At 41.2% G+C, this 72,089-nt stretch overlaps 1 protein-coding gene and 3 non-coding genes across 4 annotated transcripts; 1 reads left to right on the forward strand and 3 right to left on the reverse strand.

Moving 5' to 3' along the window:
• Positions 1 to 9,138: 9,138 nt before the first annotated feature.
• Positions 9,139 to 9,212, reverse strand: Trnat-cgu (transfer RNA threonine (anticodon CGU)). Its single transcript has one exon. It is a non-coding gene; the product is annotated as a tRNA-Thr (tRNA).
• Positions 9,213 to 9,438: 226 nt separating this feature from the next.
• Positions 9,439 to 9,512, reverse strand: Trnat-cgu (transfer RNA threonine (anticodon CGU)). The gene has a single exon. It is a non-coding gene; the product is annotated as a tRNA-Thr (tRNA).
• A 2,323-nt stretch (positions 9,513 to 11,835) lies between these two features.
• Positions 11,836 to 11,908, reverse strand: Trnar-gcg (transfer RNA arginine (anticodon GCG)). Its single transcript has one exon. It is a non-coding gene; the product is annotated as a tRNA-Arg (tRNA).
• A 24,095-nt stretch (positions 11,909 to 36,003) lies between these two features.
• On the forward strand, positions 36,004 to 57,163 carry LOC126251993 (uncharacterized). Its single transcript, XM_049952773.1, has 13 exons — positions 36,004 to 36,076; positions 36,217 to 36,265; positions 45,353 to 45,676; positions 45,746 to 45,871; positions 45,957 to 46,068; positions 46,149 to 46,337; positions 46,450 to 46,629; positions 47,017 to 47,189; positions 50,366 to 50,476; positions 50,906 to 50,967; positions 54,669 to 54,728; positions 55,941 to 56,177; positions 56,272 to 57,163. Coding segments are annotated over exons 2-13 (1,986 nt in total). The 5' UTR covers positions 36,004 to 36,076; positions 36,217 to 36,263; the 3' UTR covers positions 56,682 to 57,163.
• Positions 57,164 to 72,089: the final 14,926 nt, after the last annotated feature.

A 72,089-nucleotide genomic window follows, 5' to 3' on the forward strand; every position in this document is an offset into this window, starting at 1 on the left:
GACCTGGATAAACTGACTAAACCAGAGGTTGTACAGAGTTTCAGGGAGAGCATAAGGCAACAATTGACAAGAATGCAGGAAAGAAATACAGTAGAAGAAGAATGGGTAGCTCTGAGGGATGAAGTAGTGAAGGCAGCAGAGGATCAAGTAGGTAAAAAGACGAGGGCTAGTAGAAATCCTTGGGTAACAGAAGAAATATTGAATTTAATTCATGAAAGGATAAAATATAAAAATGCAGTAAATGAAGCAGGCAAAAAGGAATACAAACGTCTCAAAAATGAGATCGACAAGAAATGCAAAATGGCTAAGCAGGGATGGCTAGAGGACAAATGTAAGGATGTAGAGGCTTATCTCACTAGGGGTAAGATAGATACTGCCTACAGGAAAATTAAAGAGGCCTTCAGAGAAAAGAGAACCATTTGTATGAATATCAAAAGCTCAGATGGAAACCCAGTTCTAAGCAAAGAAGGGAAAGCAGAAAGGTGGAAGGAGTATACAGAGTGTCTATACAAGTGTGATGTACTTGAGGACAATATTATGGAAATGGAAGAGGAAGTAGATGAAGATGAGAGATATAATGCTGCGTGAAGAGTTTGACAGAGCACTGAAAGACCTGAGTCAAAACAAGGCCCCGGCAGTAAACATTCCATTAGAACTACTGACAGCCGTGCGAGAGCCAGTTATGACAAAACTCTACCATCTGGTGAGCAAGATGTATGAGACAGGCGAAATACCCTCAGACTTCAAGAAGAATATAATAATTCCAATCCCAAAGAAAGCAGGTGTTGACAAATGTGAAAATTACCAAACTATCAGTTTAATAAGTCACGGCTGCAAAATACTAACATGAATTCTTTACAGACGAATGGAAAAACTAGAAGAAGCCAACCTCAGGGAAGATCAGTTTGGATTACGTAGAAATGTTGGAACACGTGAGGCAATACTGACCCTACGACTTATCTTAGAAGCTAGATTAAGGAAAGGCAAACCTACGTGTCTAACATTTGTAGACTTAGAAAAAGCTTTTGACAATGCTGACTGGAATACGCTCTTTCAAATTCTGAAAGTGGCAGGGGTAAAATACAGGGAGCGAAAGACTATTTACAATTTGTACAGAAACCAGACGGTAGTTATAAGAGTCGAGGGACATGAAAGGGAGGCAGTGGTTGGGAAGGGAGTGAGAGAGGGGTGTAGCCTATCCCCAATGTTATTCAATCTGTATATTGAGCAAGCAGTGAAGGAAACAAAAGAAAAATTCGGAGTAGGTATTAAAATCCACGAAGAAGAAATAAAAACTTTGAGGTTCACCAATGACATTGTAATTCTGTCAGAGACAGCAAAGGACTTGGAAGAGCAGTAGAATGGAATGGATAGTGTCTTGAAAGGAGGGTATAAGATGAACATCAACAAAAGCAAAACGAGGATAATGGAATGTAGTTGAATTAAGTCGGGTGATGCTGAGGGAATTAGATTAGGAAATGAGACACTTAGAGTAGTAAAGGAATTTTGCTATTTGGGGAGCAAAATAACTGATGATGGTCGAAGTAGAGAGGATATAAAATGTAGACTGGCAATGGCAAGGAAAACGTTTCTGAAGAAGAGAAATTTGTTAACATCGAGTATAGATTTAAGTGTCAGGAAGTCATTTGTGAAAGTATTTGTATGGAGTGTAGCCATGTATGGAAGTGAAACATGGACGATAAATAGTTTGGACAAGAAGAGAATAGAAGCTTTCGAAATGTGGTGCTACAGAAGAATGCTGAAGATTAGGTGGGTAAATCACATAACTAATGAGGAAGTATTGAATAGGATTGGGGAGAAGAGAAGTTTGTGGCACAACGTGACTAGAAGAAGGGATCGGTTGGTAGGACATGTGTTGAGGCATCAAGGGATCATCAATTTAGTATTTGAGGGCAGCGTGGAGGGTAAAAATCGTAGAGGGAGACCAAGAGATGAATACACTAAGCAGATTCAGAAGGATGTAGGTTGCAGTAGGTACTGGGAGATGAAGAAGCTTGCACAGGATAGAGTAGCATGGAAAGCTGCATCAAACCAGTCTCAGGACTGAAGGCCACAATAACAACAACTACAAATAAATATACTACCTTTTCTCATTGTCTTGTTGATAGATTGCAGATAATCTTGACTTCATTGTTTAGCATGATGAGTTATTTATCACACTGATCGAAACGTTTTCTGCTGTTTGAATGGTTCTTCTAAAACTCTTCTTAGAAAATGTTTTAAAAATACATACTGGAAGAACAAATTTACAAAACTCATTTTTAACAAGAGTGTGACTGAATGACAGCTGAAAGCATTATCAGACCTGAAATATCTCAATAACAACTGAAATACTGGGTAACAACTGAGCTGTAGTTAGTGTGCCTTTTGTGTATTTATAAATCCTTATGCATTACAGAAAGTTTTAGAAATTTAAACTTTTTTCATTACAATAATTGTGTACTCAATGTATCAATTATAACAAAATAACACTTTTGGAACCTGTTGTTTTAATATTTCAAAAGAATATTGTATGTTACCTAAATTAATTACAAATTGTATTCAAAAGTTCTAGAATTTGCAACTTTCATTCTTCTACTAGTTTTTGAAATAAAATGCTTTCAAACAAAACTTACTATTATTTCATTAATTTATAACAAAATGTTTCCATTAAAGTGTGTGACAGTTCAACAGGGTCTGAGTGTGCACATTGTTGGAGGCATTTTTTAGTTATCAGGAGCTCAGATGTTAATTGTATGGCAGCTGTGCCACAGAAACATATAGATGGACCAGAGCTCTCACTGCCAGTCCAAGTTAGCTGCTTTAGTTACCCATCAGCACGCATACTTTCCGATATGCAGAATACTGCCAACAAGTGGCACACATGGGCATGGGTCAGCACAAAGCAAAAGCAGTGCAAACTGAGCCACCGTACAGTACATATGTGCTTTTCCAGAGTCTAGAACTGCAATCTGCAGACCACATGCGTCAAGCTTAATGCGAGCTCCACACTGACATGGATGAAGGTTTGTTGGCACTCTCCATTCATTTTCAGTTTTTCCATTCATTTTCAGTTTTGCTTCACCATGACCATGAAATACACAGTGCCATGTGATTGGAAAAGGAGTTTGTTTCATTCCAGACATGTGTCCAGGGTTCTCCCATGCTCACACAATTAGTCAATACCCTCACGCTGAGCAAGTACACCCTCCAAGACAGCATTTGAGTAGAGCTACAGTGCAACACCATTACCATGATCACCAGTTAATAGACATTTTGTCAAGTCTTCATTTACTCATTTGTGCAGAATAAACAGATTTTTGGCAAAAGTGTACTTATCAATTGCTGTCACCACACCATCACCATAGCCTACATTCTCAACATAATGCCTAGGTGGGACAAGAAAGTCACCTCACTGTACAACTGACATGTAAGTGGTGATACCCATATGTTTCTGCATCACTGGGGGCCCTGACATGATCTCTAGGCTACATACACGGAGGCAAACTTTTGTCAGTGTGTGTGACATGGAATTGCAAGTGATTTAACCCTTACGTCCTCATGTACAAACAGTGTTTTGTCTGAGGGCAAACTATTGAGAACTCAGTGCCAAAGCAAAATGATGAATTTGGAGGAACTGCAAGAAATAATAGACAATAAGCAAAAGAAACAGATTATTGCACAACCAGAGGCTGGAAAACAAGCCACAGGCACTCTCTGCACACATGGACTCTGCCCGCTTGGAGCCAGCTGAGGAAAAATCCCATGTGCAAAGCACGTTAACACCACTGATTCTTACCGATGTAGATGTGGCATCAACCACGGGCAGATGTCGATTAGGCTGCTGCCCTTTTGGTATCGTGACCCAATCATGTGGTTTAGCCAAATGGATGTGGTTTCCTGATCAACAACATCACCCTCGACGAAATTCAGACACGTCATGGGTCAGCTCGATCAAGACTATGTGGCCAAAGTGCAGGATGTAAGAACCATCCTGCCAATGCAGCTAGTTGCATGCTATCTGGATATGCAGCCTCCCACCACAAGTACAAGCAGTCATTGTGGCAAAGACAGAAATGCAGGTGGACCCGTTTATGGACTTGGGTGATCAGGTGCATGATACGCTGGCAATGGCGCAAAATACCACTGCCACAGCAGCCTACAATGCCAAAGACTCACCAGCAAATATGACTCTGAGGTGACACTCATCTCCTGCAGCCACCAGCACAGACACCAAGCTGCACCAACTAGTTCAGGGCTTGGCCTCCCAGGTAGCAGTACTTGGCACACAGGACGACTAGTTGATGCACTCACAGACAGAGGGCAGCAGGCACTGTAACAGCAGCAGATCCTGCTACTGTCGATCTGAGCCACGCAGCTGCCAATGCTATACCAGCTGCTCTGGTGGCATCCTGCCAATGTCAGAGGAGCAGTTGAACGTCTATAGCTGACATCATGTCCACTTTGGCAACAAAGTGACAGAGTGTTGGCCTACCTGCTCACACCCAAATGCCAGCTGCAACCAGGTTTAGGTGCCTCTGGCTGCAATGCAACATCCAGCCCTCTCTTCATAACAGAATGGGCTGGCAGTGTGAAATGCATTGTCGACATACATTCTGATCTGTCTGTTTTCCCTGATCTATGCTGAGACAGTGCTGGAAGGCAGATAATTCAGTAATAAAAATGCATGGCACACATCACCAAAATTTGGACCTTTGAATGTGTCACATATACTCATGGACATGCTGTGTCTGATGTCAATGAGTCAATGCTGGGTGCAGACTTCCTCAGTCATTACAACTTATTAGCTGTCACTGCAAACCCCCAGCTGATCGAAAATAGTGGGACAGCAACAGCCAGCTACTTTCTTCAGTGTTAAACCAGTGAACTCTCCTGGACCATATACAGATACACTGGACAAATTTCCTGAGCTCAGCTGGTGCACTGAAGGATGTCAAACATTCGACGGTCCACCACTTCGTGACTACATCTGGCCCACGCAATCTGGGCCATCCATGTCAACTCACGCCAGAACAAGTCGCCGTAGCAAAACCTAAGTTCAAAGCCACGTAGCAACAGGACATTGTTTGATGGTCATGCAGCCCACGGTCCTCTGCCTTGCACTTAGTCCCCAAGAAAGACAATTCATGGTGATCATGCAAAGACTACCATGCCTTATATGCAGGAATGATGCTGGACCAATATCCAGTACCGTATCTGCATGGTTTTAGCCACACCATGGTGGGTGCATTAGCAAAACTGACTGCATCAAGGCTCCCCTTCACGCAGATTCCAGTGGTGCCTGAAGACATTTGGATCACGCCCTTTCAGCTTTTCAAGAGCTTGTACTTGACGTTGGGCTTTTGTAATGCTGTCCAGATGTGGCAGCATTTCCTGGATGGCGTTTTGTGAGGCTTAGCACGGTGTTTTGCGTACTTTGACGACATCCTGGTCTATTTGAAGTCGCACAAGCTCCACCGTCACCACCTAACAACCATCTTTCTGCACCTAAGAGTGGCTGGTATCATCATTAACCCCTTGAAACGTGTATTCGGCATCATGGAAATTGCGTTTTTATGGCATTTAATCACCCCTCAACATCACACCGGACAAAGTACAGCCAATCTCGATATGCCATGCCCACAGATTCACAAAGACTTACACTGCTCTCTTAGCATGATAAATTTTTTATCAGCGCCATCTACCCAGAGCCGCCACAGTGCTGGAGCCCCAGACTGCACTGCTACACAGCCCTACTTTGAAGGGAAGGACTCCCATTATGTGGACAGACGCAATGGAGAGAAGCTTTATTGAGAAGTGATGCTGCTCACTCATCCTGAGCATGACACTGAACTGGCCTTGGTCATGGACGCTAGCCAGGCAGCCATAGGCGCAGCACTTTTACAACGTGCTGGCAATACCTGGCAACCACTCATTTTCTCTCGTGGAAGCTGTCAGAAATGTGACACACCTGGAGTGCTTACAACCATGAGTTCCTTGCTGTATATGAAGCAGTGAAGTACTTCCACCCCTGTATATGAAGCAGTGAAGTACTTCCACCCGGTCAGTAGAAGCCCATCCCTTCATGATTTTTACCTCCCACACACCCCTAACTCACGCATTTCGGAACAATAATACCAAGTGTACGCCAGGCCATTTCCAGCAGCTGGAGTATGTATCGCAGTTCTCCACAGATATCAGCCATATTTTTGGAATTGACAGTATCGTTGCCAACTGCTTGTCCCATGCTTGTGCCATTCTCTCCCCTCTGGTGAACTGGCAAGAACAGGAGAATGGTAAATGTCTGGACAGCCTCCAACACGAGACCTCCAGTGGCCCACAACTTGAGCTAGTTGCAATTGCTGGCTCTGCCCACAAAAATTGGTGTGACACTTCAACAGGCATACATTGCCCACTTCTCCCAAAGAAATTCTGGTGCAATGCCTTTGAACACATCGACGTACTGTCACATGCCAGCATCAACACAACTGAGTTGCTCATGGCCACATGTTTGCTTCATGTGGCCAGGAGCACGGAAAGACTGCCATCAATGGACATGCAGTGCATGCCAATATCCCAAGGTCGATAGGCATACCCATATGCTCATTGTCATCTTCCCCAACATGACACACTGTTTTGCACATGTGAACATCATAGGCCTTCCTCCTGTGCCCCAAGGCTGGCGTTATCTGCTGACAATGGCAGACCGATTCAATCACTGGCCAGAGGCAATGCCCATAGCAGACACCATGGCAGGGACCATTGCCACCAAATTTGTTGAAACCTAGATGGCATGCTTTGGCTCTTCCAGACACATCACAGCGGACTGCAGCTGCCACTTTGACTGTGCTTTGTTTACACACATCACCCAACTGTGTGATGTGCAGTTATACAGAACTACCAGTTACCACCCAACATCTAATGGCATGGTCAAGCAGCAACATCTAATGGCATGGTCGAGCAGCTCCACTGAAGCTGCTACAAAGCTGCCTGAATGGAAGCACTCTCGCTGGTACTGCTTGGCCTGTGAGTAACACCGAAAGAAGATATCGGTGCTTTGCCTGACAACATTGTCTATGGACAATCCCTTGCCATCCCTGGAGATTTTGTAGGGTAACTGTCCCTCCACTGACAGGACATCTGCACGCCCACATGGCCCCCCTCTGACTGCGTGCACCAAGTTGGCATGGCACCAGCAAAGTGTTCATGCTCACTGGTCTACAGTACTGTACATATGCCATTCTATGCACTGATGCAGGATAGCCACCAATTTGGCTGCCCTGCACAGGGACACATCATGTTATCCCCTGCAGTGAGAGGATGCTTGGCATCAAGGGCAACAACAGGCCGACCAAAGTGTCAATCAATCGAGTCAAGCTGGCTTACATCTTGACCACTACTGCCACCATTCATTTCTCTGACCCAGCGGAAGACTTGTCAACAGACGATGCTTCCTCCACCATCAGTCAGACAGAGCTTGCCCCTATGGTCGCCAATGACACATGCATGCTGCCAGCTGCCAGCTGCCATCATGCCAACACGTGCACTGCAGCCCCACCTCACCTTGCCCAGGCACCCAGCACAGCCACCTGGCCACGCCCTCCACAGACACTTGGGCCACTCCCAACACAGCTCCAGGGGACCATGTGACGTGCTGCGGCCACTGCATCTGTTTCAAACACTCTAGCTGCTGCCTGCTGTAGACACCGTGTCTCCAGTGGGCCGCTTCATCAGCACATCATCTCCAGTCGAGCTCCAGAAACCACTTCCTGCATAACGGGCTGCTTGTTCATCACAGCTCCTGGATTCGTGTTCATGTCCCTGTGCCTCTACCATGTTGGCCATTGAGGCCAGATTAACTCCCTTTCCAATTTGCTGTGTACTTCTCCACTGAGCTTCAGACATCTCCATTTGAAACTTCCTGGCAGATTAAAACTGTGTGCCCGACCGAGACTCGAACTCGGGACCTTTGCCTTTCGCGGGCAAGTGCTCTACCACTGAGCTACCGAAGCACGACTCACGACCGGTACTCACAGCTTTACTTCAGCCAGTACCTCGTCTCCTACCTTCCAAACTTTACAGAAGCTCTCCTGCGAACCTTGCAGAACTAGCACTCCTGAAAGAAAGGATATTGCGGAGACATGGCTTAGCCACAGCCTGGGGGATGTTTCCAGAATGAGATTTTCACTCTGCAGCGGAGTGTGCGCTGATATGAAACTTCCTGGCAGATTAAAACTGTGTGCCCGACCGAGACTCGAACTCGGGACCTTTGCCTTTCGCGGGCAAGTGCTCTACCACTGAGCTACCGAAGCACGACTCACGACCGGTACTCACAGCTTTACTTCAGCCAGTACCTCGTCTCCTACCTTCCAAACTTTACAGAAGCTCTCCTGCGAACCTTGCAGAACTAGCACTCCTGAAAGAAAGGATATTGCGGAGACATGGCTTAGCCACAGCCTGGGGGATGTTTCCAGAATGAGATTTTCACTCTGCAGCGGAGTGTGCGCTGATATGAAACTTCCTGGCAGATTAAAACTGTGTGCCCGACCGAGACTCGAACTCGGGACCTTTGCCTTCGCGGGCAAGTGCTCTACCACTGAGCTACCGAAGCACGACTCACGACCGGTACTCACAGCTTTACTTCAGCCAGTACCTCGTCTCCTACCTTCCAAACTTTACAGAAGCTCTCCTGCGAACCTTGCAGAACTAGCACTCCTGAAAGAAAGGATATTGCGGAGACATGGCTTAGCCACAGCCTGGGGGATGTTTCCAGAATGAGATTTTCACTCTGCAGCGGAGTGTGCGCTGATATGAAACTTCCTGGCAGATTAAAACTGTGTGCCCGACCGAGACTCGAACTCGGGACCTTTGCCTTTCGCGGGCAAGTGCTCTACCACTGAGCTACCGAAGCACGACTCACGACCGGTACTCACAGCTTTACTTCAGCCAGTACCTCGTCTCCTACCTTCCAAACTTTACAGAAGCTCTCCTGCGAACCTTGCAGAACTAGCACTCCTGAAAGAAAGGATATTGCGGAGACACGGCTTAGCCACAGCCTGGGGGGTGTTTCCAGAATGAGATTTTCACTCTGCAGCGGAGTGTGCGCTGATATGAAACTTCCTGGCAGATTAAAACTGTGTGCCCGACCGAGACTCGAACTCGGGACCTTTGCCTTACGCGGGCAAGTGCTCTACCACTGAGCTACCGAAGCATGACTCACGACCGGTACTCACAGCTTTACTTCAGCCAGTACCTCGTCTCCTACCTTCCAAACTTTACAGAAGCTCTCCTGCGAACCTTGCAGAACTAGCACTCCTGAAAGAAAGGATATTGCGGAGACACGGCTTAGCCACAGCCTGGGGGGTGTTTCCAGAATGAGATTTTCACTCTGCAGCGGAGTGTGCGCTGATATGAAACTTCCTGGCAGATTAAAACTGTGTGCCCGACCGAGACTCGAACTCGGGACCTTTGCCTTACGCGGGCAAGTGCTCTACCACTGAGCTACCGAAGCATGACTCACGACCGGTACTCACAGCTTTACTTCAGCCAGTACCTCGTCTCCTACCTTCCAAACTTTACAGAAGCTCTCCTGCGAACCTTGCAGAACTAGCACTCCTGAAAGAAAGGATATTGCGGAGACATGGCTTAGCCACAGCCTGGGGGATGTTTCCAGAATGAGATTTTCACTCTGCAGCGGAGTGTGCGCTGATATGAAACTTCCTGGCAGATTAAAACTGTGTGCCCGACCGAGACTCGAACTCGGGACCTTTGCCTTCGCGGGCAAGTGCTCTACCACTGAGCTACCGAAGCACGACTCACGACCGGTACTCACAGCTTTACTTCAGCCAGTACCTCGTCTCCTACCTTCCAAACTTTACAGAAGCTCTCCTGCGAACCTTGCAGAACTAGCACTCCTGAAAGAAAGGATATTGCGGAGACATGGCTTAGCCACAGCCTGGGGGATGTTTCCAGAATGAGATTTTCACTCTGCAGCGGAGTGTGCGCTGATATGAAACTTCCTGGCAGATTAAAACTGTGTGCCCGACCGAGACTCGAACTCGGGACCTTTGCCTTTCGCGGGCAAGTGCTCTACCACTGAGCTACCGAAGCACGACTCACGACCGGTACTCACAGCTTTACTTCAGCCAGTACCTCGTCTCCTACCTTCCAAACTTTACAGAAGCTCTCCTGCGAACCTTGCAGAACTAGCACTCCTGAAAGAAAGGATATTGCGGAGACATGGCTTAGCCACAGCCTGGGGGATGTTTCCAGAATGAGATTTTCACTCTGCAGCGGAGTGTGCGCTGATATGAAACTTCCTGGCAGATTAAAACTGTGTGCCCGACCGAGACTCGAACTCGGGACCTTTGCCTTTCGCGGGCAAGTGCTCTACCACTGAGCTACCGAAGCACGACTCACGACCGGTACTCACAGCTTTACTTCAGCCAGTACCTCGTCTCCTACCTTCCAAACTTTACAGAAACTCTCCTGCGAACCTTGCAGAACTAGCACTCCTGAAAGAAAGGATATTGCGGAGACACGGCTTAGCCACAGCCTGGGGGATGTTTCCAGAATGAGATTTTCACTCTGCAGCGGAGTGTGCGCTGATATGAAACTTCCTGGCAGATTAAAACTGTGTGCCCCACCGAGACTCGAACTCGGGACCTTTGCCTTACGCGGGCAAGTGCTCTACCACTGAGCTACCGAAGCACGACTCACGACCGGTACTCACAGCTTTACTTCAGCCAGTACCTCGTCTCCTACCTTCCAAACTTTACAGAAGCTCTCCTGCGAACCTTGCAGAACTAGCACTCCTGAAAGAAAGGATATTGCGGAGACATGGCTTAGCCACAGCCTGGGGGATGTTTCCAGAATGAGATTTTCACTCTGCAGCGGAGTGTGCGCTGATATGAAACTTCCTGGCAGATTAAAACTGTGTGCCCGACCGAGACTCGAACTCGGGACCTTTGCCTTCGCGGGCAAGTGCTCTACCACTGAGCTACCGAAGCACGACTCACGACCGGTACTCACAGCTTTACTTCAGCCAGTACCTCGTCTCCTACCTTCCAAACTTTACAGAAGCTCTCCTGCGAACCTTGCAGAACTAGCACTCCTGAAAGAAAGGATATTGCGGAGACATGGCTTAGCCACAGCCTGGGGGATGTTTCCAGAATGAGATTTTCACTCTGCAGCGGAGTGTGCGCTGATATGAAACTTCCTGGCAGATTAAAACTGTGTGCCCGACCGAGACTCGAACTCGGGACCTTTGCCTTTCGCGGGCAAGTGCTCTACCACTGAGCTACCGAAGCACGACTCACGACCGGTACTCACAGCTTTACTTCAGCCAGTACCTCGTCTCCTACCTTCCAAACTTTACAGAAGCTCTCCTGCGAACCTTGCAGAACTCGCACTCCTGAAAGAAAGGATATTGCGGAGACATGGCTTAGCCACAGCCTGGGGGATGTTTCCAGAATGAGATTTTCACTCTGCAGCGGAGTGTGCGCTGATATGAAACTTCCTGGCAGATTAAAACTGTGTGCCCGACCGAGACTCGAACTCGGGACCTTTGCCTTCGCGGGCAAGTGCTCTACCACTGAGCTACCGAAGCACGACTCACGACCGGTACTCACAGCTTTACTTCAGCCAGTACCTCGTCTCCTACCTTCCAAACTTTACAGAAGCTCTCCTGCGAACCTTGCAGAACTAGCACTCCTGAAAGAAAGGATATTGCGGAGACATGGCTTAGCCACAGCCTGGGGGATGTTTCCAGAATGAGATTTTCACTCTGCAGCGGAGTGTGCGCTGATATGAAACTTCCTGGCAGATTAAAACTGTGTGCCCGACCGAGACTCGAACTCGGGACCTTTGCCTTCGCAGGCAAGTGCTCTACCACTGAGCTACCGAAGCACGACTCACGACCGGTACTCACAGCTTTACTTCAGCCAGTACCTCGTCTCCTACCTTCCAAACTTTACAGAAGCTCTCCTGCGAACCTTGCAGAACTAGCACTCCTGAAAGAAAGGATATTGCGGAGACATGGCTTAGCCACAGCCTGGGGGATGTTTCCAGAATGAGATTTTCACTCTGCAGCGGAGTGTGCGCTGATATGAAACTTCCTGGCAGATTAAAACTGTGTGCCCGACCGAGACTCGAACTCGGGACCTTTGCCTTTGCCGGGCTTGTCTGTCACAGTTCCAGTAACCGAGCTCACACGATGAAATATTGCTTGCATGAGTGTAGACACTTGATATAATCTTTGTGCCTCTGCTGTGTCACAGCACTGAGTCCAGATTGTACCCCATGCCATGCTTCAATGACCAAGTATGTCAGTGAACTCTCAACAGTGCAACTTGTGAAAACTTTATTTCATTACCTTTTATTATCAGTGTTCTTTGATGTGTGCCTTTTTGAGTGACTCATGGTCTTTAGGCCAGCCACAAATTACTGTGGACAGTTCACAGCCAGTGGTACCTGCCACTGCTGTCACTAGCCAGCAGTGCGAGGACACACCCACTGCAAACCAGACTGGACCAATTCCCTGATGTCATGCACCACTGCCCAGTAACCACTGACCAGCCCATTGCCATTGCAGTTGCACTTACGTCACAATGAAGTGTGTTAAACCCAAACATCAGTAACGTAAGCCAGCTGAGCTCCATTCTCCAGGTGAGGATCTATGTGACAGTCATGCTTCAGAAATGCATGAATGGACAGAGCCACTCATTGCCAGCCCAAGTTAGCTGCTTCAAATTTCCGTCATCACACATACTTTCCAATATGCAAAAGTCTGGCAGCATGTGATGCACACAGGCAATGGTCAGCAGAAAGCAACATCAGTGAGAATTGAGCCACTGTACAGTACAGATCCACTTTTCCAGAGTCTATAACTAAAATCCATGGATCATGAGTGTCGAGCTTAACTCAAGCTCTCCACCTATCATATGGAGGTTTGTTTGATGCTTTCCATTCATTTTCACTTTCGCTTTGTTGCTTCTGAGAAATACACAGAACCCTGCAGTCCCAAAAAAGTTTGTTTCATTCCAGACACATGTCCAATGTTCTCCCGCAGTTATTTGATTGGTCCACATGCTCGTTACTGGTGAGTGTACACCCTCCAGGACAGTGTACATTGCAATCAGAATTTATTTTGTCAAGTCTTCATTTACTCATGTGTGCAGAATAAATCCTTTTTTGGCAAATGTGCACTTATTAATTTCTATCACCCCACCATCACCACAGCCTACATCCTGAACATAGTACATGTTTGTGACAGTAAAGTCAACTCACTGCACGACTGACATGGAAGCCATGACACTAACCCATTCGCACTTTACGTGCATTATTGAGCCCCATACAAAAGCAGTGTCCAAACTGGAAAGAAGTCCAATAAGTCTGCTGGAGTGCCCCATCTCAGAAGTGGAGGAGGCCCTGCCTGCATTGATAGAGGGTGCATGGTACAGTCATCTTCAAGCTATGACTCATATCAGCAACAATGGCTGTTGCTTGGGTCCTGAGGCCTTCCTTAGTTTGTACAGGCAGCTGGTACAAGTATTGAAGGCTGCTGGTCTTGTTCACAAGGGTTCAAGAAGACCTCACAATTTATAGTACTATATACAGAATTTGTAGGCATTCTTTGGTTTGAAGCTGAGTGTAGGGTCTCAACCAGAGGCTGCATCAATTCTATAATGGTTTTGGCTACAAATTTCTGGACCTAAATTATGAGGTGGAAAATTGTAACAAGATTCCTCTTGACAAGTCAGTGGTGCACTACACAGAGGAAGCAGCTGCTTGGGTAGCAGACTACTTGTGCATTGCACACAGGGGTTTCTTAGGCTATGCAGTAGTTAGTGGTCCTCTGATGAATACTTGACATTGCTAATATGCGGAGAGTGAAATCCGATAGTGCACAAAGTAAAGAAAATAAAAATGTCAACATTTTAACAGGAGGTCACCAAAGCATTCTTAAGAAAGTTCCTGATTTACTGTCCTCCATGAAAATGGTCCTGCTGAAATTTTACACAGAACCAAGAGGTCGATGAAATCTGGAGTAGAAAGTTCCAAAATAATTAATGAGGTGTGAAATGAACTTTGTATTGACAGGTCAGATGCCACAGGAGGGGAGAGTAGTTTATAATTGACAAAAATATTATGTATACAGAGGTCGTAATTAAGTCTTTCTGTGAAGTTATCAGGATATGAGTAACCTGTCTAGGTGAACACAAGTTAATCATCAGATGGTTTTTCCAGTCACCTTGATCCCACCATAAAAGTTGTAAAATCATTCAGAGAAAGTCTACATTCAGCAGTGTGTAAATACCCTGATCATGCAGTATTAGTTGGAGGTAACTTTAAACAACTGAGTATACACTAGGACATCTATAGATTGTTTGCAGATGTTATAGACAGAGAGTCTTTTGAAGCAGTTTTGAATGCATTTTCCAAAAGCTGTCTTCAGCAACCAGATCACTAACCCACACATAATGGAAATATTTTAGATGTTGTAGCTACAAACAGGGATCGCCTTATCGACAGGATTAGTGTTGTGTACATAGTTCCACGTAGTCAGTGCGTGCACAACTTTCCCACTAGAGCGCGCCCTGCTAAGCACAACAGCGGAGGCACAGCGCTCGTCCGTCTCCGCACTATGAGATGGCACTGCCATAGAGATGGACCAAATTCTGCTTCTGCCGATCTACGTATTAATATGTAACGCAGCCAATGAGATTGGTGCTTATGTAGAACCTTTTCTCCTCGCGGATCACACTCGCGCAGTGATACATGAACGCGCGAGGTATTACAACGCGTGTACAGACCTCTAATTAGTCTGCATTTGTCTGCACCAGTCTGTACCTGTCTACATTTGTCTGCACCAGTCTGTATTTGTCTGCACCAGTCTATAGTCAAGTTTCAGTCTGCGCCTAATAAGATTACCATATTCCTGTACATAGCCATGAAGATAATCGTATAGACACTTTTGTCAAGTATCAGAGATATATGTGAGAATAAGATTAATGTACCAATACCAAAGGAACTTCCGATTGTCAATTGTAAATAGGATCCAGAACCAAGTTAAGTAATTTTTATGCTTTTTATTATTTTAATAAATGTGTGTGAAAATTAATCAAGTTCTGTTTAAAGTTGGTCACCGTCATTCAGCTACTCTAAGCGTGCAAGTGGCATTTCTATCGTCTGACCTAACGGCAGAAGATAAACACGCCACAATAAGACCACGAGACATATTGCTGACACTCGCCTACTTCGTTAGAGCGACATGTCAAATGATCTGATGGTGTGTGTACTGAAGGTCTTACAGTACGCACACCACAATTAGTATAGGGATTAATGACTATGAGGTCATCATAGCAATGATGGCTACTAAAGTTCATAAATCCATCAAAAAGACCAGGGGAATTTCTGTGGTGGAAAGAGCCAAAGAATCAGTTGTTAGCATCATATTTAAACAATAAATGAAGATCATTTAGTTAAAAACTGATGGACATAGAAGAATTATTGGCAAAGTTGAAACTGATTGTAAATTCTGCTCTGGAGATGTATACGCTAAATAAATACATTAAAGATGAAAAACACCCATGGTAGTTTAATAACAAAACTCAAGAAATGTTGATGAAGCACGATTGTTGTACTATTGGTTCAAAAAAGGATGTAGAAATGTTGATGGGCAAAAGTTAATAGAAATATGTGTGTCTACTAAAAAGTAAACATGCAAAGCATTGTAGTGGTCATCCCTCAGGTGAGGATTTTCAGTGGGTGTGAAAGCTGAGCAGATGAGGACGCTACTGATGCTGGAGATCGAGCTTGTGATCTGGTGTGAATAGCAGTCACATGCCCTAAGGTGCCAGTGATACAGCATTGTCTGGAATCATATTTATAACTGGTAATTTACAGTATGTCTTGTCTTCTCAGGTGTGGCATAATGTACACTGATTTGCACACTTGCATGAGACAAGTAATACTGATTCAGCACTTCGGCAGTTGAGGCCGTTTTGCAGGTAGCCAGAACAAGAGTCTGTAGGTGCAAGCCCACAAAGGCTCACTACCAGCTAGTGTGGCCCACCCCAGTGCTCTTGAAGATGGACATGTGTTGAAGCAGGTGCCAACAACATCTCACAGGTGGTGGGTGTCTTGAAGGTGGATATCCAGGATCCAAATCAGCAACACTGCTTACAGCCAGAAAGGAGATACTCAGGTGTCTCGCCCAATAGATTGTAGGAAGTAGTATGGAGTCATTTAGTATGATTCTTCACCAGGGGAAGGTCTAGACTCATCTACATTATCTATGAAAACAGCAGCAGCCAAACAGCAGTGGCAGCTTGCAGCGGCTAGGTCCCACTACAGCTGGCTGGCTCTGGTATTAGAGGCAAAGTCTTCTCTCAGCAGCAGGCAGCACATCCTGGTTGCCCAATCACGTTGTACTGTAACTAGCAAGACTATCATTTTGATGGAATCAGTGGTTTAGACGGAATGACCATACATAGAACCTTAGGCTTCAAAAACAGTCATACTTAAACTGGACATAATGTCATCACAGCTGGCAATGCGGCCATTTCCCATTGTTATCTAGAGGTATCAGCAGACTTCTCCCAATCATGATGTCTCAATTATTGTTGGTTCCCCTTGCCTTCACACTTTCTGTCAGTGCTAGGAAACTGTGGAGCAGTTGAGCTCAGAGGTTACGTGTTATGGCTCCATGGAGCAAGGCCCTCAGAGCAACAAATTAGGTGCCGCCATACTGCACTGTTTGCACTTCTTTATTATGGATCTGCTTGGAGTGGAAATGTATCAGAAGTGGCACCCTCCCTTCTGCAGTATTGCACTCTTTGCTTGCTCCACATACTGGTTGTGACACATGATATGAGCCGGATCTGATTCTCTGCCATCAGTGCCAAATAATAACACTAAAAATTTATATGCATGCCTGGAAATTGAATTTACTGTACAGAAGTCCTCCTATCTTCAAGAAACTCATCCTGAATTTCACTTTGGTGTACCAAGCACAGCTGAACTTAACACAGACTACATTGGCACTAGTTATACTGTGAAATCCCAGTTAATATTTCACAAGAGTGAGTTACACTACTTGTTCTCACTTAAATCAAGGTCTTACTCTCTAATACAGTCAGGATATATCTCATTCTACTTGCTATAATTAATTACAGGTGCCGGCCGCGGTGGCCGAGCGGTTCTAGTTGCTTCAGTCTGGAACCGCGCGACTGCTACGGTCGCAGGTTCAAATCCTGCCTCGGACATGGATGTGTGTGATGTCTTTAGGTTCGTTAGGTTTTAGTAGTTCTAAGTTCTAGGGGACTGATGACCTCAGATGTTAAGTCCCATAGTGCTCAGAGCCATTTAAATTACAGGTATCGGTTTCAATTCTTACTTCTTAGTTATGGTGTCAAGCCAATCTACAAAGATGTGGCACAAAGGTAGGTCTGGGGAAGTGGCAGCTTTATGCATCAAACATAGGTGCAGTGTCCAAGTTGCTATAAGAAGGGTAGCTATGCCAGTATTGTGATGATCGCCTGATGCTGTTTCTGCAGGAACTGTCAGATATGTTTCAACATCTCTTCTGTAGAACAATGTGATTTTACTGAAGCAATTGGGTCATCTATTGAGTGACAGAGTTCCAGATTCAAACAGTCGTTAGGAAAGTTGCTACTCACCATACAGCGGGGATACTGAGTCACAGATAGGCACAATAAAAAGATTTTCACACTTAAAGCTTTTGGCCAATGGCCTTTGTCAACAATAGACACACACACACACACACACACACACACACATATATGCACATGCAACTCATACACACAACTGTAATCTCAGGCAACTGAAGCCACACTGTGAGCAGATACAATGCTGATGCTGCTGCAGCATATGGAAAAGTGCTGTTGTTATGTAACTGTAGGACGATACAGAATGACTAAGACAGAATTTATATTTGGTATGATGAAAGGCAGCTTGCTCTAAATGTAGAAACATGTAAGTTAATGCAGATGACTAGAAATATCAATCCTGTAATGTTTGAATACAGTATTGGTGGTGTTCTACTGGATACAATCACAATGATTAAATATTTAGGCATAAACAAAATGTAAATGAACACAAAATGTCATTAGTAGGGAAGACAAATGATAGACTTTGGTTTATTAGGAGAATTTTAGCAAAGTGTAGTTCATCTATAAAGGCATTCATATACAGAACTCTTGAGTACTCAAGTTTGGGATCTTCACAGCTTCGGTTAAACAAATACACTGTAACAATTCAGAAGCATGTTGCTAGATTTGTAACTGACATGTTCAACCAACAAGTGAGTGTTACAAAGACACTTGGTGAACCCAAATGGCAATCCATGAAGGGAAGACAATGTTCTTTTAGTAAAACCCTTCTGAGAAAATTTAGAGACCAGCATTTACTGCTGAATGCAAAATGTTTCTACTGCTGCCAAGGTACTCTTTGGGTAGGGACCACCAAGACAGGCTAAGATAAATTTGCACTCATATGGAGGCACTACAGAATGTCATTTTTCGTTCGCTCCATTTCCAAGTGGATCAAGCAAGGGAATGAGTAACACTGGTAAGGGTACCCTCCACCATGCACCATAGGGAGACTTGTGGGGTATATATGTAGATGCAGATGCAGGTTATTTCCCATAACATTTACCTATGTAGAAATATTAGATTATTGAACATTTGCTGACATTATAGTTTTCTGTTAATTATTTCCTTTACATAAAATGTTTTCACTGAAACTAATTATGTTCTTCATATCTGTAAGAGATTCTTTCATTCTGAATAATAAATTTTATTCTAAGTCATTTTAAAAAAAATCCTTGACACTTCATACATTTTTTGGTTTCTCAGTATAAGTGCAGGAGACTGGATAACAGAAAGATGTAGTTTTGAACAAATAGTTATCTCCCAAGTCTGTGTTTCTAATTGCCTTTATTCTTTCAAAGTTATCAATGAGCAGATGAGCCTTTGTAGGTATATTTTACACATGTGCAATGTGCATAACTATAACCAAAATAAATGCTTCTGTTAATTACAACCCATGCCAAATGATTTATATAAGAGCTCATATCATAACATACACTAGAGATCTGGAATCGCCTACTCCGTTACTGGAATTTTACCCACACCCTGAAACATTTCAACAGACATATCTTAATTCAGTCAAAATTTAACTTAACCACCATTAGATGAATTCCCAACATCAGTCCAAGATTTCCTGAATGTAAGCTGGATGACATAAAAGCATGATTAACCACATTTTAACGTACACACTCATCTCCTCATTTTCACCATTTCACTTTTACAATGTACACCGTGCACTCACTAATCTTCATTATCTTACCATTTGGCAGCAGCTCTATGTAATGCCATGTCTGTCCAAAGCACTTGGAACAAATAAAAAGAGCGCACAACAACAGGATCATTCTTATGAAACAAGAGAGTACATACATTGCATGTTTACATTTCCTGATTTGTGGATACACAGATGTCTTCATAATTTTTTGTTTTAAGCAGATACTCTCTGCTGTTTAGCTTCTAGGTATTCTTTTAGGCTGTATAGAGATGACGGGAGCAAATAACATCTTCATTTATATCTGAAAACCAATGTCTTTTCAATGCATTTTATTCTGGTGGTAATTTATTATATAAAATATGCTAAATAGTTATGGGATCCTTTTCGGTTAATTTGAGTCACTTTCTATGCAGATAATAATCATTGCTATTTATTGTATTGCAGTCTTTCATGGCTCTGTTTAACTGAGCAATACTACTGGGTTTCTGGTGCATTATTGTTATAAATATATATACTGAAGGGATAGTTGTGATATTAATTCTCCAAATTCATTTTTGCAGGATTTTCTTGGGGCCACATTTGGAATGTATCTCATAGCCTTCTTCTGAATCTTAACTAACCTATGTATACGCATATGTGCTGCATTTCTCCACACTACAATGCATTATGGTAAGTGGAGATAGACTAGGTCATAGAACATTGTTAACAATGTGTTTATTTACTGTCCTAGACTTCTTCCTCATTAAGAATATACTAGTGCTTATTTTTTAGCATACTTTGTTGAGATAGTCCTCCTATATCAACTGCTTACCAGTGATGTCACCTAAGAATATATGATTCACTGCTTCTTCTTGAACCGAATTACCCAGTTCAAGGCATACACTGTTAGTCTTTGTAGTTTTACTTATTTGTAGTTGTATGTATGTGGTCTTATTTCCAATTACAGACATTTTCTTTTCACTGAAATAAACTCTAACAAGACAGAAAAATGATGCACCACAAAGGAATTATCCAAATGGGACAGAAATTGGTAGATTTGATGTACATGTACAGATAAACAAATGATAACAATTTCAGGAAAACTGGATGATTGATTGAGAAGAAGCACCTCCAGAAACACCTTAATTAGTCATTGGGGCTCAATTCAGAGCAGGACTCATCACTGAAGACAATTCTACTCCAGTCGATGAGATTCCAGGCCGAAGACGTGTCTGGAGATGTCACAGACAGCAATGGGATACCAATCTGACTGTTGCCCACCATATGGTTTGACAACAAAACATGATGGTATGGGGTGCCTTTTCTTTTCATAACAAGACCCCTTTGCTGTCTTCCATGGCAGCCTTACAACACAGTGTATGCCAATGATATCCCACCCCCACCCCTCCCCCATTTTGTTGCCTTACAACACAGTGTATGCCAATGGTATCCCACCCCCACCCTCCACCCCCCATTGTGTTGCCCTTCATGCCATGCCCTGCTGGGCTTACATTTCAGCAAGATAATGCCTGCCTGCATACATAAAGAGTTTCTACTACTTGTTTACATGTTTGCCAAACCCAGCCCTGGCCAGCAAGGTCATTGGATCTTTCTCCAATTGAGAAAATTTGGAGCATTATGGGCAGGGCCTTCCCATCATGTCAGGATTTTGATGTTCTAATGTGCCAATTGGGCAGAATCTGGCATGATATACACCAGGAAGGCATCCAACAACTCTGTCAATAAATGCCAAGCTGAATAATTGGTTACATCAGGGCCAGAGGTGTACCAACCTGTTGTAGACTTACTCAATTTGCGAAGCCTTTTCTCTTGAATGAATCATCCAATTTTTCTGAAATTGTAATCATTTGTTTGTCAGTACATGTACATCACATCTACTGATTTCTGCCCCATGCAGATAATTATTTCATCGTGTGTCTTTTTTTTCTCTTTTAGGCTTAGAGTCTATTTTAAGCCCACCTAAAATTTGCTAGCATTTGATTCCAGTTCTTCTACTGAGTCACTTTTTACTATGAGTGAAGTGTCAGCTGCAAGCATTACTACATTATCAGCTGTTGCTGATGTCATATTATTTACACAGAGAATATAAAAGGGTCTCAGTACTGACTACTAAGGCACACCAAGCTCTACTAGATAAAAATTACAGCACACATTTACAATAGCATCACTTATTTTATACTTTGCTTGTACACAGTGCTCTCTGTTTTCCACAAAAGATGATTTTATGTCAGCTGCCTTGCCCCTGATACCACAGCATTCTAGTTCGAGTATTAGTCTGTTGTGATGTACAAAGTCAAATGCCTTTCAAAAGTTAAGGTAAACTCCACAGACTTTTCTTTGCTCGTCTGACACCTCAATAACATGAGCTACAAAGTTAGCTGTGGCTGTGGTATTAAACCTACATTTATTAAAACCATCTTGTGAATCATTGAGTATGTTATTCTTCTCTATGAAATGCAAGAATCTGTCTTTCAAAACAGTTTAAGTGGCTTAGGTAAGACAGGTGTGATAGAAATTGAGCTATAGTTTGCAGTAGTTTCTTATCAACACCAATGGAAATGGACACAAATTTTCTTTTTTTGAGACATTTAGGAAATATCTCAATTTCCATAGCTGTGCTTATCAAATCACTCAGAGGTCTCAGTAACCAATACAATCTATGACGTTAGATGTTATTAATATTCCTTGATTTTCAGGAGGTATTGGTGTCTTTTATGAGTTTTTCCACTACTCCAACATAACATTGATTAATAACATTACCGATGTCATTGAATCCCTACATTCCTTCCTATATTTCTCTAAAATTATATTACTCTCACCTTTCCTGTCAGAATCTTTTCTAAATTGATTTATGTGGGATTATGCAGTCTTATAAATGGTTTTGAGGGCTGAAACATCATTGTGGTAAAAATCACATTTATTTTTCTTTTGTAGGCTCGTTTCTTCTCCTTATAAGAGTCAATGCTGTCAGAAGTTTTGTTTATCAACGAATTTTCGTATGACATTTTTTGACCATCCTCTAATCTTATAATGTCAGATGTGATCCATTTCTTAGTATTTCCCATATTTATATTTCTGGTTACGAACATGCAAGCAGTATTTACGTTGTTGTAATTATGTAGTGCACGAGACCAGTCCAAAGTAAACCGAATATGCCTTTATTCATGAAGCACTCAACTACAATGAAGAATAGACTCCTGTGAACCCACACATAACACGACACACTACACTGAATTGAACAGCACACTGGAAAGACACACAAGACGGCCAGTTAGCACTGCTCTGCAGATATAAATGCATGAATCACTCACTGGTAGGTGGCGCAGTGGAGGCCTCGCCGCATGCACACCTCCCACAGGCAGCCTCCATCAGGCAGCCCATGCTGATACAGTTAGCAGCTGATTCAAACATGTATGTGCAGCATCACTCTCAGTCCACATGCACTAGTTGCACGATATGACACACCTCTCCCTCGTGCAAAGTGGATGCCCAGGCAATGGAGGAAACACTGGTTGACTGATGAAAGACATATCCATTGGGTCTGGTGCGATGGCAGAGGGTGGGACAATGTGCCAGGTGGGCACCAAAGCGTAGGGCCAGAACATGGCGGGGGCAGGAGCTCGCCCAGCGGAGTGGGTCCACATTGCACCTGATGACAGTACTGGAGAGAATTGTGCTGTCATCAGCAGACAGGTCCCAGTGCAAGGGCAGTAGGGCTGGACTCACCAGCGACAATGGCTGATGTGATTATGGAGAGGGGTCCAGTGGAGGCAGTCCGACCGGAACAGCAGGCTGCAGCAATGGACCCAAGGCCAGAGATGGATCAGACCCAGACACTGGGAAGCTGCAACCCCAGGGTACTGCACGTGAAGGAGGCAGCCAATAGGGCTTGAGATGGAGGGCAGTGGGGTGGGGTGGGCTGTGGCAACAGGGGCCATACCCTGAACCAACAGCCTCCGGCAGCAAGCTGGGGAGCAACTGATCAAAGTGGTATACTGCCAGCCCGTTGGCCATATGGAGGTCACAGAGATGGTTACTCTGGTGGGGAAACACAGTAGCCAGTATCCACTTGGGCCAGCGACCAAATCCTCATGCCCACATCACTGATTCCACTGCAAAGCAGCCTGACAGAGCAGGTGTGGTGCAGGTCACAGAAGCTGGAGGATCATGTGTGGTTGCCAGCCATGAAGCAACTCAGCCCGGCTCTGCTCCCCCGTAGGCATGAAGTGATAGGTGCTCAGAAAACAGAGAAGAGAATCATCTAGCGAAGAATCCACAACAGTCTTTTTCATTTGGAACTTGAGCATACACACTATGCATTCTGCCTCACCATTTGATTGAGGATGGAATGGCAGAGCCATAACATGACAAATGCTGTGACAGGAACAAAACCATTGAAAGATATGAGAACTGGGGCCCATTGATGGAAACTAAGGTACTAGGCAGTCCCTCTGTAGAAAAAACCCTCAAAAGCGTACGATGTGTGACCTCAGCCAATGTTGATGTGCACTGGAGAATGTAAGGAAACCAAAAAAATGCATCCTCAGCCAAGCGGCAATAGGAATTCAAGAAGAAACTCACAAAGTCTACATGAATCCATTTCTATGGCTGATGTGGATCGGGCCAGTGGGACAAAGATGTCCTGGGGGCTGCTTGTTGTCGGGCACACTGCTCACAGGCCTTGAAAAACGGACAATTTTACCATCAATTCCTGTCCAAAAACCATTTCTCCTCGCTTACAGTTTGGTGTGTAAAATGCGCCAATGGCCCTGTTGGAGAAGGCATAGAACCTTGCGCCATAATGCTGTGGGAATGGCTACTCTGGGAGAGAGGTCTTCTGTAGACAAATACCACCAAACACAGAGAGCCGATACCATAAGGAAAAATAGTTATGCAGTGAGTCCAAAGCCCATCCTGCTGGTTTATCTGACCAGCCCTGTCGACCAAACCGAACCACCTGGCAGAAAACTGGGTCAACAGCAATAGCTGTTGCTATGCATGAGCTCATAATTGGGGAAACCTTGACTGCAGCAGCCCGCATTTCAGTATCAAGATGGAAGCAAAGCAATTCTTCACAATCAAAGTCGGAATAAGGACTCACAGGGAGATGGGACAAGGTGTCCATATTAGCATGTTTAGACATGGGCCGAAAATGGATTCCGTAGTTATACAGAGACGAGAATAGCGCCCAGCGTTGGAGGTGATGTGCTTCCCTGTCAGGCAAGGAAGTGTGAGGGTTAAACAAGGAAACCAGGGGCTTATGGTCAGTGATAAGGTGAGACTTGAAGCCATACACAAAACGTGAAACTTCTTGAAAGCATAAATAATGGCAAGAGTCTCTTTTTCCACCTGAGACTAACGCTGCTGTGCTGGAGTGAGAGATTTAGAGGTGAGAGCAACAGTTCGTTCAGAAGCATTGGGATACCAGTGCACGAGGACCATGCCAAGGCCATACTGTGAAGTCTCAGCCTCCAAAATCATGTGCTGGTCTGGAGAGAACGTAGCTAAACAAGGGGCCAAGACTAATTTGGATTTCAACATTTGAAAAGCTTTTTCACAATCCAGGCTCCAGCAGAAAAGTACATTCTTGCATAAAAGGCATGCCACGGGTAGGCCAAGGTCGCAGTGCCCCACTATCATCCCTTGGAAGGCCTGAAGTTCCTCCGTAGATGAGGGGTCAGGCACAGATGCCACAGCAGAAATGTGGCGCAGCAGAGAGTGAACCCCATCCCAGGAGACCTTGAATCCTAAATAAATAACAGAAGGTTGAAAAAACGGAATTTCCCAAGTTCACACTGTAAGCCCATGGACTGTAGGACGCAAAATGAAGTGTACAAATTTTGAGAGTGTTCTGCTGTGGAGGAGCACTTAACAAGAATATCATTTAAATAATTAATGCAACCTGGGACAAGCATAGTCCACTGCTCTAGGAATCGTTGGTAAACAGCAGGGGCGCTAGACACACCAAAAGGAAAGCTCATTTATAGAGACCAGAAGCAGTACTCAAGACCAGAACTTGCTGAGACTCTTCATCCAGAAGAATCTGCAGATACGCTTCAGACAAATCAGTTTTAGAAAAGTACTGGCCATCCAATAATTTCACCAACAGTTCCTCATGGCATGGAAGAGGATATGTGTCTACATTGAGGGTAGTCCTGAAGTCACTACAGAGGCGAAGTTTCTCCAACGATTTCCGAGCTACAATGAGCAGAGACAGCATTCACTAGCCATAATAGGTTACACCACCCCTACAGATTGGAGTCTGTCTAATTCTGCTTTCACGTGATCTTTCAGGACGACAGAAATAGGACGAGCATGACAAAAACGAGGACGAGCCATGGATTTCACAGAAATGTGGGAAGAAAAAATAGTAGCGCACCCTATACCTTCGAAAAACAAGCCCAGAAACTCCACACACAGTGTCTCCAATTGAGAATACGTTACCTGATCAGACACTACATGAACTGTGTCAATAACAGAAAATCCAAATGCCTGAAATGCATCTGTCCCAAACAAGTTCTCAACACCAGCATTAGCAACCCCGTAGCATGTTGTGGGGTGAACCACTGACATGTAAGAGGCAGATGTCGTAAATTGTCCCAACAGTGCACGGTTCAGTTTGTTATAACTGAGCAGCTTCCACGTAACCGGTGTCAATGCCAGCAAGCCTAAACTCACATAGGTTTGAGAATTCAATAACATTACTACTGCACCTTGTCAACCTGTAGCCAGACCACCAGGCGAAAAACACTTACCTCAATAAACAACTTGGGAGAAGTCACAAGCATTAGCGTCACACAGTTTATTTCCATGTCCATATTCTGAGGAACCGTTGGTAACCAAAATACGGAAGTGATGTGGCCTTTGTTGGCACTGGGCCTGTATGTTTACTACCACCACTACCGCTTCTTTGTGCAAGCTATCTGTCGTCCTAGTGGGCACATTACAAGTAGCCCAGCGCTTAGGTCGCGCCAAACACTCATGCTGGACAAAACAGGGAGGACAAGACGGAAACAGAAAACGCTGGTGCTGGCACTGCGGCGGTGGCAGTTGCTTTCTCCAGTTTTGGTCACCTTGGTACTAGGCCAGCATGTTTACCACCTCCACTGCCGCTTCTTTGTGCAAGCTATCTGTCGTCCTAGTGGGCACATCGTGTGACACTACTGCCACATCACATCATGCTTCAATTTGGTCACCACTGCCCAAGAAACTTTAAAGATTATGCTGTTTACAAAACTTCAACCAGTGGAGGGTTTTCGCAGGATAAAGCCTTCTGCTGCACTTGCTTGTCTGGAGCTAAGCAGGTAATTGCATCACGCACCACACAGTCTGCATAATAATCATTGTGGGCACCAGTAATTGACTGACACTTACTGCTAAGGCCATGAGCTTCGGCTGCCCAGGCCCTATATGACTGCATTGGTTTCTTGAGGCATCGGTAGAATTCAATTCATGCTGCTGTGACATCCATTCGTTTGTGATAGTAGTTGAACAATAAAGTGCACATTTGATCAAAACTAAGAACTGCTGGTTCTTGTAAAGGAGCAAGTTGACACAATAAGTAATACATCTTAGATGAAATTCACAAGAGGAAGAAGGCTCTGCACAAATTTGAGTCTGTCACACCAAAAGACAAAAAATGCTGTCTGGGTCTTTTGTCATAAGCATCCCAATCCTCAGAGCTGAATAGTTGTACGAAGGGTACACTCCATAATGATCTGAGAGTTCGGTATTTATTACGAATGTTGTTGATGTCTTTGAACTGTGATTGATCGTTAACAACAAACTCCATAAGTGAGTAGAGGTACTGTGAAGCTGTTGTCAGAATTACCAAAAGTTTAAAGGGCTGTCTATTGGAGGTCCTACAGTGGACACCCTCGTTACGTGCTTTTGTATAGCAAACACTTTTATCCTCAATAGTGAGTTACTCCAGCCTATGATACCATAAGACATTTCTCATATTTTCATTTCCCAATACTCTTGTAATACATAATGCGAAAATTACAGAGATTAGACATTTAAGAAGAGCCATAACATGAGACTCTCAAGTTCAGGTCCTTATTGATGTAAGCACCTACAACATTTCAAATATTCTGTTTCATTTACTGATTTATTTTCTTTTTTCAGTATAATTTTGCACATTATGACGCAATATGATACTCAGAAACCTTTTACCTCAACTGACTCTAGCCACTGATGCCTACGAAGTTATAAAAGCTTCTTATTAGCACTCAATAAAATGCAAATTTCTGAATCATTGTTAACACTGTTCACAGGTGATAAAGTGCTGTCGACAATACTGACTTAACTATGTCAGAATGATTGAATGTTTCCACTCAGAACTGACAAGGCGAGGCGATGACGTTTAATCACAGATTTACTTCAAACTTTTTACTCTTTAGCAGGCCTTTAAAACAACATTATGTGGAAGTAGTAAGGTGCACTACTCTGGCTATTCCGAGAAAATCACAAAAGAAGTTTTACATGTCTATTACGTAAATGATGTACCTGTGAGAAGAAAGTAGCTGCTGAAAGTCGTTGTGGTCACGTGGTTAGCGTTCGCACTTCCCCGGAGGGGGTCTTGGATAAGGCGACAATTCGAATCCCGCTAACGCATTTTTTAATCTACATTTCTTTCATCACTGGTCACGTTAGTTAATTTATATGAAATTTAAGAGGTAATATAATGAATAAAACCATGTGCATTTTCATGAAGTTGTAGTGAATTTCATATGTTATTTGACTAGTTACTGTTTGAAAATTTTCAAGGATGAGGGACAGGCCTGGATAGCCCAAGTCAAACCTCGATAAATAATTATGCCAATGATGTTATTCGCAATCAGTAATACAGTATGTAAAATTACTCGTCAGATGTGCTAAAGACATCACATGGTGCAGGATGTTATAGACATGGAAAACATAAATTAAAACTTTATGCAAATACTTCATGCAAATATACGAATCTTTTCATTATATTACCTCTCAAATGTCATATAAATTAAATAATATGACCAATGATGAAAAAAATGTTGAATTAAAGATAAGTGTTACACAAGATTCGATCCATCGCCTCGTCAGGAACCCTCCTTTAAGCAGTTACCAGAATGCGCCAGACAACAGGCTGTACTGCGCATGCGCAGCTACGATGACGTAGGCAGCCCGTGCTTGGTGCTTGCTCTGCTCATACGCTTTTCGTCGTATTTCTGGTGGCGCATCACGTGACCATGTGTAGCCGTGCCGCCCGTGCGGCATGTTGTTGAGAGGACATACTGAATTGTATTTACAGCAATTGTTTTATCATATCCCACACAGATGCAAATAAGGAAGCAGTTCTTGGCTTTTGAGTCATTTCAAAATTAGACTCCACAGCTCGAAGTACCATAAAATTTTTGATGGATTTTTTTTTTTAATTCGTGCTCTGCAATGTTGTTATGTAGCATTTCCAACACGCTTACATCTACACATCACTGCAAAAAGCTACTAGGATGGAATACAAATTACTTGCAACAAAAAAGAGAGAGTTTCTTGTGTAGCTTACACCGGAATGAAGGACAATAAATTTCATGACTATTTCAAAATGTGAAAAAATTAACATGGTTGTCTATGAGGCAGAGAAACTACAACTGACAGTTTATATTCTACTCTAGGAATAAATATGAAGCCATGCTGGGAGTTAAAACGATAAAACATGGTATGCTGCCAGTCTAAAATTTAGCATAGAATGGCATTCTATAAATTTAAGACGTAAACACAAATTAAGAAATAACTTCAGGCCCAGAGGAAGTCCGAGACAAGTGCCTTGTGATCGAAAAACACTTTCACAGAAGGCAGATCTATAAAATTCTGCTACAGCTGTCATTATATTTGAAACAAAATATTTAGTTCAAAACCACTGACCAAATTTGCCTACTTAGCTTCAAGTCAATGTTTACGTATGTTCGTACGTATATACACTCCTGGAAATGGAAAAAAGAACACATTGACACCGGTGTGTCAGACCCACCATACTTGCTCCGGACACTGCGAGAGGGCTGTACAAGCAATGATCACACGCACCGCACAGCGGACACACCAGGAACCGCGGTGTTGGCCGTCGAATGGCGCTAGCTGCGCAGCATTTGTGCACCGCCGCCGTCAGTGTCAGCCAGTTTGCCGTGGCATACGGAGCTCCATCGCAGTCTTTAACACTGGTAGCATGCCGCGACAGCGTGGACGTGAACCGTATGTGCAGTTGACGGACTTTGAGCGAGGGCGTATAGTGGGCATGCGGGAGGCCGGGTGGACGTACCGCCGAATTGCTCAACACGTGGGGCGTGAGGTCTCCACAGTACATCGATGTTGTCGCCAGTGGTCGGCGGAAGGTGCACGTGCCCGTCGACCTGGGACCGGACCGCAGCGACGCACGGATGCACGCCAAGACCGTAGGATCCTACGCAGTGCCGTAGGGGACCGCACCGCCACTTCCCAGCAAATTAGGGACACTGTTGCTCCTGGGGTATCGGCGAGGACCATTCGCAACCGTCTCCATGAAGCTGGGCTACGGTCCCGCACACCGTTAGGCCGTCTTCCGCTCACGCCCCAACATCGTGCAGCCCGCCTCCAGTGGTGTCGCGACAGGCGTGAATGGAGGGACGAATGGAGACGTGTCGTCTTCAGCGATGAGAGTCGCTTCTGCCTTGGTGCCAATGATGGTCGTATGCGTGTTTGGCGCCGTGCAGGTGAGCGCCACAATCAGGACTGCATACGACCGAGGCACACAGGGCCAACACCCGGCATCATGGTGTGGGGAGCGATCTCCTACACTGGCTGTACACCACTGGTGATCGTCGAGGGGACACTGAATAGTGCACGGTACATCCAAACCGTCATCGAACCCATCGTTCTACCATTCCTAGACCGGCAAGGGAACTTGCTGTTCCAACAGGACAATGCATGTCCGCATGTATCCCGTGCCACCCAACGTGCTCTAGAAGGTGTAAGTCAACTACCCTGGACAGCAAGATCTCCGGATCTGTCCCCCATTGAGCATGTTTGGGACTGGATGAAGCGTCGTCTCACGCGGTCTGCACGTCCAGCATGAACGCTGGTCCAACTGAGGCGCCAGGTGGAAATGGCATGGCAAGCCGTTCCACAGGACTACATCCAGCATCTCTACGATCGTCTCCATGGGAGAATAGCAGCCTGCATTGCTGTGAAAGGTGGATATACACTGTACTAGTGCCGACATTGTGCATGCTCTGTTGCCTGTGTCTATGTGCCTGTGGTTCTGTCAGTGTGATCATGTGATGTATCTGACCCCAGGAATGTGTCAATAAAGTTTCCACTTCCTGGGACAATGAATTCACGGTGTTCTTATTTCAATTTCCAGGAGTGTAGCTTTAAGAGATCTTACAGTGTCATACAAGGAACAGGACATCAGAGACTACTCCAGCAGCATCGGAATTCCATAAACCATACTAAATGCTTCATTCCGCTCTAATTGCACATTTCTACGTCCAGATGCACGCGGAAGTTCCTGATATTCAGCTTTTCATGTGGTTCTCGTGATACAAATTTTCTTGGAGGTCCAGTACTGTATTCTCATATTTGGTTCTTTATTATGGTATAACGTCATTCGTTCCATAAAATGAAAATTTGCACTTTAAATTGAACGAGGTTGAAAGTAGCCAATAGCGCGGAATGAAACACTTCGTTTCGTTTCAAATAAACTAACTGCCTCAGCGGAAAAAAAAATTAACTGAAGCAAATTTCTCTATAACACAGAGAGAAATAGCTTCATTAAGACATTAATGGTTGATTACTAGTAACCTGGAAATAATATAAAATCAGAAAATTGAAACTACTAACTTATTTTGGTCTTTCATGGTTATGAGAATGTATATGAATTCACTTGATGGCTCCCGGCCACAGAAATGTTTTGTTTTCATTTGACGTGGGAGCTGTAAACGAAGACACAGCCACGGGTCACGCGAGGAAGGACCCCCCACTATAACTCAGCTTGCTCTGCGCATGCGCGAATCTGGCAGCTTGGGCGCCAGGAAATTTTTTCCGGGTAGCTTCTGGCTACTTGCTGCTACTGCTCGTACACCAAACAGCCACGCTCCAAGTAGCCAGAAGCGGGAGGAAGGCGCTGCGCATACGCGAATTCAGCTCTGCGCATGCGCACGAGCCCGCTGGCAACTGCTCATACGAACTGTCACCAAGTGCGATCGCTAACCACATGACCACAACAACCTCTTTCACCTACCACCTTCTCATAGGTACATCATTTCATGAGAGGTGGTTAAAACATCTCTTGCGATTTCCTCGGAATTACCAGAGTAGTGCACCTTACTATTTTCACATTATTATGTTGTTTTAATGGCCTGCTAAAGGTGTACAGAGTTTGCACTAATTCCATGATCCCAATTTCGTGCCCCCCCCCCCTCCCCCCTTGTGAGTGCACAGGATCTCAGGCAACTCTAGTAATTGATGCTCCCAGTGGTCCAGAGGGGTACAGATGTTTACAGAGATGGCCTTAACCAAAGTCTAACATAACAGTCGCGACACTTCGCCTCGATTTTGTTGCCTACAGCGCCAGAAGCGCCCCAAGCGGCGAGTAAGTTAAACTGTGAGTTCGGCGCGATCGTGAAAGCGAATAGTGGTTGTTTATTTTGATTTCTACAATGGTTTTTACAACCGGGGGCCTTTGTAGTGTCATAAATTGCATCAACAACAAGAAGAAGACACCACAGCTGCCTTTTTTAGGTTTCCTAAGGATCCTGAGAAGTATATATCATCATATTACTAAACTGTATAGTTAGGATTCACTTGCAAACTTCATGTGTATTAATGATTGATGTTTCGTTTTAGGAGCAGAAAATGGCTACTCAATAGCAGACGAGAAGACCTTATGAAAAAAGACCCAGTTTACCTGTATAACAAAATTAGATTTTGTTCGCTACATTTCGAACAAAACCAGTTAATGAACGCAGACAATAATAAACCCGTGTGGTATGCAGTATCCACGCTGTTTGACATCCCAAATAAGCCACCTCAACTGACGATGAAGAGGAAACTGCCATAAAGATTCGATAGTCAATCTAAAGCTTTAAAACAGCTATGACACAGAAGCAACCCGTTCAATTCTCCATGTATCAGTGCCAGATTCGTGTGAATCGTCAACACAGACCTGGCTTTGACGATGAAGTGGTTAGATTAACTGCAGTTATTCGTGTCTTACAAACGCGTAATGTTTGGTATGTATTTCATTCACTTCTGTTGTTAATCCCTTAATTTTCCTTGCTTCCTTCGTGTGATGGCATTATTTTGTTAGCACCTTGTTCACTGACAGATTGTTTGAAAATTATTCAAATATTTGGTTTTGCGTGAAATGTAATGTAATCAGCTCATTATAATGTTTTCAACATATTTCTCCCACTATTTGGCAATTGCTTGTCCCACTTAAAATAATATAAAGATGAAGGTCGTACTTGTGGCAACAGCCGACAATGACAAACACAGCAGACCTGCAGAACGATAAATAAGCTGTCGATCGCTTTTGCGTGTAGAGGTACATGTCTGTGCTTCTTACGTCTGAATCTGTGTGTTTATATTCTTTTGATATCAACGTGGTAAGCTGCAATTCTATCCAACGTCACAAGTGTTCCTTCACGAATGTGTTGTAGCTTGCCACTCGATTCATGGTTTTTGTCCATACTTGCGCTTATTTTAGAATCATTTTTAGAAACATATACTCCTTCTGATACTACACAAAGCCTTGGAGGCAAGAAAATTACTCAAATATTTCGTAAATTACGTAAGAAATAGATGTAAAACAAACATTATGCTTACGATGCGTCTGACGTACACCTTACTCGCTGCTTGGAGTGCTAGTGTCGCTCCATCTGTCAAACGGTAACAACTTTTACAGCAGTGAGTGTCGCGACTGTTATGTTAGACTGTGGTCTTAACTGTGAAATTGTAGTACCAATGTGTGAATGTGAATAGCAGCTCTTGATACTCGTGAATTACTATACATGCTACTTTTTAAAGGCTGTGAAATGTAGAAAGGTTTGTGTGCACAGGTATGATTTGTACATACATATTTAGTAATGTACTGCACAATATATTTTCGTTCCACACAAATAAATGTCTGAATAACTATTTAAGTGCTAAATTAAATGATTTTTAATTAATGAGCATTGTCACAATTTTTCAGTAAAATTGATTACAAACAGTCCTTAAAATTTGACAATGTTCCTTTCTCCTTCATGTGCCCCTGATGGAACTTTTATGCTAAACTTTATAGCCTCAATAATACATGAGCTTACTGGTCACATGTCAATTGCATCTGCAACAATTTAAGACACATCAGTGTATTACTCTGTTCTAAATAACATAAGTATTACCAGTTCAGTGCATAATTAACAGAATATGTGCTCATTATAACTTTGATGTGTCCCTTGGGATATCTTCATGTACCCTGGGGGTAGGTCTATCCTCCAGTAGTATGTGCACCCTAATTGTGTACCACTGCTTTAGTTCAACCAATGGAAGTACTACAAACTGGTTTCAGTCAGAAGAATGAATGGATATCTCAGACAACTAACACTCTAAAAATTGGTTTCAGTTGAAGAATAAATACCATTCTTGCAAACTAAGTTGACACTCGGTGCAGTGGCTGATAGTCATGAACATAAATGGAAACGCCTTTATGGGCATTTCCATCAACCAACACGCTGAATGCCAACTTAGTTTACATGAGCAGTATATGGTTTATCTGACAGAAAAAATACAGACTGTTTACACTTGTAAAGAAAAATATAAATAATTCGGTCACTATGCCAACTACAATAGTCTGTGTCAATTGTTTTTATTCAGTTGCTCCCACAGGCTGGTTTCACTAGAGAGAAATCAACAAGGTTGCTGCTTCAGATGGGTATCGTGTGTAGGTGCCATTGTAGATTGTGGTGTCAGTGGTACATCCTTAGCTGCAATGTGGTTGTTGTTTCTTGCAAAGCCATTGTGGCTGGATAGTTGTGGGCTCGTTGAGCTTTTGTCCAGTAAGTGCTACAGCATAGCTCATACTCTTCTGTAATGTGGTGTCAGTTGATTTGGGCAGCGTTTGTTATACCCTTCTACTTGGAAACAGCCCTTTTGAAGGCTGAACGTCGACAACAGCTGGCAACATGTTTTTCGCCACAGTTGGTACTAATGACAGCTAGGTCTATCTTCCCCTTTGGCGTTATAATCTGTTGCACATTTGGTACATTTTATGGCCATGTTGCAGTACTTGACAACATGGTTGACCCCTGACATCAAATACCAATGTGGAGGGCTCTTTTTGCTTCAATTTCTATTGAATGAGGTTATAAGTGAGAATCACATTCGCTAGAAGCGTCCATATGGACCTCTTTGTAGCCTTTACATGCTCTAGAACCTTCGGATTCCACATGTTCTTTAATGTCAGTGAGTTTGATGTTCAAAAGTACATCCTGGATGCGCATTTTCAGTAGCTTCTCAGGCATGGTGTTAAGTGAGTAGTAGGGGTATCTCCTGATACTTGCTATCAACAACTGCTGTGTATTCGAGAACATTTCGAACACATACCTTCAGGATGTCCCATCCAACTACTTTTAACGTGAATGTTGAACTGCTTTCGCTATGTTCTGGAACTCCATATAGTTGCCCGCGCACTCGATAACAATCGGCGGCGGTAGAAGCTCATTGGAAGTCAGTGCCAGTTCTTCTAGAGTCCGTTCTTTGTTGACCACGTGTGATGCGTGCATCGTTAGCTCTTACAGGTGGTTCATCCACTCTCAGCTATACTGCTCTTGTCCCATGACAGCGAGAAGTTTATAAATCCATCTTCAATGAAAGATGCAGTTTTCTCTTCAGATACGATTGTTGGGGCGACGGTCGACCTCAGTGTCTTCGTGTGTTTGGTAATGGTTGTTGCTTGTGGACGCAGCTGGGTCTTCATTAGCCTTATGTCGAGCGTTTAAGGTCGTTTCATACTACTATTTCTACTTCTATTGCTGCTGCTGCAGCTGGAGCAAGGTATGGGTGGAGAGAGGGTGTTTACAAGTTCCACAAGCAATCTCAGGCTTCTATTGATGACGTCAATGTCTTCTTGCAAGCCCCGCTGACTGGCAATCCGTTGATTACGTAGCTCCCAGGTCGGTTGCTCCCGTCGCGAGCACTAGCAGATCCATATGCCGCGACCCTGCTAACTCTTCATGCTGTATATTGCCAAAATGTCATCAGTCCAGTGAAGCCAACGGAATCTGAGAGTTTCCACTTGAAAGTTCTGTGAATGGCGCCACTTCAGTTTCTGTTAGAAACTTGGTTTTGATTGTCAGTGCGAGTGGCAACAGAGCTCTACGCCTCTCGGCATCATAATTTATCAACTGGCATCTTCGTTGCTGGAAGCTGTCACCTGCCCTTCAGCACCAGTCGGGAGATATTTATTCGTGGATTTGTTTGAAAACTCTGGTTAATATACAGTATGAGCAATGAATTGAAATCGCTTAGCTAGAGTATGCTCTTTATTAATATGATATACTATGTAGTTATGAATAGTTTTAACAGCCTAGTATTTGAAAAATTGGAGCAGTTCTACACATACAAATTATCAGACTCTATAAACTGGCGCCAATACAACATGCATGTCTGGGCTAGCCTTCTGCCATCTGGCGGTTGCAATGACTCCGACGGCAATTTGCAATCAATGCGCAGTTTCTCTGTCCTTTCGCCATCTTGTCGTTAGAAGGTAAGGAGTGCCTCTGTCTTGTCCTGAGATATTTTGGGTTTAAATTGTGAAATAACAGTAAATTTTTGTTGATTACATTACTGTTAATGACATTTAACTTATGTGATTAATAATTACTAATATTTTTCATTTTATTTCAGGTTTTAATTGGTATTCAGTTCCAATCGTCAGCCAAACCTCGTCTAACATGTAAGTTTCGCGGAAATGCAACGATTTTATTGAAACTCTTTCTCGTGTTGCGAGTATTTGTTATTTCCAGTAAACTTAGTGACGATGGAATGAATATTGTGTTATACGGTTACGTGAATATCTGATAGTTTCGTAGTCATTCGGAATTTGACAGATTCTACTAGACGTGCATGGTTAAGGTGAACATGCTAAACCATGACGCTGTTAAATGTATTTTACTTTCGTTTCACGGAAACTTGAATTTGTCAGCAGATGTGCTGTGGAAGTTAAAAATATTGAGTTCTATCTAAAGTACTTCAAATCAGTTCATCCGTCAGAATGCGGGGGGGGGGGGGGGGGTCGTCTTGCACTCAATGTTTTCAAAATTTTGAGAATAAACTGATAACTAATGCGATCAACTTATTTTATTTGCCCATTGTATATGGGAGTTTGTGGTAAGTTTCCGTGTGGAATCTTTGACTGGACTGAACACGCGGTATGAAAATTGCTCTTAGAATCTAATCTCGCTGCAGACAAAATAGCATGTAATGTTTTCATTGTTCTCCTGGAGAATGAAGTATTTCTAATGTCATTGCTGTCGAGGATAAGTCTTACCGAAGTAGTACTCGAATTTAGTAATCTAGCTTTGGCTGTAATGTAACCCACGTACTCAAAATTTAGATCAGGCTGCTTCGTTACTTTGAAGTTTAGGTTTTTGAGATTGTGAAACTAATGGATGTGATGAGTAAAAGTATTGGTAAGATTCCGCTGGATTGCATTCACCTCTTACTGCACCCCCGTCGATATTGAATATAGTATGTTTCCCAATGTCCAGACATCCCATAAACTACGAAAGTTGATGGGGTGTCAATTCTGCGAAACGAAGAATTGTCAGAAGTTATTAGTCTTCTATTACGTTAGCACTGAAATTCAACTCTATAATTCACAAATTTCGAAATGCTCGGTATTTAAAGAGTGTTAACTATATGTATATTGTAATCTCCACCCACCCCTTCACTGTAAATTTACCTGGAGCTTGTCATGAAACCTTTCCTCTTCACACCAGGAATTATCAGGGATTTCCATAAACAACCCCCCCCCTCCTTTCAATTTTGAGTAGCCACCCTGTATTCAGACTTCAAACCACCTTTGTAAATGAGTAGGAAGGCAGTGTACATGGGTGTGTCAACTAAGTTGATTTGTAGTTGCTGCTGCAGAGCTGGCAGTGCCTTTGCTGTCATTACAACAGTAAACTGGATTTGGCTTTGATTACATTAGTATGACTGATGGAGATAATCTAAGAATGGATTTCCCATGTAAGCTGTCATCCTGTAAGTTCAGAGTTTTAAAATTTGGTTGTCCTTTGCAGTACTATCCTGCTTAGTATTTGTAGAATGAAATCTCCTTCATGTGTGTAAGTTCATTGCCTCTTTGAGGGATGGTGGAATAACTTTCTATTGGCAGAATTATTCTTTTGTGAATTGTAACGCTTATTAAAACTCTTGAGTTGTGAAAGTAAGTCTGGTTTTTGTAAAAAAATGTACTGGAAGCAGGGAGAGCCTAATGTTAGTGTGTTATTGAAAAACGCTAGGGGCTGTAGTGTGTAACTTACACATGTTAAGTATTGAAAATTATTCCTCTCATTTACATAGGTGGGCTGTATAAGTAAATCAAATGTTGAAAGAAATTCTTTAAAATCAGTTGGACTAGGCAGTTTGTCATTCATAAACTGGACTTTGTGTGGAGGGAATGTAGGAAAGTTTTACAAAAAATTGCAAGTGGTCGGTTCACTACAAATTCCTTGCCAGGTTGCTTTGGGTGTGGTGCTTTGATCATGTCACACACACAGCGCATCGTGTGAAGGTGAATATTTGAAGGCTGGAATTCTTTGTTGTGGCTGGGTTACTAGCTTTTTTGCGATAGTGCAGCAGGTTGTAAGCTCGAATCTTGTCGAAAGTTTGTCAAATCCGATGATCATTTATTAATTTCATTATTTGGTGTAAATGTATATATTTCTAATAGTTTGCCATGTCATTTTGTTTGATAAACTAAACTGTTCAGTCTTCCTCTTATTTGTTATGGCTGCTGTTCTGTGAGCAGTGTTGATCGCTCTATTCTGAAATTTGTATACTAGAAGCAGATAGTGACAAATTGTGGTGCTGACTAGTACTGACAGTTACTCAAACTTAACTCTTTATTTGAGGCAGTGTTGTCTGACATTGTATTTCAGAGGAATATTGACAGGCAATTTGAAAAGATATCATTTGTTTTTCTGTATGTTAGCGGGGATTAACATGAGTTTGGGAACTTCAGTTGAAGAGAGTATATGGATATAAAAAGTGCTGACAATTATAAAAGAAGGCTGTTATGTTTTAAGTTTATCCATGCTGTAGTATTCCAATGAACTTTGTTAGATTTTTCGCAGGTATCTTTGTTCACACATTCCCTGGGCTACTTTAATCTCCCTCTGTAAGTAATGCTGTCTGCATTGGTGCCAATCTCACTATAGAAGAAAAATCTTTTTACATGTGTTTTGGAATTGAGGGTAAATGTCAGTCTGCACACCTGTTAGGCAAATGTGGAAAGGAAACTAAATTTTTCAGTTTGTTTACAGGGTAGTCAACAGCTAGAGGGAGTGGAATGGGATGAAGGCAACATGTCACCATTCTAAATTTGTGTGGAACAGTCACTTTCCTTTTTACATATACAGCAATGTAGTATTGGGGTAAATCTGGCCAACAGCAGAACTGTGTGTGCTATACCACTGAGTGCTACAACCTTTGATTCACATACATTGACTTTGCCAGCACACACGTTCTTTCCTACTTGTAGGAAACATAAGCATATGCTGAAAATAAGTGTTGCTGTTATAAATATTTTGTATGGGCACCCCAACTCCAGGGTTTTACCTGCATGCCTCCCTGGTTGCTCTAGAGGCCCAGCATCCTTTTAGACTTGCCAGAGTACCGGAGGAGCTCCTTATTTTACGATATTTTAAACCAGCATCCCGACCCTGTACCAGTATTTACGGATGGCTCTAAACAGGGGGACTCTGTTGGTTGTGCTGTTGTTTTCCCTGATTGAGTCGTCAAGTTATGGCTTCCTGCAGCGTTTACCATCTTTCATGCTGAATTGTTGGCGATCTTGCGGGCATTGGAGCGGATGAGATGTTCCCAGTCTTAAGTTTCTCATCTGTTCTGACTCCCTGAGTGCCCTTCAGACCATGCAACACTTGTACCCTGCAGATACGGTTGTCCAGAACATCCATGATGCCCTACTCCACCTGCAATGGCAGGGTAAGGTGGTTTCTTTCTGCTGGGTGCTGGGGCATGTGAGTATTAGGGGAAACAAACCGGTGGATGTGGCTGCCAAAGATGCATGCTCCCTCCCTCACATTGAACATGCCGTCCCCCTCCATGCTGTTATGTGTCAATGGGAAGAGGAGTGGCTGGCAGTCGGTGAAAATAAGCTGTCTGGTCAAGGCCACCATGCAGCCATGGTGTACGTGGCAGGGTAAGGTGGTTTCTTTCTGCTGGGTGCTGGGGCATGTGAGTATTAGGGGAAACAAACCGGTGGATGTGGCTGCCAAAGATGCATGCTCCCTCCCTCACATTGAACATGCCGTCCCCCTCCATGCTGTTACCTCCTTTGGTTATGTGTCAATGGGAAGAGGAGTGGCTGGCAGTCGGTGAAAATAAGCTGTCTGGTCAAGGCCACCATGCAGCCATGGTGTACGTCCTACCAGTCATGCAGGCGGGATAAGGTTCTCCTCACTTGCCTCCGCATCTGGCACAGTCCTTTAACGCATCATTTTTTACTCCGGCAGGAGGACCCCCAATCTGCAGTGCTTGTGGCGTCCAGATTACTGTCTGCCAAATTTTACTTCACTGTCTTATTCTCTGACCAGAGGGCGGTGGTTTCCTTGCCACTGGATTTGCCCTCTATTTTGCAAGACGACGCAATGACTGTGGTTAAGGTCTTAAGGTTTTGTGTCCTGTCCAATTTGTTGCCTCGGATTTTAGGGAGAGGGTTTCAATGTGCTGCTGGGTGACTGGCTCACGCAGGTTTTAGTTAAGAGGTCCTCCAGTCACGATTAAATTTCTGTTCTTTTCCTTTCCTTTTTTTAGTATGTGAGGATTGGAACTGCGTCAGGTCTGTGTCTTTCAGCCGTTCTCCTTGTTCGCTGTCCATCTTCATCCCTTCACACCGCATGTTACTGTTTCTATGCATTTGGGCACTGATGACCATGCTGCTTAGCGCCCGAAAACCTCAAACCACACACACATTATTATTATTTATTTATCGTATGGCAATACAAACACATAAGAAACAGACAAATCACTAATACAACAAATGTTAATAATTGCAAACCAACATTACTAATTTAACAAAGTTTACGGATTACAAACAGTCTATTAATATATCGACTCTGGAGTTGCGAGCAGGAAGTTGTCGGGGCTCCTATTATAGGCTCTTCTGGAACACTCCTCAACAATGTGGCTGATGGTCAGACTTCCTCCGCAGTCACACTGAAGGGATGGTATTTTACCCCATTTGTACAGGGAGGAAGCACATCTGCCATGACGAGTTCTAATCCTATTTAGAGTGGACCACGTTTTGTGTGGTAGGTCAAAACCAGGTGGCTTTTGTGTGATGCAAGGCATGTTATGATTTTGTCATGTTCCATTTTTCAGACCATGCGTTTGTGATACTGAAACCTTCTTGTACACAGTTCCTTGCTGTTCTTGTTGGCGGGTTCCTAGATTGAAGCCTATTAGTGTTTGCAGCCTCAATGTCTTGGTGGATTGGCAGACTTCGATTTCCCATGATGTTTTTGTATTCACGTACAAGGGTGTCAGTACGTCGGAGGTGTGGCGGCAGGATGTGGCTTAATATTGGGAGCCATTGCGTTGGAGTGGTTTATGCCTTCTCTCCGCAGTGTCGTAAGCTGCTGAGAGGTCAATAAAGGCGACTGATGTTTTCAATTTTCTCTGGAATCCTGCCTCAATGTAAGTAGTGAGTGACAATACCTGGTCAGTACAACTTCTCCCTGGCCAAAAGCCTGCCTGTTGTGGGATCACCCTGAAAAATTCTGGGCTAATTCTGTTATATATAAGCCTCTCTAGTAATTTGTAAATTAGACAACAGGGCAATTGGTCTGTAGCTTTTTGTCATCAGCTGGCTTCCCAGGTGTTAGAGTAGCTATTACCTTAGATCGTTTGAGTTCTTGTCGGATATTGCCAGTTTGCATTATGTTTGTGAAAAATTGAGCCAACCATACTTTTGTGTACTTGCCACAGTTTATTATGAATTCAAGGTGAATGTTGTCGAAACCTGGTGCCTTTGTTGGTTTGACATCTTTCAGAGCTTTTTCTATGTCTTTGCTAGAGAAAGGGAGTGTGTTCAGTTTCTGTGGCTTCATGTTTTAAGATTTTGAGTTTTTTGCTTCACTTGGATTGTATGAGTTTTATCCTTTGGTGTCCTAGACGTGTTAACTAGATGTGCAGCTATGGCATTTGGTCTTGCAGCTATTTGTCATGCTAGTGGGCTGCTACCTAGTTTTCTCAGCAGTGACCATGCTTGCCTGCTAGATGTTTGGAAATTGAGGCTTTCTAGTTTCCGTCCACTTTTGTCTTCTGGCAGCATCCAAGCTGTGAAGCAGTTCACCCGCTATTTCCTGATCTCCGGATTCAAGGAAGCTCTGGTATAGTTCGCTGGTTTGGGACCATCCAGGGATGTATCCTTTGCGGCACCCTCTTGGTATGTGCTTCTTGGCCGTGCTTATAATGGCACTAACAAATCTTTGGTAATTTTTGCTAGTAGGTGGTACCCATCCCAAACATTTGTCCAGATCTGTGGAGAACCCAGCCCAATAGGCTTTTTTTAAAATTCCATCGTGGTTGAGGAATAGAGGTAATTAGGGGAATTTGAGTTCCTACCTCTATTATGATTGGATGGTGTTGACTGTGCGGAAAGTCTGACAGAACTCTATGCGTGGCCATGATAGGTTGGTCTGTTGTTGGACGAGACTAAATACAGGTCAGGGTTGTATTCCTGTCTCCAGGCAGCTGATAACGTAAATCGATCCTTAGCGTTGAATACATGGTATAAGTATTCGTCTTCTGCCCATTTTGATAGTGCTTCTCCATTTGCATCATTGTATTTATACTTCCACTGTTCATGATGACTTTTGAAATCCCCAACGTATGCAGCAGGATGTGGATGAGTTTGAAGAATGTGGGCTGGCCAAGGTGTAGCAGGTGGCTTACAAATATTGGAGACGGTAATGCTTCAGATTTTTGTGACAACGTTATGAACGTCTTCGTTGGTGGATGTAGAAATTAGGAATTTCAATATCTTGTTTGACATATGTGGCTACTCCATAAGACCTATGATAGGTTGCTCCCAACAGTTCATAGCCTGGTATTTTGCCCCCTTTTATTTAGTTGTTGCACTGTATCACAATGAGTTTCCTGTATAGCAACCAAGTCAATGTTGTCATTTTTTTAATAGTTTTGATAGAAACTGGCACTTAGCATAGCTTATGCCTTCTATGTTTGTGACAAATTCGAACCACAGGTCCGAGTTTCCTGGTCAGAGGGACCTGAGAAGGACTGTTTGGTCTGTTGGGTGACATCTTACTGAAAGTGTCTTATAGTCAGGAGATCCTCAGATTATATGACTGCCACAATAGCTAGTTCATTTAGTGTTACACACACATACCTGTAAGAAATGTTAAAATATCTCAAGAAAATAGATAGTACCTGCAGTAGTCAAGAAATTGCTTAATTACTTGCTCTGAGGCAGACAAATGAGTTTACAGCAGGCTGCAGCAGCCACTACCTAAGGGCTACTATAGTGTTGTTTATTAACAACCTGAAGTCAACAAATTGCTACCAGTTCAGAAGTAAAGACTGCAGTAATGAAGTGATTAAGAACAGTAAGTATAGTGCACTCAACTGGACTTGGTGGATTTTACATGGGGTTGAACATGCAGGTGAAGCAAGTGCTGCAGTGGGTAGTAGAAGTGCAGGGGAAGCATGTCTTGTAACTAATGTGTACTGTCACTGTAGATAGTTTACTGTCTTTGAGGAGTTGTTTACAGGTAGCACTTCCTAAGTGTGTGCACGCGCGCACACACACACACACACACACACACACACACACAAACACTCACTGCATCTTTCATCATTTTAAAACCAAGTGTTCTAAGAAAAGTGTTTGATTCTACAGCTTAGTGTTAAAAGTTAGTGGTAATGTGAGGGGGAGGGGGCAATGGATGGCTGGTGTCCTAGCTAATGTGATTGCACTCCGGGGATAATGGTCTAAGGAAGGTTGGGAACCACTAGCTATAGGTTGAATACTTGAAATTCTTATACATGATTACAGTACATACCTCATATGATGCATAACATCTCAGGTTCCTATCAGTGAATAAAGTTAGTGAGGTATTAACTTCATACAGGTAGCACCGTTTCCTTGTTGCCTGCATTGTTCATCACACCTTTGTTTCTTCAGCAAATCTCCAGGTGTTGAAAATCACCTTATCTGGTTCTACAACCATAATTTCAATGGGGACACTGACTCTTGACCTCAAATTCATTTACTGAGGCAGAAGATATGTTAATAAGTTTATGTAAATGAGATGTGGTTTGCATGAGGAAATGTGTTTCTGTGGAAACGCAGTTTCCGTGCCTGAAACTTGTAGAAATCACCATTTGTACTGGAAGTAGTTTTGAGTGGTCTCAAGCTCCCAAAACATAACAACCAAAGTTGGATGTAGACAGAGTATTTGTCCTGAGGAGTTCAGCTTCAAGAAAACAAGCTGAGTTGTGGTATTGTGACCCCTAAGTCAACAAATGTGGATGCCAAAGGTTGTAATATTCACTTGTAGCATAGCCTAATGTTTAAGTTTGCCTCATATTTTAAGTACTGTTTGTCATAAATAAAATAACAAATTCAGAAAAACTGTATTTATGAAAGTCCCTGGTGAAATGCATATTATTTACACATGTTGTACTTTTAAAAATGGAAATGGTTGCATTCCATTATTTTCATCTTGTAACATTTGAACTGCGGCTGGCGAATTCGTTCCTCGAGCCAGTCTTCAATTAGGTACACAAAATCAACCAAGTATAGAATGCTAATAATTTTCATTTTGCATCTTTCACTGGGTTTTTGATAATGCAGAAAGGTGATTTCTCTGCAAAATACAGTATTATTCAGGAAAAGGTAGTTCACTGGGAAAATATGGAAGTTGTGTGTTGACAAATACTTTGATTCAGTTGACACTCTGCAACCTTGATGTACATTGAGGTGACAAGTCAAGAGATAACCTCTTGATGTGACATTGGCTTGGCAAGTTATTGGTAGTCCTGCAAAATGCTGCCCCTACAGTTGTCCATGAATGTCCCATAAACATTTGATAGTTTTCTTGTCAGGTGATCTATGTGGCTAAACCATTCCCTCGAAGTGTCTTGCATCTTCAAAGCAATAGTGGACGGCTGTGGCCTGGTGACGTGGGTTGTTATCCAAAAAATATAATTGTTCTTTGGTCTCCGTAAAAGAGTACATAACTACTTCCTGTTATTGAATTTGTGACATTACATTAAGATTTGTTCCATTAGTACATTAAGAATTGTTCAGTTAGTTGTGAAGTTCACTTTGCAGTAAATAATGGCTTTGAGGAATTTTCTCCATTGATATGGGCAACAGTGATATTGCCAATGAAATATTCAACTGTTTTGTTGAGGTATCCTATGTAGTGGTTACTTTAGTGCTGCACACTTTTCAGGGCCTCCTGGTAAGAGAAATGTGCAGTCTTTCTTTATGATGATTTCATCATGTATCTGTTGCACTTCCTTTGTTTCTAGAAACTTGAAATATCCATGCATTTGAAGTTAGTACCATGGTGTTTGCCGTGACCACAGTGGAACATGTCACAGAATTCATTTGTGGGGTTAGGAGTCATTCGCATCTGTGTCAATAACACACACTTGGCACATATTTTGACTCTGCCCTCTCTCTCTCTCTCTTGTCAAGAAATTGAATGATGCTGAGTTTGTGTAAATGTTTTCAGTAACTGAAGGCATTTTTTCTATATTTCAGGTCAGTGCGTGGAAGTAATTTCAGTGGCAACAGAGGTGGATTTGGAAACAACAAGGGTGTGGGAGGATTTGGTACTGACAGAAAACCAAATGGCTTTGGAGGAGAAAGGAAGCAGGGTGGATTTGGTGGAGATAGAAATGGCAGACCATCTGGTGGTGGCAGACCAAATTTTGGAGACCGAAGACCCAGCAGATTTGATTCACCCCAGAATCAGGGTGTAGGAAGTGAATTAGGAAGTAGTCTGAGGAAGCCACAATGGGAGAATACTTTGCTAACACCATTTTCTAAAGACTTCTATACACCACATGATAAAATTAATGACAGGTAGGTGGATTTTCTTTAAATGCTTTGTTGATTGGTATTTTTCTGTTACTTAATTTTAAACATTTTTAGGCCCATTTATGAAGTGGAAGCCTATCGTTCAGAACAGCAGATAACTGTTAGAGGCCATGAAACTCCAAGGCCGATACAAAGTTTTGAAGAAGGAAATTTTCCTGAGTACATAGTGGATGAGATCAGGTAGGTTTACATTTAAATTGTCTAGAAATGCATTAAATCATTAGATGGCCTATTGAGATTATTTATCTTGTGTTCATAATTGCAGGAGATCTGGCTTTGCAGCACCTACATCGATTCAGGCCCAAGGCTGGCCCATTGCAATGAGTGGTAGAGACATGGTTGGCATTGCGCAGACAGGCTCTGGAAAAACTTTGGCAGTGAGTATAAGTTGTTGTTTTGTTCCCGGTATAACATTGCTGCCAATTACATGTTAATGGCTGTTTTTTTTTCCTCCCAGTATATTTTGCCAGCAACTGTGCACATCAAAAACCAGCCAAGATTGAGTAGGGGTGATGGCCCTATTGTGCTTGTATTAGCACCCACGCGGGAATTGGCACAACAGATTCAGACAGTAGCCAGAGATTTTGGTTCATCATCGTACATCCGTAATACCTGTATATTTGGTGGTGCACCGAAAGGCCCTCAGGTAATTATTTCTACTGCATAAGCTTGTTTTTTAAGCAGGGCGTACTCAGTGCTGTCAGCTTATATCTTGACCCACTTGGGAAACAATTTGATTCATTTTATGTTCTGTACAGGCCCGGGATTTGGAGCGTGGTGTTGAAATAGTCATTGCAACTCCTGGTCGTTTGCTGGACTTCCTAGAACGTGGAACTACTAATTTACGAAGATGCACTTACTTGGTTTTGGATGAGGCAGACCGTATGCTGGACATGGGATTTGAACCACAGATTAGAAAGATTATAAGCCAAATTCGTGTAAGTTGTAAGAAACTGTGTGTGTGTGTGTGTGTGTGTGTGTGTGTGTGTGTGTGTGTGTGTGTGTGTCAGGGCTTAAAAAGCACCTTCATTAAACACAGACCAATTATCTGTTGTGGGTTCCAGATTTAACTGAGGAATTTTTAGTGTGCTCATCGCAGAAAGTTTGCAGAGTATTTATCTAACTGTAATGATTGACTTGCATTTTATAATTTTTAGTTGTTAGCAAGGCAATAACAGATTTACTATGTAAGTGGAAATACTGTAGATTATCAGTGTTACTGCTAGAAAAAGGGAGCAAGTCATAAAGCTTTGTTGATAGTATGGTTTCTCCATATTACAGGTGTTTAATTCATGTACTAGCACTTACCCTTGGTGTATTTTCAGCCTGATCGACAAACACTTATGTGGTCTGCTACATGGCCGAAGGAAGTCAGAAATTTGGCAGAAGAATTCCTCACAAACTACATTCAGGTCAACATTGGTTCTCTGCAGCTGTCAGCAAACCATAACATAATGCAAATTGTTGATGTGTGCCAAGAGCATGAAAAGGAACAAAAGTAAGCACTTTATTATTTGCTGATGCAGTTTGGTTTGCAGTTGTGAAATTTTAGTTGACTTTTCGTAGTTGATATGGTACAGACACACCATGTAAATTTAAAATCCTGGATGGCATGTAAATTATCTGGAACACGTTAAATGTTCCATTGTCTTCTGTAGTGGTTTTCAAATCGTTACTCGTTGATTATTTAGCATTCAGACATTTGTTTGTAGCAATACAGTGTTTGGTATACTGACATCCAGTTCTGGTATGTTAGCTCATCTTTATGTACATAAAACACTTGTCCTCAAATTTGAGCAGGGAGCAATTTTGGCTCAACACAAGCAAATAGTTGAGAGAAAATACAAAGTTCCAGGGATGAACACTGGTCTTCGTAAATATTGACATTAGTGTTTTGAATACTAACTAGATCTTCTAGATTAGATTACCTACTCTTCTATTCAGAGCTGTTTCACTTAAATACAGTTGGATTAAAACCTTTGATGTTTTTGTATATACTCTGCACTGTCCTCACTGACTGATAGCAGCTGCCTTCTTAGCCCATGCACAAAGTGCCATTGAGCAAAATTTGTTACCTGGCCTCATAACTGGGGCAATCCATACCAAGTCGTCCAGCACTGGTTGCTTAACCATATATATATATATATATATATATATATATATATATATATATATATATATATATATATATATGCTGGGTGAATTACTCAGTATTCAGTAGTCACAAAAATATTTTTTAAAAATTTGTTTGATTTTGAAAAGGCTGCCATTTTTGTTCCAGGCCGCATGCTTTTTTCATATTTGCAAGCATCTACTTCTTAGTTATTCATTAGTGGATTGCCCTAAGCCTTCCAGATAAAATGCATTTAGTTCACTCTGGGCTACAAATTGAAATCATCACTTAGCTGAATGTATTCTTCAATATATTTTTAATAGTTCTTTTTTTCTTGCACAGCTTTTTGTGAAGAGTGCATAAATTAAACTAGAACCGCTAAACACTTGCAGTTTGAGTTTTGTTACTTTGCAAGATGGCATTTTTAAATGTAATAACAGAATCATTGTCATCTTTGTTATGTCTGCATGATTAGTGAATATAGCTACACTGTTTTTCAATTTACATATTTGCTGTATAGATGCAGTGAAACTGTTAGCATTGGATTGACAGTGATACTTGCTCTGAAATTTTACACTGTGTTTAGTCTGTGGGACTCTTGTCAGTGGAGATTCAAAAATCTTGTAATTGTAACACACTCATCAGATTGTGTTTCGCAATGGAATATGAGAATTGGGTGGCTTCATAACACATTGATTAATCTGTGGTGCGCATAAAGCAAATACCATTTCTTGTCATACGCACTCCAAATAGTGCCCATTGGGTAACAAATTTACCATAATTTCCAAATGCTAATTTCGAAATTGATTTTGCTCAAAAGTGACTACTGAAAGTTTTAAGACCATGTTTATGTAGTTATTAAAATCAGCTGGTCAAACATTTGTGTTGTGCTGGAGAAATTTTTTGTTCTAGAGTACAGATAATTAGGTTTAATGAAAGGCTGCTCCAGTTCCTGTCAAGTACTTAAAAGTTCACAGCTGGTTTTGACCTTCATAAAAATTCAGGCCATTCACAAGTAATTTGGAACTGCAGCAGTTCTTAATGTGTAATGTGACGATATATTTTATGTAGCAATATATCATTGGGCACAATTTTTAAAATCTACTCAGTTTTGCTATTATGTGATGTTGCTTCTAAGCATCTTAGTGTAAGTTACATATTCTTTCTGTACTTCATATATATGTAAGTTCAGTTTTTCCAGGTATGTAAAACATTAATGTATATCATATTAATGCATTACCAATGGCACTTCCCAGTCCACCTAAAAACTGCCTGCACAGTCTTAACAAAGCTGTTCCCTCAGTTCAGCAGCCCTGGGGATAATATAGATAAGTTTTTGCCATTTGTCAGGATCAACTGATGTATAAATATGTTTTCAGTAGGAAAATGGGATTACAGATATGCTATTCCTAAGTTTTAGTGGTAATTAAATCAATAAATTCCTTAGTTTTAGATACTGTTGCCTTGACTAAAGTAAAATTCAGGGTACATCTCCTCCAAGGGTTCTGCTGTTATAAAGTTCACAAATAACACTAACTTCTTGACAATAAATTATTAAATTATATTCTTGGACTCTTACTTATCAGTGATCATTCTCTTCATTTATGTAATAAATGATATTCGTTAAAATTGACCACTTTCTAACTAAGGATTGCTTTTAAGATTTGATTGGTTTTGTCATCTCATACTGATGCATTATAAATATTAACATTCTTGATAAAGATGTATTTGAATGTAGTCAGTTCACAAGACAAATTGTACATGAACAAACAAGGAAAATAGTTGCAGTCTTGGCTTTTGCTGATGATTTCTTCCAAAATACACACACAGCAGCTACATTACAGCAAAGAAAGATGGTACTGGCACACCTTATGGCAATGTTCATAAGCTAACATTACAACTGGTCTAAATATCAGTTTTGTAATTAACACAACAATGAAAGAAATTCTTTCGAAATGTAGTACGAAAACTATAAAAAGAGAAGTTTAAGTCTTCACACAACTTGATCATCCTGAAAGCTCTCTTAATGAATGTAAGAGATTTAATTTAAAAAATCAAAATACAAATTGTATTGAATGGTTCATTAAACAGATTTGTCATTGACTGTTGAACTGGTAACAATAAGTTACAGGTTTGTTTGTGTAGATTCAAATCTGTCAAGTCTTCGCAGTACATTTCAGCAAGTGGAGTGGCCTTTCATTATTTCAGTACTCTGTTTTGGGATAACAGCACTCTTCAGGCATGGTGTACCTATTACCTCTTTGGTGTTAATATAATTTGTCATATTTTGGTAGCGGTGAAAGAGTGTTACTTTTCAACATCAGATGTAAGATTTGTGTCTACAGCTGGTTTCCCTCTGCAATTTTATCCTTACTTCTAATTTTCCAACTCCAGCAATTTCCTACATGTACTAGTTATTGAAATTAAGTCCTGTAATTATATAATGTTCTATGATAACTTCAAACACAAAGCTTTTGTGCTGTGCTTCAGTGTTGTACTTTCTTGCAAATTGTAAATCCTAGTCATTATTTCTTAAACTGTTCAATTTTAATTTTTTTCAGATTGAATGTTTTATTACAAGAAATAGGTTCAGAAAGAGACTCAAAGACAATTATCTTTGTTGAAACTAAGAGGAAGGTGGAAGATATCACAAGGAATCTGAATAATTATGGGTAAGCTGGAATCCTTATTGATTGTCTTCTGTAAACTAACAAATTAAAAACTGATCTAGAATCTTACATTTAAATTGAACTACTTAGTCCTAACAACTACAAATATTGACTGATTAATCATGTTTAAGCTGAGTCTCTGCATTTGGAAGTTACACACTTTCTCAATACATGGAATCAGTGTGAGGCAAATCTTACTCCATGCTAGAATGGAAATATGGGGTTGCAACTGCCCAGATTTTGCCTTTCAAAGACTTCTTTATTCGCCTATAGGATCCTTCTAGGATGTAGTGAATACTAGCTATTTTCGTATTTATTACCATTTGCTTTAATCTCGTTGAATTGGCTGAGGTTCTGTCTTTTTGTTGAGAGATATGTTTAGTGCATAATGCTGAGATTTTATGAATGTAATATTTCCCTTACATTTTGCAGGTTCCGTGCCATATGTATGCATGGAAACAAGTCTCAACAAGAGAGAGATTATGTGTTGAGAGGTAAGCATTAATTGCCCTTGCTCTAAAAAGTACTGTGTAAATAAGTGTAGTATGGAATAAGGCATCATTGTGTAAATGTCATCCTAGTTGTGCACCATCTATTTGCGTGACTTCGTGATGGAAGTAAAATCTTCTGTGGATTGTTGTTAAGCCTCTTCTTACAGTTCAGGGGGGTGAAAATACCTTCAAATATCTAGAAATATGTCTATATACTTGTTAAAATAAGTTGTCCTTTCATAGGAATCCATCTCGTGTTGATGGATATAAGCGTACATAGATGTGCTAAAGGTGTAAGAATAATGACACAAACTAGTTTGTTTGTTACAAAAATTGAGCATTTATGGTTTCTACATTTTACAGTTCCAAATTTCCAGTTCTTCAAACTTTGAAGACGTTTCTCATTTGTTTCATTGCTAAAGTTACCACCGTGTGATGATCTGCATTCCATTTCAGCAGAAGCATTGCTACATTTTATTCTTTGATTGTAGTCTGTGTACACATCTGCATACTACAAATAACCATAAAGATTTTGCAGATGGTACATCTTAATATTGCTGTCGTTTGTCCCAACCCCATCTAGACATGATAATTGGAAGAGTTTGTAACCCTCTGTACAAGGTCAACCAGTGATCAAACTGCTATAGAAGGGAGCAATTTACATCATTCCTGTTGAAGTGAAGGAAGTCCATGTTATAACAGAAGCATGCTCTCATACCTACGTCGCTGATGAGAGGTTGAGCATGCAAGACCTTTTGTTTACAACAGTTTTCACTTAGACAGTATGTGTTGTGACAGTTTTAGAAGAGCTCTTGTGCTCATTTTGACATTTGGTGACCATGTCCATTGAACTTCCAGATTTACCTCTGTCATGTTTGTTGCATATGTTTTAAGACCCTCTCTTATCCCCATTTTCAGCCTAAAGGTAATTTGCCTCATTGATTTCAATACCTGCAATTACTGATACTGTCCATCAACTCCATCCTTCATTTAGTAATTTAGAAGTTTTTGGCAGTGGGACATTGAATCATCCTCAAGTTTCTCATGAGACCTTGATATGTGGATCAGTGTCCTTCCTCCTCCCAACGTTTCCAACTGTATTACTCTTTGCTTTATTAGGAACTAAACTTTTGAATGTTACATAACTACTTTGTATACTTGGGAAGTGTATGTTGGTATCTGTCAGCAATTCAAATATTAAAGTTCAAGCACTGGCAATTTTGGTAAACTAAAAACTCCTGATACCACAACAAGTTTAATTCTGTTGCTCCCCGTAGCTTGCTTAAATTTTCATTGGGCACCAATGATAAAATTCATGCTCCATACAATATGGCTTGAATACAGTAAGCAGGATAAGGTGTATAGAAAATAAAGGAAACTTAACGAAGGGGCTTGAACAGGATAGATCTGTGGAGACTTGCATCAAACTAATCTTCGGTTGAAGAACTACAATGGTTTAATTCAACTTACTGTTCCTATGCCCATTGGCAAAATTGTATTTCACATTTTCTGCATTTACTAACAGTGGGAGAACACGTTTTCTGCCAGCAATGACTGGTGACAGAACGTTCACTGTTTCCAGGGTTGGCACAAGTTCTGGAAATCTGGGAAATCGGAAAAAACACAGGAAATATCTTTTTTTTACTTGGTTGCCTGAAATTGTTTTACTGAGATGTCGTGCTTTGTTGCTGGCTGGGCACAGTTGAGTACGTGTGTCGTTGCCTTTCTTACTGCTTCTCCCCTAGCCACACTTTGCAGTCAGTGCTGTCACCTTTACTTGCTAGCCTAGCAGCTGCTGATGGAGGTGTGAGTAGTATTTTGCTTGGATCTGATTCTCAGATTGTAGATGCTGCAGCTGGAGACAATGGTTGTGTGTACATGAGTTGTCTAAGTGAAAGTTCCCTGTTGTGCAGGTAATCACCATGGTCTCATTTCATTAACATGGTGTCTGAAATGTGAATAGGACTTCGATAAGCCAAAACGGCAGGCCGTTTCTGTGGCTATCTCTTAACGGGTCAGACCTGCCAATCTGAAGCCTATAGTTTCCCACTAATGTGCGGCCTCTGCCAATTGGATCTAGTCTCACTGATCTACCTGCAGGCTGGGTCTGTCTCTATGGTGTAATGCTGTGGATTTTCATGGTTTATCCATGGACCCAGGTCTATGGTTCTCCTGAGCAGGCCACGGGTGACGGATTTTAGGAATTGAAACTGTCTTACTGCAAGTACATCGTACTGTGCAGCATTTATACACACTTTATTTATTCTAGTAAATTTTGGCACTTTTAAGGTAGTTTATATGTTGTTAGAAAGTATGGGTGATACGAAGAAGAAAGTTGTGGCAGTTGATAGCAGTTTGTATGCTATGTACATGTGTACTTGTTGAAAGAAAAATCACATAGTACTGGTAGAATAATAGACATAAAACAGTGGGTAGTAATAGACAATAATGAACATAGAACCAACATTTTATTGGTGGCCACCTATAGTGTTGATTTACACATTTCTTCAGAGAGGTGTACTTTTTCTGAGGCTATTTCTGAAAGCAGTGAAGGTATTTGAAATCTGTCTTGCGACTCCCACAAAATGCATTTCTTGTCATCAGATGTGTGTTGCTTTATTGAATTAAAATATCAGTGGTCTTAATGAAACACGTATACCATATGGCTTGCTTTCTATATCTAAAAACAGTTCCGTACAAAATATGTTAGTATGTAAGGTTTTTGCTCACATGTTTAGAAATGCAGAAGTCATTACATTTGTCGACTTAAGACTTTACTTGTCCTTGAGATCTCAAAATTTGCCAGGGAAAAATGCTGAAACTTGTTTGGAAATCAGGGAATTTCACTAGAGGAAACTGAACATGTTCAGTGATAGTGTGCACATATTGGGTTTTGCGAGCCTGAAATCTGAACATGTCAATTACTTTCCTGCTACATGAAAGGTTGCCTCATCTTGGAATAAACATGGTTATGGGAAGCAGGCATTTATGTCAATATGCTGTTGCATAACTGTAGCAAATGTTTGTCAGGTTTGTTCTGGTAATCTACACAGAGCATCTTTGCTTGGCCAAATTGACATGTTGACTTACACGAGAAATGGTTGTCTGTCTTCCACGATGCCTCCTGGTACATTGGTGTGCACTGCCAGAATGTTTCAGAGCAGTTCCAGTTGAAACAATACCATTCATTGTTTCTACATCAGGTGGATCAGATCCATTCAATTAAAATTTCTTTATGTTGTGACGAGCAGATTTTGTTCCTGCAAACCACAGTATTGCTTGTGGGCACTCCTGTGGTGTAGTCATTTTTACTCTATGCGATAATGCTGCAATGTGGTAACAGTAGTAGGCATGTCGGGTGTAGGAATACAAATTCTTTGAGATGCCCTATCATATGGTGCAGTTTCATTATCATGCCCTTCATAGTTTTCTTGGGCCGGTGCAATGGACACTTGAAAGGGGCAACCTGTATTTTTCAAACTTATATCAGATAGCTGGTGTTGATAAATTTACAGTCAAGTCATGAAATAAATGGCAGTTGTAAATTTTGTGATCTACATAACACAAGTCTTCCCAAGCTGTGAGTGCAAATTATTCACTAGCTGGAAGCTGATGTAAATTGAATTAATTGAACTACAATCTGTTGATACTGTAAAATGTATTGCAAGGCAGTGGTTAAGATACTAATGTATTTTCTTTTCCAGAGTTCAGAAGTGGGAAGTGCTCCATTTTGGTCGCCACAGATGTTGCAGCAAGAGGTTTAGGTCAGTCATACTTTCCTACGTAAAATGGTAATGTAAACAGTCTGAGATGGACGGGCAGACTGATTTTGGGATAATATTGTGATAGTAGCTCATATAGCCAGACTGGTTGATCTTGTTGTCTGCTGAATCTGTTTTCTGCATTCGTTGAGCTGAGCTGTAATGGTTCGGTATAATTTTTTGCATATATATATACAATTTCCTTTATTTGCATTTCTTTCTGGTCATCAATTTTTGCACAAAGTAACACCTTTTTAAGGGGCGTCCCATTTGTTCTCACATTGTTTTGTTTTTTAATTTACATTTTTTCTGCCTTCGAGGACTTAAGTTCTTTGAGAATCCATTTATACCAGAAGGCTTTAATTTGTTTTTATGTGATTTGTGCATATGAAATACATGGAGTAATAACTCACTTAGAAGCTTCATGTATCACAGAAATGAGATGTCAAAATTATATTTTAATTTGAATGTGTGTGTATATATGCATGCTGTTATGCAGTTCAGAAGTTACGGTGAAATGACAAGTGTTTGGTAATGTCTGTATGTTCAGCTGATTGCTTATTAGCTACAGCTTTCCATTCAGACATTAGTGGAATTCTTGTTTTAAACAGTAGTATCAATGAGATTATTTTTGAAGCATCATGTTTGTTTCTGATGTTTTATTAATCAGTCTGGTCTTTTGTTTCAGAGGCACATGCGAGATAGTGAAAGTTGTGTAAATGAAATCTGGCAGTGCCTCTGCTTGGGAAGCAGTATTTTTAGAGAGCAGTCTACAACTTATGTGGATTTTTTTGTAACATTGATGAATGATGCTACTATCGCAGTTCAGAGTTAGATTCTCTGCTTGATGCCATACATATCCCAAAAAACTACATACTCCAGTGCCAGTTATCCTTATTCTATGAAGTTACCTCCATAATTTCTTCTCCACGTACCACTCCCAAATTCCTGTAACTGTCAGTACAAAATTAATTTATCCTAAACTGATTTGAGGCACTGGAGTCCCTGCTGTGATGTCCATTTCAGTGCATAGCCAGTTATATTTCAAGATGAAACTATGTTTGTTGCAATTATTCCGAGTGCTGGATTTCAGGTTTGTAAAAGACGTAAGTAGTGAAACACACTTATTTGTAATGGAAAGTTCTTGTACAGTAAGGTGAAATTATGCACATGCTGATAAAGGTATTTGTACTGATATATTTTTTGTTTTGCCAGATGTTGAAGGAATAAGGTTTGTGATAAACTATGATTATCCTAATTCATCCGAGGATTATATCCATCGTATTGGACGTACGGGACGTAGCCAAGAAACTGGAACATCTTACGCATTTTTCACACAAAACAACAGTCGTCAGGCAAGGGATTTGATTTCAGTTCTGCAAGAAGCAAACCAAGTAATAAATCCAAAGCTTAGTGAAATGGCAAGGTTTGGAGGTGGCTTTGGAGGAAAGGGTAAGCAAAATTCTGTTTCTCAGAAAAGAATTTGTAAATTTCATAATGTTGCAAGAGATATGCACAACTAATTTTGATGAATTGTTTGTTTCAGGACGATTCAACAATTTCAGTCGTCGAGGGAGAGAGAATGGTTTCCGTAGTGGACCAAGAGATTTTGCTTCATCTGGACCTAGACAGTGGGATAACAAAAATAGTGGATCTAATTCTTTCAACTCAAACAAATTCGATGGGCAGTCGAAACCATCCAGATTCAGTGGTGGTGCTGCGGCAAATAATTTTAATACGTCTTACAGTGCCAAGTCCAACAATGTATTTGTTCCACTAACATCAACACCGAATGCTGCACCAGCAAACCAATTTCAGCATCCACCACCACCTCTGGGAAAACAACCTGTTTCAGTTAAGGACAGGTGCAATGTCCAGAGTTTGCTGAATAATCCTTACCAACAGTTTCAGTCCTTTCTCAACTCTGCACAGCTGCAGCCTGTACAACAAAAATGAATTTCTTTTAGTTGCTAGCTGCAAAAATTCAAATGACTGTGATTCTACTATATTTATTTAGCTGATAGGTTGTAAATATTGATTGAGAAGCATGTTACTATTCACTTCCATTTTGTTTCTCATAAAATCATACTAGAACCACATTCCATGGCTATTTTGACAGTATTAACGATGTATGGAGGAGACTGATCTGAGGGTTTAAAATGGTTTTGCTCTGATTTGCAGAATTTAGAAGTTTCTCAAGAACTTTTATTTTTTTTTACTGTTAACAGATTTTTGTTTTTCAAAATAAAAGAATTCACTCTTATTGTAGTACATTCAAATGTGTGTTCTGTTTCCAATGCTATGAATAAAAATTTGTTTGGTTTGAAACACTGTAACTCCTGTAGTAGTGCACGACTGATACAAACTTTGCATTACGTAGTTGTGTGCATGTTACATTGTAATTATTTATTGATAATAAAATTTCTAACATTTGATAATTGTTGTTTCTATTTACAATGCCCTTTAATTTCAGTATACTTATTTATGGCACATCATGTAGACAGTTGAATGAGCAGGTACTTCACTAATGAGTATTAACTTTAAGTAATATATTGCAGCACAGATCAGTTTTGTTTGGTTCAAATTGTACATAACTTGGACCTCATAGCTGTAGTGCCAATCATTGAGTTAAAGCTACAAGACTGACTACGTTGTTCACTTTGAGCTTATAAAATAGGACAATAAACATGCCATTTTAGACACACAACCACATAAGTTCATACCATTTTTGCTTTTATAAATTTGTGCCCTGAAAACTTGTATAGGGCAAAGAAAGTTCCCTTAAGTTTCTCAAATTCCAGGACAAGGACTTCATATCTTGACATTCATTAGTAAGACTCACATATTTTGGATTATGGGGAATGATATTGTCAGTGCAAAGTCAATTTACTCTATGTATTTATATGCATTAGTTTTATATATATTTTGTGCCTAGTGCTGTGAAGTGTACTTAGTTTTTGCAGATGAGTGTTTACACAAACAGCATAGTCTCCAAATGTTTTTACTTTTGCAATATTTTTTGCCTAGTTGCGACATGCATTTCTTGAAATAGGAACTAGTCAGCCAACATGATCTAATGCAAAAAAGAGACAAAGAATTTTAGTTACTTAACAGAATGAATTAGAAGGTAGTTGAGAACCAATTGGAGGGTGGCTGGAATGCAGAAGTGTGTATTGAGTGTAGAAGCTACAAATTCACAGATGCAATAAAAAAATGTGGAAGTGGAAGCAAACACTGGTGAAAGTTTGCATATGGAAACAGTAGCATATGTTTACAAAATGTAAACATTGGCCAAAAGAAACTTTAATCAATGTCTGGTAAAGCCCCTCAAGAAATGTAGAGCTTAGCAACCCTTTATTAATGAATGTGCAGATCAATTCTAGGAATGCAATAGGGTGGCAGCAACTGTGTTAACTATGGATATCATTTTTTTTTACAGATCATTAGTTTTTCTGTGCTTAAAAAGTAAATGTGTGCAGCCAGAGTGCTGTTTTAAATTACATTTCTGGAAAGTCTATTGTACTCTTGTTATTTTTGAAGCTATTTACAGAAAAATGAAATGTTTGATGTCCAGAAAGAATGCCTTTGTTGTAATTGAATAGTTTTTCAATTAGAGAATTCTTTGTTCTGAATTTAAATTTTTTCACATTTATTGTAAAGTGGAACAGTAGATGTTTTTACCTACTTCAGTCCTTACTTAATCATAAAAACCATGTCGTCCTCATCTGATATGTTTGAAATATCTCAAGAAAAACAACCTTTGGTCCACTTCATGCAAATAGTTGCCATGATACTTTGAGAACTATTCGTAATGACAAAACTATTTTCAAAGTACACTGCTTGTGGCTTGTAGGGCAAACTACTAGTTAACACTTCCTAATGTTGTCAACTTGTCTTTTCGCACTGGTTTGATTGTCGTATCTGAAGTTGCTCAGTATTAAGTAGATGAGTGAGGTGAATGTTTACATTCACAGGCTGACTACCTCTTGTCGAGAGGAAATACACCACAATTTTTCTACAGAAAGTGGAGCAACAGTGTGTACATTTATGTACCTGTCAGTTTAGGATGAATGATTTTCAGGTAAGATATCTGTGCTTGCAATTTCTTGGTACTGATAGCAGTCACAAATTCATACTTATGACTGATGTAAATAAATTCTTTCTGTGATATTGTTCCAATCTATGTGATGACTTAATAAGTTTTGTGGAGATCATAACAAACAAAAGATTTGTCCTCCAACATGACAGTGGTACTGTTGGGGTTTTCTTCTAACCTACTATGCTGTTTGTGCATGACATTTCTGGAACAGTAATGCCCATGTGTAATAATAAAATCTCTGTGCAGTGTAATACATAACTATTCTCAGTAGCAAACATAATTATGTCATTCAGAATCAGTTTTGAAGTCTTGAAATGAATTGTTACTGGATGTGTTAAAAGCTCTCAAGGAATTAAATTATATCAATGCATTTGGCACATACTTTGATACGTTTTGGATATTGCACATATTCATTATTTTCCTTGCAGATTCGGCTCATTTTTATCCATTGAAAAACAAGCATAATTTTCACATGCTTAGAAACAAGAAGTAACAGCTCATAAATCCATTAGCAAGTCATCTGACAAGGTTTATTTTTTAATGAGCATATTTTAAAATTATAGCTGGCATGTGTTCAGTTGCATTTAGTACAAAATGCAGGACATGTTGACCTTGAGCTAATGCTGCTGCATCATCAATTATATGCTAATTTGGTGTCTGGGTTAAACAAGTCCTATGCTTCCATTTTCGAAGTACAAAATAGCTGTCAGTAGTGGTAAAACATTATTTCCCCAACCTCCCTCCCTCCCTCCCTCCTGATAATGAGTAAGAGCTCTGAGCAGCTTCAATACTCATGCTGAAATTGTCTTGATGAGCCATTTGTGATCTCAAAAACATGATCATCATTCTGTCAGAATTGTCTAGTCATTTTGCTATAGAAACCAGGTGCATAATGTAAAAATATGTGCAAAATGTATGATGTGTCATTCAGTGAACGTTATAAATTTAAGGATTACGTCAAGAATAAGGTTTTTGCAAATGCCATAATTGCAAATAATTTTTGTTCTTTCCCCTGTTTTGTAGTGATTCATCAGCACTGAATTTGAGAATGAAATAGTCCTCATCTTACAAAGTATTTCTGAGGGATTTTTTTCTTTTTATAATTTTGGCTTCTATAAGAGCACTATTTAGCCATGAGAATTTAATTAAAATCACAATTAGAACAATGTAACATAATTTGCATTAAGGAGGGAAGACAGTTGTAAATGAGAGTTCAGAATATAATGGTGAGACCTGTTCAGTGACAGTACTGGAAACCTGTGAAAATATACCACTAGTTTGTATGAAAGCAAGTTATTTGGTCCCTGTAGTAAGATTGGTGACAATTGTGCCATTTAGAGTTTAATATCTTATGCTATAAAGTTGGCTAAGCTGTCATATTAGTGGGCGGATCTTCTAGAACTGAGATAGTACAGAGTGGTTAAACTGACGAAATCCTGGTAGTTTCTGTATAAACTTGACTGTCTGTCTCATAACACTTGCACTGAAGGAGAATGTAGTGGATATCAACACACTGACAATGTGTCCCTGTCATGCCTATCTGATGTGAGCGGGGGAGAATTATGATTGAAACGTACCATACAAACTGTGGCCGTCTCGCTATGTTTGGCTGTGTACTGGCATAGATTTACCTTGTAGTTGTTGACTATCAGTCCATTCCACCTGGCACAAAAGAATTAACAACTAATTTGCAAAAGGTAGTCTGTGTATGGGGGTTTGATGTTCATAGGTCTTCTGTTACTAATCGCATCTCTTGCTAGTTGGTCTTCTTTGCAGTTACGTGCAATGCCAGAATGTTATTTGACCCAAGTGAATTCAATAATGTGACCATGTTTATCTACTAGGTCCTGGATACATTTACAATTTCTGGTAACAGATTTTAGAATACTTAGCTAGTCAGTGATTATTACTGCTTTTGAGATTGTTAGAGAGCTTACCTATTTTACTACCTGCAGAACAGTGAATGGTTCAGCGAGAAATATAAGACACATCATGGGGTAATTGGCACTACCTTTCATCAGCAGTTTGTGGGTAGAAAGAAATGCACCCTGTATAACAGTCTCTATCCATTTTGGAACTGTCCCCATAAATTTTAGTATACTTCTCCTTGAGGAATAACGTAGGTGAAAATTTGAAAATTGCTGATATCTTTCCCCTGTGTGTGTTTGTGGGGGAAGGGGGGGGGGACTATAAACATGTTACAGGAATATATTGAGAAGAGCCACGACACTCGTATTGAAACATCGGGAAGATTTCGGTGGGGTGAATTTCAGTTCTAGATGCTTCCAATGTTTGCACCATTCATAGAGAAGGAACTGTAGTTTCCTTGGACGCTTGTGAATACAGGCACCAAGTTTGCACACTTCAAATGTTACTAAAAATGGAATTACAGCAGTGGAGGCAAGTAACAAATGTAAGAAATCTCATGTCATGAAATAGTCATTAAACCTGAAATTATTCCACCTACAGTAAGCCAGATGAATGAAGTTAAAGAACATAAGAGTAACAGGGATACCTCTGTATATTCTGACAGTCGTGGGAGAGGAATCACCGAAATTGTATGATATGAACACTGTAAACGCCACCACTTTCGTCAGACCAAGTGCATCCATCTGTGAAATCACAAAGAACTGCTCCAATACCAGTAACGAACGATGCACGGTATTAATTGCAGGCTCCAATGATGTGTATAAAAATGAACTCAAATAAGCCACAAAGTCGTTAACAAAAACACTGGTGCGCTACTAAAGAGACAAACAATTGTTTTGGAGGTACCACACAGATTCGTCCTTCCAAGTTTCTTCTGTGTAAACAAGGATATTGAGAAAGGCCAACAGGCAATATTATAAAATTTGCCAAGCCTTCCAAAACACATTCTTTCCTGACACTGACCGAGAATTCCATACCAGACATGGTTTGCGCCTTAATAGGATGGGAAAAATTTTCATTTGTAAAAAATTGTAGGTACTATTAGTTTGTGAAAAAATCAGTTCCGCTGTTGAGCTGTTCTGGCATCATGATCACACCTTGATGGAGCTGTGTGGTGAATCAATGTAGGGTTAGGTATGGCTCTGAGGAAAGCCAATGATGGGGTTTCACTAGGCACGGCCTTCACCTAAAAAGGACTGGGAAGGGAATATTGGTACAGCTGATTCATGAAAGTATAGGGGTTGGATATCGGGGCACACATGGTCAAAAACCTGTTGTCATAGGGCGGAAAAGCAGGTCTTTTTTAGGATAAATCCAGACAACAGGTTCCCCTGCCTAAAGTGTATCTCCATCAGTTTAAAAAATACTGAAACGATCACTCACAAGACACATTTTTAACACTTCAAATATCACACATACCAGATGTGACAATGGAAAACAGACCATTGGAAAGAGTAACATGGCGCATTTCACAGACTTAACAATCCTCCATCCAAACATGCAATCAATAAAAAATAAAATACAGCTATTAGAAGTTGAGCTCCAATCTTTGAATTGCACAGTAGTTTGTATTACCGAGCACTCGTGTACAGACACAGAACTCCAACATGTAGTATTATCACTGTAGGAAAGGGCAAACTCGTACTGCAGAACTACTTCAAGGGGTGGAGGATCATGCATTTATATCAGAAAAGGAACACAGTTCAAATCAAGACATGACCTCAGTACAATAAGTGAAAACAAACACTTTGAAATATCAGCTATTGAATTAGCAGGGCTTGATATCACCAAGAAATTAATCATTTTGTGTGTGTTTATAGACTGAACCGTGCTCTCTCCAAATTATGTGTTTTCGTCAACTTTGCTGTCTATCTGTGTCTGGTTTCCCGCCCTTGTCGCGGTTATGTCGTAGTTCTTCTTCCTTCTACGTGTGGCAACAGTGATATGTATCAATATTTGCACCGTGTACCATCTTCGGTTTGGTGCATATAGTTTCCAGCAAGAGGGTCTGGATGGAGTCGGACAAGGGAAGTTCGCGCGGTGCAGTCGGCTGGGGCCGCTGGCAGTCCCTGCGCAGTGTCGGAGCATGTGTGGAGCTGTCCGATCGTTACGAGCTTCGTGGTTCGCTGACTCAGGACGTCAAAGTTGAGTAGTGGTTTCAACTACCCAAGCTACGTCTATTCATGTTGTGGTGGTTCGCTTCGGTGGTTTGCTGTTGGGGAGGTTTTCCAGCGAGCAACACCGAGTGGTTCTCCTGCTGAGATTTAGCCGCCATGTGGTGCAATTAACTATTTTGGTCGACTACAATTTGAGTGCACCAGTGGAATTTTCTGTCTTGTTGCCGTTAGTGTTCTGGTTACCTGTTCTGGGCACTGAAGTAAATTCAGGCAGTGTCCTTTACATCGAGTTAACTATTACCGTGTTTCAAACTCAAGTGTACCAGCGGAATTTTCTGCCTAGTGGCCATCAGTGTTCCGGTTACCTGCCCTGGCCACTAACGGTAATTTCAGGCCTCGTCCTTTCCTCACCTGTTGTCGCTATCCAACATGGTGTGTAATTTTGACAGATAATACGTACTCCATTGTGGATTATCATGTTTGTAACATTGCCAGTTGGCGTTCCCATGTACTGATTGACGGGAAGCAAGTAGCTGTGTCAGTCGGTCCGTGGCTGCCCCCTTGTTGAGTTCCGACGGATCAAGTACAGTTGGGCTCACCACCTGTCTCACTTAAGTGAACGAGGGCAGACCGACCTCCCTGGAGGCCCTCTTGAGTGCCACCAGTGTTTAATTATCTGTTGTCAGCTATTTTAAATTTTAGGCTTATGTTTATTGTTTGTTTCTTAAAACTTTACTTTTTTTAAAAAAATTATCTTTTTAAATTTATCTTTCAAGTTTAAACACTGCAGCCTTCTGCCTTTCAAGATTATGATAATATATTTTGAAATTTCGAAGTTTGATTGTGGCCCTCAGCCATTGGTATTGCACCGTGCATTTGTTGTTTCTTTAAATTATTTTATTGCTATCTTGATTGGATTTTTATCTTGTTGATTTTTAAGATTTCTTGTTGTTAAACATGCTGGCCTTCTGCCTTTAACGGTCTATGGTAATATATTCTGAAGTTTTGAAATTTAATTGTGGCCCTCAGCCATTTGTATTGCACTTTGTGTATATTATTTTTTGAATTAAGGCATCGAATCATTCCCTAAAGCAGAAGCCTACAAATGACATCTATCAGAAATCAAAATAAAAGATTTTCTATAAAAACAAAGCTGGGACGAAGTGTATAAAGAAACCAATGTGAATATGAAATTCTCTAAATTCTCCACATTGTTTAAATTGAACTTTGAAAAGGCAATTCCAAAAGTATGCATGTCTGTATCAACATCTCACAAAAACAGATGGATAACAGCAGGTATTAAGAAGTCCTCCCTAAAAACATCTCAGTTCCATGAAAAATATTTGCAATGATCCAGAATTCTTAAATTTCTATCATAGATACAAAAAGATGTATAGGAAGGTGCTGATTGCTGCAAAAAAGTCCTTTAATGACAAAATAATATATAATGCAGAGAATAAAAGCAAAGCAGTCTGGGATGCTATAAAAAAGGAGACGGGGAGAAGCAAACAAACGCAGAATAACATACTGCTAAGGGAGGGGGATAAGGTAAGGAATGATCCACAACACTTAGCAAACTATGTAAATAAGCATTTTCAAGTATTGCAGGGAAGCTACAGCAAAAATTCCCCAAAACAAATATAACACCTGTAAATAAGGTTGCGCTAAATACAATGATGTTACTTCCAACCACAGAGGATGAGTCACAGCTGCAAAATTCCAAACTGCATCAGGATCCAGTGCTAAGACAGTTAGGTGGGAGGTCAGAAAACCTGTATTTCAGGTTCGAGCGGATGCTCATAAGCCAGACATCACGCTGGTAAATGCCAAACGACGCCTCGCTTGGTGCAAGGAGCGTAAACCTTGGACGAGTGAACAGTGGAAGAATGTTGTGTGGAGTGACTAGTCGTCATGTGGCGATCCAATGGCAGCGTGTGCGTATGGCAAATGCTCGGTGAACATCATCTGCCGGTGTGTGTAGTACCAACAGTAAAATTCGGAGGTGGTGGTGTTACGGCGTCGTCGTGTTTTTCATGGAGGGGGCTTGCACCCCTTGTTGTTTTGCTTGGCACTATCACAGCACAGGCCTACATTGATGTTTTAAGCATCTTCTTGCTTCCCTCCGTTGAAGAGCAATTCGGGGATGGCGACTGCATCTTTCAACACGATTGAGCACCTGTTCATAATGAACAGCCTGTGGCGGAGTGGTTACATGACAATAACGTCCCTGTAATGGACTAGCCTGCACAGAGTCCTGACCTGAATCCCATAGAACACCTTTGGGATGTTTTGGAACGCCGACTTCGTGCCAGGCCTTACCGACCGACATGGATACCTTTCCTCAGTGCAGCACTCCGAGAAGAATGGGCTGCCATTCCCCAAGAAACCTTCCAGCACATGACAGAACGTATGCTTGCGAGGGTGGAAGCTGTCATCAAGGCTAAGCGTGGGCCAACACCATACTGAATTACAGCATTACCAATGGAGGGCGCCACGAACTTGTAAGTCATTTTCAGCCATGTGTCTGGATACTTTTGATCACATAGTGTATCTTTTCTAAATCGCTCTGCAATTTGTTTTGATCTTCTGACGACTTTACTAGTCGATAAACGACAACGTCATCTACAAACAACCAAACACTGCTGCTCAGATTGTCTCCCAAATCGTTTATATACATAAGGATATAGATAAGGAATAGCAAAGGGCCTGTAGCACTAACTTGGGGAACGCCAGAAATCACTTCTGTTTTACTCGATGACTTTCCGTCAGTTACTACGAACTGTGGCCTCTCTGACAGGAAATCACGAATCCAGCCACATAGGTGAGACGATATTTCATAGGCACGCAATTTCACTACAAGCTCAAAATGGTTCAAATGACTCTAAGCACTGTGGGACTTAACATCTGATGTCATCAGTCCCCTAGACTTAGACCTTCTTAAACCTAACTAACCTAAGGACATCACAAACATCCATGCCCGAGGCAGGATTCGAACCTGCGACCGTAGCGGTCTTGCGGTTCCAGACTGCAGCGCCTTTAACCGCACGGCCACTTCGGCCGGCTTGTACACTAATGCTCCTGTCACTTCGCATTCCAATCAACAGTGTAAGACTGCGCTATCTACGGCTGAAGCGAATGCATATCTGCAGCTCAGCATTGTGAAGAGATAGATCTTGCGTTTTCTAAATTATGTAAGTCCGATTTTGACACCAAAATGTATGGTTTTAAGGTTAATGTGACACCTACATTTCTCCTGTGATCAGTTTCAACACTACTCAGCTCATAACTCATTTCCTGCAATAGGAAGGTGAACGTGTTACTTGCAAGATGAGTTACAGCCATGGAACTCGCATTCTTTTTCGTGAATTTATGCTCCAAGTATATGAAACTGCTGCTTGGAATGGTCAAAGCATCCTGGTGTTGGATCACGATGTGGATCTTATCATTGTACTCGAATGTTGCTGAAGCAAAATGTTTTTGTCAGAAGTATTCCTGATGAATGATACACTCATCATACTCGACTGGAGCAGTTATGCTGCTTGACGGCATTGTTTTTTCTTGGTTTCAAGCTTACCAGTTGAAGGAATTGACATTTCTTTTTGTTAACATGTTCTCTTTCAGTTTTAAAGTGGTGCTGACTGTACTCGTATGCTGGTTTTACGCTGCACACCCAGGCTGCTTCAAATGTACAGTTTGTTCACAAGGAGAAGAGTGACGCCTCCATAGTTCTGAATCGGCGGCAGTTGATAAGAGTCATCTGACTTTGATCCGGTCACATTTTGCATCTGACCGCCGCCAACCTCAGCAGTCTAATACAGAACATTGCGAATATACTCATCGTAATTGATCGTTGAGCCATGTTGAGTTCCTCAATAAAGTAGTACATCTCATGAGTGACAACAGAGCAATTCCTGGCCCATCATGGGCAAGACCAGATATTCCTTCCACTTCTCGGAGAAGGGCAAGGGACAGCACATTACGGAGTGGAGCAAGGAAAATTATTAATAGTGTCGCTGAATGTTGAGAGCAGGAGAGCAAGAAAAATGAGTTACTCCATCCTCTCTCTCAGCCAACAAGATGTACCATCGCATACAGAGGGTCAAGTTTCAGCTCTGTCAAAAGAATTTTGAGATTTTACAAAGAGAATCCTAGTAATCACGATAAACTCCCAGAAAAACGAGGTAAATTTCAGTTCAAATTATTCTGTTTGACAGTGCTTTAAAACTGCCTTCCAAATTGTCCGAATTACTTCAAAGTGGTCATTTTGTTTTGTGTAAAAAAGAAATTCTTGTCATGCAGTAGGTGGAGCAATATGAAATAACAGAGTACATTTCTAGACACTCTCCTGTAGCCTAGCGGATAAGGGATTGGAACGCCATGCAGAAGGTAGTGAGCATGAGTCTTGTCACTTCCGGTCGTTATTTTACTTCGTAATATAAATACATCTTGGGAAATAGAAAACCGCTTCAGCTGTATGAAAATCCATTTTTTATTGAACATTTATTGTGAGTACAGTAAAAAAAGATTTTCATTCAGCTGAAGTGGTTTTCTATTTTCCAAGATGGATATTTATGGCTGTAGTTGCCCTGACTATATAGTCTCTCGTAGTAGAAAAAACTTTTATTCAGTTATTTGTGGTTGCATTGTGTGATACCTGAGATCATAACTTACACTGCTGTATGAGGGGTTTCAAAAAGCGATTCGTTCCCTTTAGGACATCTCCTTGTTACCAGTAACTATACAATCTGTATAAAATTTGGTTCTACTTTCTGACTTTTCTTTTATTCTCTTTCACTTAGGCCAAGATCTACTGGGGAAAATCCAGTGGGATAGCTTTGACGGAGGTGTCTTGAGACAAACAATCGAAGACTTCTTCATGGTGGAGAAGATTGCTCATAGTCTGCAGAAACTTTGATCAATATTCCAAGAAAACATCGGCTGAACTCGGGGCGTTATATCTCTGCGTAATATTTTCTTCTCTATGAAATTTGCATGCAAAAAAGTGCAGAATAAGAAGTCCTTACTGCTAAAGCAAGGAGACATTATTGATTGGCGGTCACGTTTCATTTTAGAAATGAGCCATATTAAGTAAATGTTGGCAGAAGGATGACGTTGTCTTCGTTATGGGGGCAGGGGGGACACCTCATTCAAAAGACAAGGTATTGGAAGTTTTGGATCGAGAAAGGCGTTTCTCAGGGAAGCCCAATTGAAATTCTGGACTAAATCCATAAAGGTGATTCCTACGGTCAAATGAACAGTGGAAACTTTGAAAGGTGGTTTGCAAATACGGCTCTTCCAAATATTTCTTCAAAGTCAGTCATTGAGATGGACAACATTCCACACTATAACGGACAGGTGGACAAAATTCCCACCATACGTTATGATCCCAGAGCGAGGATGATGGAATAGCTCCAAAAGAGACGTGTTGTGTGTAATGAGAGCATGAGGAAGCAGTCTCTTTTCGATTTAATTCAAGAACACAGATCTGCTAAAAACGTATGTGATCAACGAAATGACAATAGAGAAAGGCCATACGGTTGTCTGCTTGCTACCCTGTAATTGTAATTTGACAGCGGTTAAACTGGCATGGGCAAAAGTAAAAAGGTTGTTTAGGGTGCGCAATATTTCAGAAGACAGATGCAAAGACAATCTGTTCAAGGCTGCAAGTGAATCCCTTTAGTCAGTAACTGCTGACGACTAGGAAGTACAGAAACTGGAAGAAGAGTACTGAACGCCCGACAGTGTCGTCGAAATCGCAATAGGCCTAATCATTATAAACAATGGTAACGCTGGATCGGACAGTACCAAAAATCGTGCACAGATTAGGAACTTAATGAGACTAAGTTAGAGTGATTTATGTGTACATACATTTCATATGTGGATAAATGTTCAAAATATTACTCATTCTCTTTCTATCGCTACAGTGTTACTTTTACTACTGGTTCTTTTTTATTCCAAATTTCTGTGAGAAGTGATATCGAATTAGCAGCCACAAGTACCATTATTCAACACGAAACTACCAATTTCGATTCCACGAATCGTGTAAACTTTTATTGCGCCCCTATCTCAATTTTTCCTTACGTAGTTGCGCAATTTATAGTCGCTGACACCTGTTGCGGCGGCGACTATTATATGGCACTGTCAGTGCCGCATGGAGCACACATTTTAAGTGTACGCCAAGTATGTTACCAGCACTGCTTGACGTACGCACGACTGGTTCCCCCCCCCCCCCCCCCCCCCCCCACTGCTCCTCACCAGCAATGCTGCGTCCACACGATTGGCGCTTGCCGCAAACTCCAAGCCTCTACAAACGCTTGGCTACGTTTGGGGAACTATCCACACGCTCGCGAGTGCGCTTGTTTGTTCTAGAGAAGCAAGCATGACGGACGTAGGAGCTGTGTCGGCCGTAACCTTTGGCTTAACCTACCTTTATTATAATTTTTTTTTTAAAAAAAGAGGAAAGAAAACGAAAAATACGGCAAAGAAGATGGTGGATGTTAAACATTCATAGAAACCGTATCAGGCGATTGTTAAATTATTACATTATAGCTTCATTCATGTATCTATTATCATTATATAGTTTCTTATGTGTATTTCATTTAATATAATTAGGCCTATGAAAAATTATTGATTTACAATTTGTTATTGCAGAGTATTTATGGAAGAAAAATGTAATGAGCTTCTTCATGAACCATCTGGACAGTTTTATAACTTCTGCAGGATGAGCTACGCTGATTTTGAACATTTGCTGAATAAAATTTCACCTATGATTTCGAAGAAAAAGACAGACTTCAGAGAAGCTATACCAGCTAAATATCGTCTGGCAATAAAACTAAGATATTTAGCATCTGGAGACAGTTACAAAAGTCTACACTATTTGTTTTAAGTATCCACCCAGGCAATATCAAAAATTATACCTGAAGTCTGCAGAGCTATTAATAAGGTTCTGAAAGGTAATGTGAAACATGTTTGATATTTTGTTTTTAATATTTTTTATTAGTTTGAAGAGCTAGGGGTACAAAAATATTAATCAGTGTTCTGTACAATTTTATTACTTATGCACTAGTATCATGCTGCTCAAAATCTTGGTAAGCTTTCTGGAATGCTTCGATAATAATGTTTTGTCTCTGAGGCACGATTATTTCATCAGATACCTGTACCGGTATTATTGTAATTGTAGAGGTGGGCTTTGAAGCGTTGGATTCGGTTGAGTAAATAATTACGTTGTAATCTCTATTTCGACGATGTGGTGGTGGTAATGGAGTGGAGGATCTTTCAAAATTGGAGATGGGATTGGTAGTGAAGGGGCCATGATTTGGGGTAGAAGGTTCAGAAAATGACGTTTGAACACGTGCTAAGCGGTTTGGTACTACTATATATCCACTTGACACTGATGATGGTCTATAATATTGAAATGAATTATGAGGGGATAGTGTTTCACAGGAAAATGACCTCTGTTTAATTCTTTTGAGAAATGAACCATCTATTTCATACATCATTAATTTCCTGTCGTCTTGAGAAGTTCCCGCATCTTTTTGGCTAATAGCTTAGCATACAGATCACATTCATTATCTTCAGCATTTGCACATGATGGAAATTGACTAAGTACATTCGTTAATTGACCAAATGCTGTGGCCATTTGCTGTTCCGCTATATTCGAAGCAGTGCGACGACGAGATTTCTACGTAGATTTTCTTGTAGATGGTGAAGAAACCGTAGATGCAGGAGTCGAGGAACCTGCCACGCTGTTCTAATTTTCTGTCTCCTCGGCTTCATCCACCGTTTCTTCGCCAGCTGTTTCTGATGATCTTGATTGCTGCAAAAATTAGATTTTATTAATAATTCTATGGTACGAAAAAATTATTTCAAATTTTAATTATTATTTTAACATTTCTTTTCAGATGCCCTTTATAGCGGAAGATTGGATTAATATAGAAAGGGGATACAGCAGTAAATTCACGCATTGTATTTGATCGTTGGATGGCAGACATATAGTTATTGAGTGTCCGCCTCATAGTGGAACTGAATATTTCAACTACAAGAAAACTTTCAGTATAGTGCTTTTGGCATTAGTCGATAACAATTATAACTTTATATTTGTTGACATAGGATGTCAAGGGAGGATTAGCGATGGTGGTGTTTTTAAGAATTCATTATTATGGCAAAGAATCTGCAGAAACGAACTTCCCCACACCAGGCACACTTCCTGGGTCGAATAATAACGTAAACGTGCCATAAGTATTTTTAGCAGATGGTGCCTTTGCACTCAGTACGCATGTTATGAAGCCTTACCCTGGACATCATGAGATTGGATCGCCAAAAAGAATATTTAACGAACAATTGTCTAGAGCCCGGGTTGCAGTGGAGTAGATCTTCTTCAGAAAGATATATTCCCCCTGGAACTTTGAATGTATGGGATAGTAATGGGAATCTGATAATACCTGGTGCATGGCGGAATATAAAAGAATATAATGCAATACAAAATTTTCCACTTGTACCTCGAAGATCACCGCTAAATGTCGTCAAGGTTAGGGAAAAATTTACTTCATACTTTTGTAGGAGTACAAATGCTTCATGAGGAGTTCTTACTTTTAATTTTAGAGCATATACTTCATGTTATAGAAACAACAAAAATCAAATTGAAAGATCCCAAAATACTAAAGTGTTTTTGCTTACCGTATCTGAGTTCAAACCAGTCTTGTTTATATATATTGGCAGAAGAAATGATTCCATAAGCTGGTATGCAAACCAAACTGGTTCGTAAATATCTTCGACTCCTGAGGGAAAATTATTATTACTTATTATTTACCTTGTATACATACTTATTTTATTAGTAACACAACTATTTTAGTAAAAATAAATACGGAACTCTGAAAAATATACACTTTGTTCCAATCATCTATTTATCAAATTTATTGTATATATCCTGTAAAAATTAATAAATAAACAAGCCAGAACGAATAGAATCTTGTTTATTTTTTAAATGTTTACGAAATGTGACCATAAGAATTTCCTTTTTGTTTTTAATCTCCTTGACAGGTTTCTTTAAAACTTCACTGAGACGACTCCAGGCATCAGCCACTTTTTTTTTATCTTTATGGTCTTTATTCCTCAGGTCCCAAATGCAGGGTTCTGCATGATAACATTCGATGAATTGTAATATTTTCTCGTTGGATCAGTTACCGGTATTCATTTTCCCTGCTGTAGCCTACTTCTATA

Source organism: Schistocerca nitens, chromosome 4, assembly GCF_023898315.1.
Source record: "Schistocerca nitens isolate TAMUIC-IGC-003100 chromosome 4, iqSchNite1.1, whole genome shotgun sequence".
Taxonomy (NCBI): Eukaryota; Metazoa; Arthropoda; class Insecta; order Orthoptera; family Acrididae; genus Schistocerca; species Schistocerca nitens.

Bases quoted from the DNA above. Each gene is read 5' to 3' on its own strand.
- LOC126251993 (XM_049952773.1), top strand. The intron at 46,338-46,449 runs GTAATTATTTCT...TGTTCTGTACAG, and splicing joins GTGCACCGAAAGGCCCTCAG to GCCCGGGATTTGGAGCGTGG. The intron at 50,477-50,905 runs GTAAGCTGGAAT...TACATTTTGCAG, and splicing joins AGGAATCTGAATAATTATGG to GTTCCGTGCCATATGTATGC.